General features: G+C 42.0%; 2 protein-coding genes and 1 pseudogene across 19 annotated transcripts; 2 read left to right on the top strand and 1 right to left on the bottom strand.

Annotated features, from left to right (window-relative positions):
• Positions 1-903: 903 nt before the first annotated feature.
• LOC139383685 (5-hydroxytryptamine receptor 1E-like) lies at positions 904-1,968 on the bottom strand (annotated as a pseudogene).
• Positions 1,969-21,871: 19,903 nt separating this feature from the next.
• LOC139383394 (heterogeneous nuclear ribonucleoprotein Q-like) lies at positions 21,872-30,805 on the top strand. 9 transcript variants are annotated; one of them, XM_071127918.1, is made up of 13 exons: positions 21,877-22,000; positions 23,507-23,666; positions 24,419-24,537; positions 24,645-24,752; positions 24,869-24,982; positions 25,219-25,395; positions 25,506-25,641; positions 26,294-26,499; positions 26,608-26,757; positions 26,857-26,978; positions 27,165-27,508; positions 29,233-29,271; positions 29,536-30,805. In XM_071127918.1, exons 2-13 carry the CDS (start codon positions 23,519-23,521, stop codon positions 29,562-29,564), a joined length of 1,692 nt encoding a protein of 563 aa, XP_070984019.1. In that variant the 5' UTR covers positions 21,877-22,000; positions 23,507-23,518; the 3' UTR covers positions 29,565-30,805. The 9 variants fall into 9 exon arrangements, with proteins under 9 accessions (XP_070984022.1, XP_070984019.1, XP_070984020.1 ...); XM_071127919.1 differs by having other exon boundaries at positions 29,539-29,785; XM_071127921.1 differs by lacking the exon at positions 29,233-29,271 and having other exon boundaries at positions 21,872-22,000.
• A 454-nt stretch (positions 30,806-31,259) lies between these two features.
• Positions 31,260-58,702, top strand: LOC139384184 (sorting nexin-14-like). 10 transcript variants are annotated; one of them, XM_071128894.1, is made up of 29 exons: positions 31,264-31,581; positions 31,672-31,900; positions 32,126-32,246; positions 33,817-33,890; positions 35,776-35,854; positions 35,950-35,993; positions 36,097-36,184; positions 36,272-36,356; positions 36,454-36,610; positions 36,833-36,908; positions 39,595-39,720; positions 39,807-39,921; positions 44,112-44,267; positions 44,540-44,664; positions 46,303-46,361; positions 47,545-47,703; positions 48,295-48,427; positions 50,165-50,351; positions 54,367-54,450; positions 54,687-54,787; positions 55,274-55,385; positions 55,550-55,590; positions 55,867-55,986; positions 56,396-56,519; positions 56,797-56,961; positions 57,137-57,232; positions 57,443-57,534; positions 58,058-58,114; positions 58,405-58,702. In XM_071128894.1, the coding sequence occupies exons 2-29, from the start codon at positions 31,764-31,766 to the stop codon at positions 58,447-58,449; spliced, it is 2,958 nt and encodes a 985-aa protein (XP_070984995.1). In that variant the 5' UTR covers positions 31,264-31,581; positions 31,672-31,763; the 3' UTR covers positions 58,450-58,702. The 10 variants fall into 10 exon arrangements, with proteins under 10 accessions (XP_070985001.1, XP_070984995.1, XP_070985000.1 ...); XM_071128899.1 differs by lacking the exon at positions 47,545-47,703 and adding an exon at positions 46,931-46,957 and having other exon boundaries at positions 33,820-33,890; positions 58,408-58,702; XM_071128896.1 differs by lacking the exon at positions 47,545-47,703 and adding an exon at positions 46,931-46,957 and having other exon boundaries at positions 31,266-31,581.
• Positions 58,703-72,089: the final 13,387 nt, after the last annotated feature.

Below are 72,089 nucleotides of genomic sequence, written 5' to 3' on the forward strand. Positions count from 1 at the left end.
TGTGATAAACACTGAGTGTACAAAACATTAAGAACACCTTCCTAATATTGACCCCCCCCCCCCCCCCTCTCAAACCCGTGTGCCCCTATCTACCAATGTACAGGCTGCTGCTTCTCCAGAGCTTATCCAACCCCACTACGGTCGAAGAAAACCATGTTGGTCCCAAAGAACATTGCCTCTGAAGCCACATGCTGCGTTGCAAAAGAAGGGAAAAGGGTAAGACAATGATTAGCTATTTCGGTATAGGAGTTGGGATTGATATCTTCAGCTACATAAAGCTTGATCATCTCACATGACAACATTCCTAGTATCAAATAACATCTAAACGTAATAATTCAACTGTTGTACCCCATCAGAACCCAAAATATAAGCTTGTTTTACTCCATTGTTTGCAAACAAAGTAATTGTAAACAAACCCTTTATAGTCTCAAAACATAGATATAACTATAATATTGATATCATGGATGGTCAGTCCTTGCATCCATTGCACTGTCTATGAATTTGAGTGTTTACACTTCTCCAGCCCCATCCTTCAGCTGTTTACCAAAAAAAGTGGTGGGGTGTCCGCTTTGTTATTGTTTAAACTGCTGTTTGCCCCTTTAAGATGCAGTACTATCTCTTCATCTTTCTGTTTACCGGTGTGTTTTTAAATCTCCCGGCCTTGGTTGCGTTGGAGACTAGACCTGGCAGATGTAACTCAATAAGCATTGAGGATAGCACATGAAATGTCTGAGATTTAAAGGCTCTTTTTAGCTTATGGCGCAATCATGTCATGACTCATAAATATTCTTTACTCCACTCTTACAGTAATTGTATTCTAGGATTCAGAATGTTAATTGGCTTCTTTAATACATTTTCTACAGCCAATCAACAATCAGCCCAGACACAGCCAAGAAAGCAGTCCTATTTGCGCTTGTTACATCGGAGCAGTTTCTTAAAAGCCTTTTTGAAGTCCTCATTGAAGCTGGTGTAGAGCAGGGGGTTGATGAGTGAGTTAACATATCCCAGCCACGTGAGGAAGTCCGACACCTGTGCTGAGGCATGAAACACCTGGATGCCCACCAGCAACTCTTTAGCAAAGAAAGGCAGCCAGCATAGGATAAAAGCCCCCAGGATGAGGCCCAGTGTGCGGGCAGCCTTCCTCTCTCTGGAGGCACAGATCTGGGTCCTCTCATCACAAGTCCCCTAGTTCCCCGCTACCTGGCTTGGGCCGGTGGGATCGTTGACTCTATTCAGCTCTGTGTTTAGCACGGGATCCGAGGTAGACAGCTCAGACGCACAGAGAGACGTTGGTGCGATGCGGCAGCTACTGAGGCATTTGTGGCTGCTAGCTCTCCTCTTGCACAGGCTCCCAGAGGAGCTCCGTTTGTGGTACAAGGTCCGGGCAGCAATGAAGATCCTGTAGTAGAGGATGAGAATGAGGGCCATGGGGATGTAGAAGGCCCCGAAGGTGGAGTAGATGCTGTAGCCAATGTGGTCATGCTCGATGATACACTTGGTGTAGTTACCGAAGTTGTCATCCCCGCTGTGCCTCCAGAACAGAGGCGGCACTGAGATGAGGATGGAGATGGTCCACACGATGGTGACCATGATGGCAGCGCGGCGCGGGGATCTCTTGCAGGCGTACTCCAGGGCGTTGGTGATGGCCCAGTGGCGGTCCAGGGCGATGGCACATAGATGCAGGATGGAGCAGGTGCAGCAGATCATGTCCACGCTCAGCCACGCCTCACAGACTACACATCCCAACATCCACCTCTTTGTGGCGATGTAGAGGACGCTTAGGGGCATCACCAAGATGGCCACCAGGAAGTCAGTGACAGCCAAAGAACAGATCAGGTAGTTGGCGGGCATGTGGAGTTTTTTGGTGTTCATGATCGCAAGTATGACTGAAATGTTCAGTAAGGCAGTGATCAGGGTCACAATGCTGAGGAGGGTCACAACCAGCACCATATCATTCTCTGGTTTCATTTAAAAGCAGCCTGCAGTTTCTGACATGCAGTTTGTTTAAACTTTTAAGCTCTAAAACTATCCATCATACATTCCTCTTTCTCTCATTAGGATACATTTGGCTGTGTCCCTAGTCCAATGCAGATCCTTTTCTCTCTCTTACTTTCATGCTTTCCCTTATTTGGAGCCAACTGTGAAGGGGAAAAATATATATTTGGGGTTTATTATTTATTATTATTTTTTTGTGTGAAAAAACATTGATTTGAGTAAGTTATGTATAACACAGTAAATTGAATAAGATACATGTTGAAGTTATTTGTACTCAAAATGTCACTTCTTCTCGATGAGTAGATCACTCAGACCTTTTTCCACACGGTGGCAGAACTGATCAGGGAATCTTTGAGCCAAGTAAATCAGTGAGACAAATATTCAGTCATATTGGAGGCAGTTATGCTCAGCATCCTAACTCGTTGCAGACCCATGACATCAATGTCAATACTCAGCATAAAGCCCTAAATGTAACAAGTTTGCCCTAAACTCAATTTAGGAGTATGGGGAGCATACACAATTGTATTATTACATACTAAGGAGCAGGAGTAGATGGCTGTTTTGCATACAGGGCTTTAAAAACCATGTTAAAAATAACACATTTCAGTCAGAGTGACACTTCCAAAGGTTTCAACTGTTGATACAAAAACAACAATTATGAAAAGACAATTGACAAACACGTCTAGCCTGATGTGTGTATCCATTGAGAAAGGGAAGCCTAATATGAACAATATTCAAATGGTTTTGTAATGCGATGCTACTGGCGGCAGAGAAGTCAGGCGCAGGAGAGCGGAAACGGATTTACAACGGTTGAGTTTAATAACCATAAACCACCGTCAACAGAATAATAATAATAATAATAAATGTGTCAAACAAAACCCGGTAAATACCAGCATACCATGCACAAGCACTACAACAAACAATTACTGACAAGGACATGGGGGGGAGGGGGGGGAACAGAGGGTTAAATACACAACTTGTAATTGATGGAATTGGAACCAGGTGTGATGGAAGACAAGACAAAATCAATGGAAAATTAAAAGTGGATCGGCGATGGCTAGAAGGTCGGTGACTTCGACCGCCGAACGCCGTCCGAACAAGGAGAGGGACCAACTTCGGCGGAAGTCGTGACATGTTTCTTGTGCATATGCCACTTTCCCTTTCAAATAAAGAATTTATATCTGCCCTGTGCAATCAGTGTTCTTCAAATAGTTGAATGGTGTCATAACTATGTAATTTCAGCTAGTAGCTCTTCAAGTTTAACCACTTTGTTGAGTAGAAATACCTGTCATTACATAGTGTGGCTTACACTATTGCTTTTCAACTACTTGGTCAAGGCAGCAGCTGAGCTGAGTTCGATTTTCATTTTGGAAGTCTATCCAAGCCGCTCTGTGGCATAACATCAATGGTCATACTGTGCCCCATACTCTGTAAACATTGTGTCCACAAGTGACAGACATGACTCATGCTAAAAAGATTGGTCATCACTTTGTCTACTGCTCAAACATACACATGCAGTTCACTCAGTCACTCCCGTTGATATATATTAAATATTTGTGCTGGGTGTTACTTGACTTTTCCTAAATTATTTTTCATTTGCACACATTGGACATACAGTTGTTAGGACTTTAACTTAAAGTTCACATGGCATGCATGCCTTCTATTCTAGACATCGCAGCACCTGCACCACCTGTGCCATGGTGAAAGCTTGGGATCGTCTTGCTTGAGTTGGTCCTGATATTTCTCATTAAACTCAATAACCTATATTGTAGAGGTTATTACTTACCATTTTTGCTTCTGGCAATGGCATAAAGCATTCAAAGATTAAATGAAGAAGATGAAGGAGCAAAATAAAAGCACAAAAACGGGAGCTGATCCCAAACCAACATACCGTAATAACATTACAAAAATAGGCTACATATAAATATTATATTTTATAATATGATAGTGGCATATAGCCTCATTATGATCAAATGAAACTATAGGGGGGGGGGGGGGGGGAACATCGTTATCTAATATGGTATGCTACCAAATTAGGCAATATAAGTCAGGCTACCAATGTGGGCACATAGCCTACCTTCTGAATTGTTCAATCTTCGTGTATCCATTTCAACAAATGTTGTGTGTTGGTGATGGGACTCTCAAATATGTCTGAAGTCGGCAGTATTAGTCGCTAATGCGTCCGCACCCCGAGATATTCCTCATCTCAGGAGTAAGGACAGGTCAGACGGACATCCAACACTTCAAAGGAATGCACGAAATCGCAAGTGCAGGAGTTTGACACTGTCCAACTGCCGCGCGCGCGCCAATGAGGGAGCATTTTTTCCCGAACGGAGTAAGGGTAGGGCTCTCTGTCTCCTGGAGTACAAAATGTGGCATTAGGCTACTCCATAGCGTGAGATGCTAGCAACATAGCCACGTTTGTGCGTTGGCGATGGATGGAACTTTCCCGCCATGCCATAAAAGTATGTGCATAATACAGTAGTAGCATTTGTGTTCATTTGCGCAACACATGCATATATATGCATGACATTACTACTAATGAACATCGACTTCATGCAGATGAGCATCAATGATCACCCATTGGATATCGGCTATTGTCAGTGTTATAGTCAAAACAGGGGTTCCCAAACCTTTCTCCCCAGGGCCCCTTTTTTTTTTTTTTTTTACATTTGAGAAATTCACATTCACAAAAGAACCAATTGGGGAGAAAAGGGGGTAAAAGGACCCAATTTCTTTGACTCCTTGACTTGAGAAGGTCTTAACTCAGCTTCTGAATGTCATGGAAATCAAGATGTTCCCCTGTGCATAAGAGTCATGTCTTCCTCTGGCATTTTACAGCGTGTTTAGCCTAAAGCATCTCAGATGTATGCAGCGTTTAAGATCGGTATAAACAATCTCAAACAATCTCTACAAAATCTCCATATTAAAATATACATCTTTAATTGAACCCCTCCAATCAATGAAGATCCCGCCCCCTAGGTTGGAAATCTCTGAGTCAGAGAATCTACTCCTACAATATGCAGGTCATCCCAACCATTGCCCAAAATAATGTTGCTGAGTAAGGTAGCTGTCTGAGTCCAGTACCCTATTGTATAATGTAGCTCTTTTCCCATCTGTCACTGACCTAAATGGCATCCCTGAACTCATGCTTGCCAACATTCAGGCTCTTTCTTGATGCTTAATGTTCCATAATAGCTAGGAGACATAATCGGATACATTCTCTGATCCCTGAAAAGTGTTAGTTTCCAAAACATTTTCCCCTTAGTCAGCAGTTCATGGGCATGTTGGAAAGGATAGTGGTTCCAGTCCCAGATGGTATCCTTGATCTAAGGTACTTAGTCTGAATTTCCTCAGTAAGCATCCTGCTGTATAAATTAATATGGAGACCAGTAATGAGATATACATTGTCCATGGATGAGTAGCCTACTTGTGTGGCTACTAATCCTACTTGTCTTTGCAATGTGGGTCTTAAGAGGATATTTGATGAATACAAATTATTTGCCCCCTTGATTAATAAGAGCAAAAAAGACTGCATAAAATAAATAATGCAAAATACATTGTATGCAAACAAAGGGGAAATTATATTATACTAACACAATTGCTCTAAGAAATACTTTAGATTTTATTTAAATTATACTTTTTTTCTCAAAAAGAAATGGGTCACAATTATTGGCACCCCTATTTTAAATACTCGGGCACCCTCCCCCTGCGAGGATCAAGGCACTGTGTCACGATTGTCGTAATGATTAGACCAAGGCGCAGCGTGCATAGAGTTCCACATACGGTGCCTTGCGAAAGTATTCGGCCCCCTTGAACTTTGCGACCTTTTGCCACATTTCAGGCTTCAAACATAAAGATATAAAACTGTATTTTTTTGTGAAGAATCAACAACAAGTGGGACACAATCATGAAGTGGAACGACATTTATCGGATATTTCAAACTTTTTTAACAAATCAAAAACGGAAAAATTGGGTGTGCAAAATTATTCAGCCCCCTTAAGTTAATACTTTGTAGCGCCACCTTTTGCTGCGATTACAGCTGTAAGTCGCTTGGGGTATGTCTCTATCAGTTTTGCACATCGAGAGACTGAATTTTTTTCCCATTCCTCCTTGCAAAACAGCTCGAGCTCAGTGAGGTTGAGGAGAGGAGAGCATTTGTGAACAGCAGTTTTCAGTTCTTTCCACAGATTCTCGATTGGATTCAGGTCTGGACTTTGACTTGGCCATTTTAACACCTGGATATGTTTATTTTTGAACCATTCCATTGTAGATTTTGCTTTATGTTTTGGATCATTGTCTTGTTGGAAGACAAATCTCCGTCCCAGTCTCAGGTCTTTTGCAGACTCCATCAGGTTTTCTTCCAGAATGGTCCTGTATTTGGCTCCATCCATCTTCCCATCAATTTGAACCATCTTCCCTGTCCCTGCTGAAGAAAAGCAGGCCCAAACCATGATGCTGCCACCACCATGTTTGACAGTGGGGATGGTGTAAATAAACATATCCAGATGTCAGGGTGATGAGCTGTGTTGCTTTTACGCCAAACATAACGTTTTGCATTGTTGCCAAAAAGTTCAATTTTGGTTTCATCTGACCAGAGCACTTTCTTCCACATGTTTGGTGTGTCTCCCAGGTGGCTTGTGGCAAACTTTAAACAACACTTTTTATGGATATCTTTAAGAAATGGCTTTCTTCTTGCCACTCTTCCATAAAGGCCAGATTTGTGCAATATACGACTGATTGTTGTCCTATGGACAGAGTCTCCCACCTCAGCTGTAGATCTCTGCAGTTCATCCAGAGTGATCATGGGCCTCTTGGCTGCATCTCTAATCAGTCTTCTCCTTGTATGAGCTGAAAGTTTAGAGGGACGGCCAGGTCTTGGTAGATTTGCAGTGGTCTGATACTCCTTCCATTTCAATATTATCGCTTGCACAGTGCTCCTTGGGATGTTTAAAGCTTGGGAAATCTTTTTGTATCCAAATCCGGCTTTAAACTTCTTCACAACAGTATCTCGGACCTGCCTGGTGTGTTCCTTGTTCTTCATGATGCTCTCTGCGCTTTTAACGGACCTCTGAGACTATCACAGTGCAGGTGCATTTATACGGAAACTTGATTACACACTGGTGGATTGTATTTATCATCATTAGTCATTTAGGTCAACATTGGATCATTCAGAGATCCTCACTGAACTTCTGGAGAGAGTTTGTTGCACTGAAAGTAAAGGGGCTGAATAATTTTGCACGCCCAATTTTTCAGTTTTTGATTTGTTAAAAAAGTTTGAAATATCCAATAAATGTCGTTCCACTTCATGATTGTGTCCCACTTGTTGTTGATTCTTCACAAAAAAATACAGTTTTATATCTTTATGTTTGAAGCCTGAAATGTGGCAAAAGGTCGCAAAGTTCAAGGGGGCCGAATACTTTCGCAAGGCACTGTATTTAATATAAACTGAAAATCAACAAAACAAACAAACGAAACAAGAGGCTACTGGTGCACACAGGCAACTATCCGTAGACAAGATCCCACGAATAACAATGGGGAAATGGCTACCTAAATATGATCCTCAATCAGAGACAACGATAAACAGCTGCCTCTGATTGGGAACCATATCAGGCCACCATAGAAATACATTTCACCTAGATGACCCAACCAAGTCACTATCACTCCCCAACCAACACAGAGAATAAACAGCTTACTATGGGGGAGGGTCCGGGTGGGCATCTGTGATGGATGACACAGGGCATCGGGGGCAGTTCCAGTGCGGAGCGCATCTCCGGAAGCTCCGGACCATGGGTCGTCGCTGGAGGTACCGGACCGTGGATGTTCGCTGGAGGCTCCGGACCATGGATCGTCACCGGAGGAACCGGACCGTAGATCGTCGCAGGAGGCTCTGGACTGAGAACCCCTGCTGAAGGCTCTGAACTGCAGACCGTCGCTGGAGGCTCCGGATTGCAGACCATCGCTGGAGGCTCCGGACCGCAGACCCTCGCTGGAGGTTCCAGGCAGGAGGTTCCGGACCGTAGAGCGTCTCAGGAGGTTCCGGACCGTGGACCGTCTCAGGAGGTTCCGGACTGTGGACCGTCTCAGGAGGTTCCGGACCGTGGACCGTCGTTGGAGGTTCCGGACCGTTCCTGGAATGGGAACTGTCGCCGGAAGCTCTGGACTGTGGAGGCGCACTGGATACCTGATGTGTGGTGCTGGCACTGGTGGTACCGGGCTGGTAACACGCACATCAGGGCGAGTGCGGGGAGGAGGCACGGGACATATTGGACTGTGGAGGCGCACTGGAGACCTGATGCGTGGGACCAGTACAGGTGGCACTGGGCTGATGACACGCACCTCTGGGCGAGTGCGGGGAAGAGGAACAGGACGGACCTGACTGGGGACACGCACTTGAGGGAGAGTGCGAGGAGCAGGAACAGGACACACCTGCCTGGGAAAGCGATCTTGAGAGAGAGTGCGAGGAGTTGGCACAGGACGCACTGGGTTGTGAAGGTACACAGGAGACCTGGTGTGTATAGCCGGCATCAATTGTTCCGGAACTTTAACACACGTTTCAGGACGAGTACGGGGAGCTGACTCAGGTGGCACCAAACTGACAACACGTTCCCTTATTCCAAATCCGTGCGTCCTCCACCAACTCAACAACTCCCCCATTTCTCTCTCCTCAGAATTCTCCTTCTTCTACCAGACTGGCTCTGGTTCACTCCTCGGTTCCGCCGACTGCTCCATGTGCCCCCCCAAAAAAAAAGATTCTTGGGGTTTCTGTGGCCTACCTCCCCGACTTCGTCGCTGTCCCTCCTTCGCTGCTTCCGCCTGCTTCCACGGCAGGCTCTTCTCTCCTGCTATAATGTCGTCCCAAGTCCAGGATGTTCTCTCCCTAATCTTCTCCACAGACCAGGATGCCATTATCTCCCGGGCACGCTGCTTGGTCCGTTGTTGGTGGGATCTTCTGTCACGATCGTCGTAATGATTAGACCAAGGCGCAGCGTGCGTAAAGTTCCACATATTTCATATAAACCGAAACTCAGCAAAACAAAACAAGCACAGACAAGCACAAACGAAAAGTGACGCTACTGGTGCACACAGGCAACTATCCGTAAACAAGATCCCACGAATAACAATGGGGAAATGGCTACCTAAATATGATCCCTAATCAGAGACAACGATAAACAGTTGCCTTTGATTTGGAACCATATTAGGCCACCATAGAAATACATTTCATCTAGATGACCCACCCAAGTCACTATCACGCCCCAACCAACACAGAGAATAAACAGCTTACTATGGTCAGGGTGTGACACACTGAGCCTTTTTCTAAAATGTTTTATGAGATTGGAGAACACATTGGGAGGGATCATAGACCATTCCTCCATACAGAATCTTTCCAGATCCATAGGTTTTCAAGTCCGGAGACTGAGATGGCCATTTCAAAAAGCAGATTTTGTGGTCAGTTAACCATTTCCTTGAGGAGTTTGATGTGTGCTTCGGTTTATTGTCTTGCTAGAAGATCCACTTGTGATCAAGTTTCAGACACCTGGCAGAAGCAACCAGGTTTTTGGCTAGGCATAGTTTATACATTTTGGACCTGACTATATGTGCATTTTCATGGGCATTAATATGGAGTTTGTCCCTCCTTTGCTGCTATAACAGCCTCCACTCTTCTGGGAAAGCTTTCCACTAGATGTTGGAACATTTCTTCCATTCAGCCACAAGAGCATTAGTGAGGTCGGGCACTGATGTTGGGCGATTAGGTCTGGCTCACAGTCTGTGTTCCAATTCATCCCAAAGGTGTTCGAAGGGGTTGAGGCCAGGGCTCTGTGCAGGTCAGTCAAGTCTTTCCACACTGATCTCAACAAACTATTTCTGTATGGACCTCGCTTTGTGCACGGGAGCATTGTCATGCTGAAACAGGAAATTGCCTTCCCCAAACTGTTGCCACAAAGTTGGAGGCACAGAATCGTCTAGAACAGTGGTTCCCAAACATTTTATTGTCCCGTACTCCTTCAAACATTCAACCTTTAGCTGGTTACCCCCTCTAGCACCAAGGTCAGCGCAATCTCAAATTTTGTTTTTTGCCATCATTGTAAGCCTGCCACACACCCTATACGATATATTTATTAAACATAAGAATGAGTGTGAGTTTTTGTCACAACCCGGCTCATGGGAAGTGACAAAAAGCTCTTATAGGGTCAGGGCACAAATAATAATATAATAATAATCAATAATTTTGCTCTTAATCTAACCATCTTACATAGAAAACCTTATTTGTTCATCGAAAATTGTGAATTACTTGCCACAGGTTAATGAGAAGGGTGTGCTTGAAAGGATGCACATAACTCTGCAATGTAGGGTTGTATTGGAGAGAATCTCAGTCTTAAATAATTTTCCACACACAGTCTGTGCCAGTATTTAGTTTTCATACTAGTGAGAGCCGAGAATCCACTCTCACATAGGTACGTGGTTGTAATGGGCATCAGTGTCTTGACAGTGTGATTTGGCAAGGCAAGAAACTCAATCCAGAAATCTGGCAGTGGCTTCTGATTAAATTACATTTTCACAGAACCGCTTGTTGCAATTTCAATGAGGCACTCTTGTTGAGATATCGGTAAATGGACTGGAGACAGGGCATGAAAGGGATAACGAATCCAGTTGTTTGTGTCGTCCGTTTCGGGAAAGTACCTGCGGAATTGCGCACCCAGCTCACTCAGGTGCTTCGCTATATCACATTCGACATTGTCCGTAAACTTGAGTTCATTTGCACACAAAAAATAATACAATGATGAAAATACCTGTGTGTTGTCCTTGTTAATGGAGATAGAGAAGAGCTCCAACTTCTTTATCATAGCCTCAATTTTGTCCCACACATTGAATATCAACTCAGCAAAAAAAGAAACGTCCTCTCACTGTCAACTGCGTTTATTTTCAGCAAACTTAACATGTGTAAAAATTTGAATGAACATAACAAGATTCATCAACTGAGACATAAACTGAACAAGATCCACAAACATGTGACTAACAGAAATTGAATAATGTGTCCCTGACCATAGGGGGGTGTCAAAATCAAAAGTCAGTAACTGGTGTGGTCACCAGCTGCATTAAGTACTGCAGTGCATCACCTTCTCATGGACTGCACCAGATTTGCCAGTTCTTGCTGTGAGATGTTACCCCACTCTCCCACCAAGGCACCTGCAAGTCCCGGGACATTTCTGGGGGGGAATGGCCCTAGCCCTCACCCTTCGATCCAACAAGTCCCAGACGTGCTCAATGGGATTGAGATCCGGGCTCTTCGCTGGCCATGGCAGAAATCATGCACAGAACGAGTAGTATAGCTGGTGACATTGTCAAGCAGGAGGGTCATGTCAGGATGAGCCTGCAGGAAGGGTACCACATGAGGGAGGTCTTCCCTGTAATGTACAGCGTTGAGATTGCCTGCAATGACAACTTGCTCAGTCCGATGATGCTGTGACACACTGCCCCAGACCATGATGGACCTTCCACCTCAGGCCTCGGTGTAACGCTCATTCCTTCGACGATAAACGCGAATCCGACCATTGCCCCTGGTGAGACAAACCTGCGACTCGTCAGTGAAGAACACTTTTTGCCAGTCCCGTCTGGTCCAGCGACGGTAAGGACCTGTCTTACAACAGGCCTACAAGCCCTCAGTCCAGCCTCTCTCAGCCTATTGCGGACAGTCTGAGCACTGATGGAGGAATTGTGCGTTCCCGGTGTAACTCGGGCAGTTGTTGTTGCCATCCTGTACCTGTCCCGCAGGTGTGATGTTTGGATGTACCGATCCTGTGCAGGTGTTGTTACACGTGGTCTGCCACTGTGAGGACGATCAGCTTCCCGTCCTGTCTCCCTGTAGCACTGTCTTAGGCGTCTCACAGTACTGACATTGCAATTTATTGCCCTGGCCACATCTGCAGTCCTCGTGCCTCCTTGCAGCATGCCTAGGGCATGTTCACGCAGATGAGCAGGGACCCTGTGCATATTTATGTTGGTGTTTTTCAGAGTCAGTTGAAAGGCCTCTTTAGTGTCCTAAGTTTTCATAACTTTGATCTTAATTGCCCACCGTCTGTAAGCTTAGTGTCTTAACGACCGTTCCACAGGTGTATGTTCATTAATTGTTTATAGTTCATTGAACAAGCATGGGAAACAGTGTTTAAACCCTTTACAATGAAGATCTGTGAAGTTATTAGGATTTTTACGAATTATCTTTGAAAGACAGGGGCCTGAAAAAGGGATGTTTGTTTTTTTGCTGAGCTTAGTCACTTTTATAGTAATTCTTCTTAATTTAAACTCTTGAGATGTCTGTTAAGAAGTTAAATATAAGCTCTTTATGACATAATGTTAAAATTAAGGTTAAATAAATTGTTATTTTTGACACTATTCATAGAATGATCCAGTTCTATAAAGCACTGAATGAAAATACGTATTGGCAAACTGACTGAATAGAGATCTTGACAAAGCTGTCTGCTTTCATGTCATAAACACTTACTAATTGTGATGCATGATGAACATGACAAAACCCTGTCTCTCTGCATCACCGTGCCGTGGTGAATCCTGCCCCTTCCGAAGGTATTCCCCAAGGCCTCTTTCATTGACTTCAGAGTAGGTTTCCAGGCCTTCAGCTGCATAGCGTGTCCATGTACTTGCACTTGCTCGATTGAGGCTGTCAGTGTGAGGGAAATAGCTAACCTCTCTAATTTTATACCACCTCCAGCCACAGAGTAGAGGGCTCAGGCGTGAAATATCATACATTAAACTGTTTCAACAGCCCTTGGCCTAAAATTCCATACTCATCGTTGTGGATGATGATGAGTAGAGTTGTGGTTAATTCAATTAAGGGAAGCTTTTGTCACCTATATCAATCACAGCTATCACTCAGCTCAATGATAGTGTCTACTCCTGTTTCACCCCATCGGGTCTGAATGAAATTAGTAATTAAATGCATGGATTATAACTTTTTTCAGTCATGGACAAGGAATTATCTACAGTGCCTTGCGAAAGTATTCGGCCCCCTTGAACTTTGCGACCATTTGCCACATTTCAGGCTTCTAACATAAAGATATAAAACTGTATTTTTTTGTGAAGAATCAACAACAAGTGGGACACAATCATGAAGTGGAACGACATTTCTTGGATATTTCAAACTTTTTTAACAAATCAAAAACTGAAAAATTGGGCGTGCAAAATTATTCAGCCCCCTTAAGTTAATACTTTGTAGCGCCACCTTTTGCTGCGATTACAGCTGTAAGTCGCTTGGGGTATGCCTCTATCAGTTTTGCACATCGAGAGACTGAAATGTTTTCCCATTCCTCCTTGCAAAACAGCTCGAGCTCAGTGAGGTTGGATGGAGAGCATTTGTGAACAGCAGTTTTCAGTTCTTTCCACAGATTCTCGATTGGATTCAGGTCTGGACTTTGACTTGGCCATTCTAACACCTGGATATGTTTATTTTTGAACCATTCCATTGTAGATTTTGCTTTATGTTTTGGATCATTGTCTTGTTGGAAGACAAATCTCCGTCCCAGTCTCAGGTCTTTTGCAGACTCCATCAGGTTTTCTTCCAGAATGGTCCTGTATTTGGCTCCATCCATCTTCCCATCAATTTTAACCATCTTCCCTGTCCCTGCTGAAGAAAAGCAGGCCCAAACCATGATGCTGCCACCACCATGTTTGACAGTGGGGGTGGTGTGTTCAGGGTGATGAGCTGTGTTGCTTTTACGCCAAACATAACGTTTTGCATTGTTGCCAAAAAGTTCAATTTTGGTTTCATCTGACCAGAGCACCTTCTTCCACATGTTTGGTGTGTCTCCCAGGTGGCTTGTGGCAAACTTTAAACAACACTTTTTATGGATATCTTTAAGAAATGGCTTTCTTCTTGCCACTCTTCCATAAAGGCCAGATTTGTGCAATATACGACTGATTGTTGTCCTATAGACAGAGTCTCCCACCTCAGCTGTAGATCTCTGCAGTTCATCCAGAGTGATCATGGGCCTCTTGGCTGCATCTCTGATCAGTCTTCTCCTTGTATGAGCTGAAAGTTTAGAGGGACGGCCAGGTCTTGGTAGATTTGCAGTGGTCTGATACTCCTTCCATTTCAATATTATCGCTTGCACAGTGCTCCTTGGGATGTTTAAAGCTTGGGGAATCTTTTTGTATCCAAATCCGGCTTTAAACTTCTTCACAACAGTATCTCGGACCTGCCTGGTGTGTTCCTTGTTCTTCATGATGCTCTCTGCACTTTTAACGGACCTCTGAGACTATCACAGTGCAGGTGTATTTATACGGAGACTTGATTACACACAGGTGGATTGTATTTATCATCATTAGTCATTTAGGTCAACATTGGATCATTCAGAGATCCTCACTGAACTTCTGGAGAGAGTTTGCTGCACTGAAAGTAAAGAGGATGAATAATTGTGCACGCCGAATTTTTCAGTTTTTGATTTGTTAAAAAAGTTTGAAATATCCAATAAATGTCGTTCCACTTCATGATTGTGTCCCACTTGTTGTTGATTCTTCACAAAAAATACAGTTTTATATCTTTATGTTTGAAGCCTGAAATGTGGCAAAAGGTCGCAAAGTTCAAGGGGGCAGAATACTTTCGCAAGGCACTGTATATCCTATAATTGTGGATGTTGGCACGACCATGCATATTTTATATAGCCTAACCAAGGTGTTACTTCAACTTTGTTGCTTGATAATGTTGCGATTTGAGAAGGACACAAAGAAGTCCCAATTTACAGGGACAGCAATGCTTAGATGAATTTGGTTTGGCTTTGTTCTGTCGAATACATAGGAATACATCCCACATGTAATCCAGAAAGTCTAATCATTGGTGGAGATGACACAGCATGCAGTTAGGAGGACCATCATTCTGCCAGCACATTAAGAGCCACTTCAGATAAAGAAGAGAATATGCTTCCCTTGACAGGAACAGCCTGTTCTCCTGATGAAATCCAGTTTGAGTTATGTTCGTACCTCAACGTCAGGTGCCATTAATAGTGGATGGCAGTTGGCCATTACATCAACCATTACATTAACATCAAAGTTCCAAGACCTTTTCATTCGAAGGTCACCTAGGAAGAAATTTGTAGGTCAGTGTGATTACCCAAGTGCTCCGGGACTGGCCATCAGCAAGGGTAAATGTCTGTTTCTGACATGGAGACAACAGCACTGCCTCTGGCTCCCAGACTTCCAAAGACTTTCTTGGATCAGTGAGGAGGTACTGCCAGTATAAATCAGGAGAGGTTCTGTCATCTCTCAACTTTATATGCTGACTTGTAGGCAAAGCTCTTTGAATTGCTGGAGCTAAACTCTGATGTCCTTCAATCGCCTTTAGAGGTCTTCTTTTAAGAGTTGTTCTTTGCATCATTGATCTTGGTCCAGTGTTCTTCCGCGTTAGATAAATCATGTTCCATCATGTTCCCAGTCTATCAGCTCTGTAATGTAAATATCCCCACTGTGCCTCAGAAGGCAGCAGACATCTTGGGGTTGGCAATTCAATTCAATTCACATTATTATAATCTTATACACCAAAAATTAGTTCCTAGCCAAATGGCCTCATGACTCAATTATTGTTTTTTATCAGCAAGGCTTTTAAACTTCTCAATATTGGCCTACGTTGGGTCCAGGCATTCATTGAGTTTGTCTTGGTGCCACAAATGTCCTGAGTATTCACCTAGATCTCACCTATTTCCTCAATAAGTATGTTTGAAAGGAACAGAATTTCAAAGGAGTTTCACATTATGCACCACTGGAATGCATAACATGTGATTGGACTAAAGTTTTGTGTAATGTATTCATCATGAAGCCACGTCATGAAACAGAATCAGTGGTTATGATCAGCCTCAGCTTTGTATGTGTTATGTCATTCCACCACTAAATTAATTTAGTGATGACTAGCCCAGACAAGAGCCCAAAATCATGTGGGCTATAGTGACTTCCCACTGGGCACACACTGGTTGAATCAACGTTGTTTCCACATCATTTTGACGTTGAAACAATGTGCAATAGACTTTAAATTGACGTCTATAACCAGTGGGTTGAGACTGTAGTTAGACCTAACCCCTAGTCCCATATAATTTAGAGGTCATTTGTATCACAGAAAGACATAAAACATTAATGTCAACAATATGTTAATATGACTCAATACTTGGATCAATTTATGATGTGTCATGCAGCTTCAGGCCCAAATATGGCCTGGATGGTACAGTATCTTCGGGCTGTCCTTCAATGTACTTTCTCAGTTTATTATTTTATTTAATTTATTTATTTCACCTTTATTTAACCAGGTAGGCAATTTGAGAACATGTTCTCATTTACAATTGCGACCAGGCCAAGATAAAGCAAAGCAGTTTGACACATACAACAACACAGAGTTACACATGGAGTAAAACAAACATACAGTCAATAATACAGTAGAAAAATAAGTCTATATACAATGTGAGCAAGTGAGGTGAGATAAGGGAGTTAAAGGCAAAAAAGGCCATGGTGGTGAAGTAAATACAATATAGCAAGTAAAACACTGGAATGGTTGATTTGCAGTGGAAGAATGTGCAAAGTAGAGATAGAAAAAATGGGGTGCAAAGGAGCAAAATAAATAAATAAATAAAATACAGTAGGGAAAGAGGTAGTTGTTTGGGCTAAATTATAGATGGGCTGTGTACAGCTGCAGTAATCTGTGAGCTGCTCTGACAGCTGGTGCTTAAAGCTAGTGAGGGAGATGTGTTTCCAGTTTCAGAGATTTTTGTAGTTCGTTCCAGTCATCAGCAGCAGAGAACTGGAAGGAGAGGCGGCCAAAGGAAGAATTGGTTTTGGGGGTGACCAGAGAGATATACCTGCTGGAGCGAGTGCTACAGGTGGGTGCTGCTATGGTGACCAGCGAGCTGAGATAAGGGGGGACTTTACCTAGCAGGGTCTTGTAGATGTATTATTCTTATTGGTTGGTAGAAAAACTGTTAATGCATAGCACATACAGTACATTACTCAATTGGCCAAAAAGCTGGAGTAATGCATAGCCCTCTCGTGGACAATAGTTACCTTTAGTGTCTATTCATAAAGGTATCTTCTGTCTGGAAGAGTTTTGTTAAGAGTCCCTACGCGCATTCTGAGCATTAACACGCAACGCTTGCGGTGCAGTTTTGGAAACACAAGGAACATATCTTTCATATCACTGAGAAATATATATATTTTTAACTTAAGGTTCAATTACTACACACCTTTATAGAGTTAGGGTTAGTTTTCCCACACTGCCATATCTCCATGTTACAGCGCTTGTTTACGGAAGACAGAGACAACCACCTGTGCTAAGGAGCTATCTAACGGGCTTGAACACCTGTGTGTAAGCGTAGTTTCTTGGCTGGAGGCACACAGCCATATGCAGGGCCGACTCTAGTCTTTTGGGGGCCCTAAGCGAGATTTGGTTGGATGGATCTGTGCAAACCTGCTACAGTAAATGTATATTTTTTATTTGAAAGATTCTTTCTCGCTGTTATGAAAAATAAGTTCCATGTTTCAAAAGCCGTATCGCAAGCAATGATTATTGACGTTTCTAAATGTTAAAACAGAGCATTGGGATCGTAGTTCACATGATCCCAACGGTAAACTGTGCTTATAGCTGAGAACCTTTGGGATAAAGCAGAATGCCTTGTTAATGCCTTGGGTTCTCGAGAGCAAGAGTAATGCACTGCCTTGGGTTCTCGAGAGCTAGAGTAATGCATATCAGAGCCAACACACTCATTACACATAATAGAGCTGACAACTTTCAAGGAACTCTTTGACTTTCATGCTATTTATTATGTTTTTTAATCTAATGTAAAATATCAAAGGGAACTGGAACAGAAACTAAGATAACTAAAGCCCTTCTGCCAAATCATCATTTAAATTACAAATGCACAGCCTAAACTGTAAGATGAGGAGAGTAATGATTAATGATCTAGCAAGCCCATAGCATAGGGGGAAAACATATTAATCAAATCTATTTGTCCTACAATACTTGAAAATAGTTAATCACTTACTTTCTCTACACAAATGACTTGTTCATAGTAGTGATGGGGAGGCAAAATTGATATTTTTCACGATATATTGTATCGTATCGTTTATACAATATCGGAATATTAGTTTTGCGCTAGTTTGCTGTACCTGCACCAAAACTCCAGTATTTTCCCTTCATACGCTATATATACGAAAGTATGTAGACACCCCTTAAAATTAGTGGATTCAGCTATTTCAGCCACACCAGTTGCTAACAGGTGTATAAAATCGAGCACACAGCCATGCAATCTCCATGAACAAACATTGGCAGTAGAATGGCCTTACTGAAGATCTCCGTGACTTTCAACGTGGCACCGTCATGGGATGCCACCTTTCCAACAAGTCAGTTCATCAAATTTCTGCCCTACTAGAGCTGCCCCAATCAACTGTAAGTGCTGTTATTGTGAAGTGGAAATATCTAGGAGAAACAACGACTCAGCCGCAAAGTGGTAGGCCACAAAAGCTCACAGAACGGGACGTCTGAGGCACGTAGCGCTTAAAATTAGTCTGTCCTCGGTGGCAACACTCATTACCGACTTCCAAACTGCCTCTGGATGCAATGTCAGCACAATAACTGTTTCTCAGGAGCTTCGTGAAATAGGTTTCCATGGCCGAGCAGCCACACACAAGTCTAAGATCAACATGCACAATGCCATGCGTCAGCTGGAGTGGTGTAATGCTCACCTCCATTGGACTCTGGAGCAATGGAAACGCATTCTCTGGAGTGATGAATCACGCTTCACCATCTGGCAATCCGACGGCCGAATCTGAGTTTGGCGTATTGCCAGAAGAATGCTACCTGCCCGACTGCATAGTGCCAACTGTAAAGTTCAGTAGAGGAGCAATATTGGTCTGGGGCTGTTTTTCATTGTTTGGTCTAGGCCCCTTAGTTCCAGTGAAGGGAAATCTTAACGCTACAGCATACAATAACATTCTAGACGTTTCTGTGCTTCCAACTTTGTGGTCACAGTTTGGGGAAGGCCCTTTCCTGTTTCAGCATGACAATTCCCCTGTGCACAAAGTGAGGTCACTACTGAAATTATTTGTTGAGATCGATGACTGACCTGCAAAGAGCCCTGACCTCAACCTTTGGGATGAATTGGAACACTGACTAATGGCACAACATCAGTGCCCGACCTCACTAATGCTCTGCGGCTGAATGGAAGCAAGTCCCCGCATCAATGTTCCAACATCTAGTGGAAAGCCTTCCCAGAAGAGTGGAGGCTGTTATAGCAACAAAGAATGGACCAACTCCATATTAACGTCCATGACTTTGGAATGAGATGTTCGGCGAGCAGGTGCCCACATACTTTTGTTCATGTAGTGTAGCTTGTTCTCCATCTTCTTTTTAAACAGGGAGACAAATTATTTTCAGCCCTTTTATTTCCATGACTGATCAAAACCCGTTTTCGCATGTCTCTTTGTTGTCCGTCTGCAGCAGACATATCGTGAGCAATATGTTTGGAACATCGAATCGCAAAAATCACAGTATCGAATCTCAACCCATAAGAATCGTGATAATTGCAATACATATCCTATTGGTATCGTGAAAATATCGTATAGTGAGATCTCTGGCAATTCTCAGCCCTAATTCGTAGGTACCATCCTAAACTGTCCAAACAGTCATACTTTTAGCTTGTCATACACAATATAAACAGTTCGTAAATGATAAAACTAAACTGCTGATGGAGAATTGTATACTTTTGTAATTCAAATCAAATCAAATTTATTTATATAGCCCTTCGTACATCAGCTGATATCTCAAAGTGCTGTACAGAAACTCAGCCTAAAACCCCAAACAGCAAGCAATGCAGGTGTAGAAGCACGATGGCTAGGAAAAACTCCCTAGAAAGGCCAAAACCTAGGAAGAAACCTAGAGAGGAACCAGGCTATGTGGGATGGCCAGTCCTCTTCTGGCTGTGCCGGGTGGAGATTATAACAGAACATGGCCAAGATGTTCAAATGTTCATAAATGACCAGCATGGTCGAATAATAATAAGGCAGAACAGTTGAATAACAATGCTGCAGTTGTTAATAATTAGTGTAACTAATGCTTTGTAATAACTAGAGTATAAAACAATGTTATACCTACGGTAGTACAAACTTATGCTTAGCTCTATCTGTGCAAGGATTCCCATTCCAGAGGGACGGTGGAAAGCAAACCCTAGGAGATATGGAGAGTTTTCGGATATGACTGCTGTAGAGTCAGGTCACCAAGCTCAGCTTTACCTGTCGATAAAGCAAGTGTGGGGGCATATAGTGGGCCTATGTGCATATTTATGAAGCTCAGAAAGTCCTTCCAACCACCCCTTCCAGCAACAAAAATGGATTATGAGTGTGACATATTCAGAAAAAAATGCATATTTTACAATGACGGCTCGTTTATCCATAAGGCTTTTGTCTACCAAGTGAATAAATTAGGTACAAACCTATCATTAGGGTCCTGTCTTCCTCAAATGGTGATCCTAGAGCTCATGAATGACAAGGGCACTGCATAATGACATTGGTCATGCCCTTTGCTCATGCTCCATATCTCATGAATGAGGAAAGGTCATGCTCAAATTGCTCTGGTAAAATATGAAACTCTGGGCATTCGAGCCAACTCCTCATAGCAACAGTAAGTGATAAGATTGTGGTGGAGTATCATGCAATCTTGATAGGATAGAGGCTATGATAAAAATTTGATAAAGCCAAGCATTAGCCTTACTGAGAAAAGGTCTGTCGGAGGAGTGAAAAGCATAAATACAGCATGTGCTCACAAGTGCCAGTTTAGCAGTTTTTATTTTTTATTTTATTTTTTAGAACCAATGACTATCAAAGCTGTTCATCAGCAAATCCTCATATACTCAAATTATACAGGGTTTTGTGAACACTGTATAGGCCTGGTTGTTTGTTTTGTTGAAGTTCTTTGTTCATATCATAAGTGTATGAAACAAGCCAATGAAGAGGGTGACACGCTGTGGTGGAAAAAGGCATTTTCAAGGGTGTTTCTTTACTACGGTTCTCTCTCAACCAATGATGATTTCAACTCACTAGAAGCAGGGTCATATTCATTATAGGCACCAAACTGAAGAAGACAGACTGAACTTGTCCAATAAGAAACAGGTGTTTTCCATTTTGCTACGTTTTCAGTGTGCACTAGTGATTAAAACCCATGCTGATTTACCAGGACAGTTTGACTGAGAGAACAATACCGGCCTCTACACCTCAGGGGTTTGCACAAATCAGTGTGCCTGATTGTTCTTCTAAAATATTCAGTGGAATTCAATAGAATCTGAACTGTGTAAAAACATGATTGAGACACTATTTGAGACACTAGTTATGTCTAAAAAAAAATAATAAAGTTGAAAATAGCCCATCAGAATGGTCTCAAGAACAGCCAACCAGTTTATAAAATATTTGAAAAGGGTTGAGGTTTATTAAATGTAAAATCTGGCATTTCAGGAATAGAATTCTAATTCAAGAACTGTAAAGTTCCACAATTTAAATTTCATTGGATATTTTTCAATTCCAAAACTTCCTGAATGGACCCAAAACATAAAAGGACTGATATACTGTTAACAAATATTTAAAATTCTAACAATTTAGGCTAAGGGGCTGAACATTATTATGATAGCTTTTGAACAATAGGCTATCTTTACAGAAATGTTGAGTTTTAATCCTCGCCTCTCGTCATTCAAGCCATTTCAGATGCAAAATCAGAGGCAAAATATCACTGTAGCACTACATACAAATCATTTCCCAATCTACTGTAGAGTAAAGGCAAGCCCGTGCATGGGTGTCTAAGAAACCCCATTGACGAGACAAAACTCGCAGCGTGAACGTGGCAGCCATTTTACATCCTCAAGAGTGAATGAGTGGAGCCGAACTAGTGCCGGGAGTTGTACACTTTTCCTCTTGTAATTATCAAAATTTCCTTCCGAAATAATCAACACCATACAAGTTGGTGATCCATCGGCAGGTATGATGAATACTACTAACTGGTCACGTGATCATAGCACAATTTATAGCTAAAGTAGTTGAGCGTGTGGTGTTTCAAACAATGTGGAAACGGGTGGTTGGGACGGGTTCTCCAGACCGGCTTTTTGAAAATGGACTCTCCCTATGTGGCGGCACGTTGACAAACCACGAAGCTAGCTAGTTACCATACTACAAGGCCTCTCTCTGCTCCACATATGGACATGTCGAGCCGAATTAAGTCAACCATCAAACTATATATAAGCTTTCGCGGTTTTAATGGTGTCGCTAGTTAACTCAGCCAAGTGGGATAATTATGCTACATCATGAATGACTTGATCGTTGTCACTACCTAACTGAACCAGCCAACCAGGGAGCTAACCTCTGAGCGTGTAAACTTCGAGATAATTGCCTTTGTCAGATAGTTTTGATTCAACTCGCGAACTAACGTTAGTATAGCGTAACCAATTTGGCTAGCAAAACATTTGGTCGTCACTCCGCTAACGCTGCCTAGCTAGTATGGATAACTAGCTAGGTTTGTTATTGTGACTTGACAGGGTTGGAGGACCGTGATTATTTAACTTGGCGTGCTATTATTTAGCTGGCTGCTGGGTAGCTAACGTTATGGATAACGCAGCTAGGTGACGTTGGCTAACAATGTCTGAACACTTGTGGTTATAGCTAGCTAAATTATTAAGTTAAATATGAAAACGTAACGATGTTGCTTGTCAGGTTTAGCTAGAGAATTGGGTAACGTTAGCTAGTTCGCAAACGTTACGTTAGTTGGTAGCAATGAATACTTTTTGCATGAGCACAAACTGAAATGGCTTCGCGTTAGACTGCTCCCTTTACCCTAACTAGCCAAATTTGCTATCAGTGGTTTGCGACACGTTATCAAAAAATTTAACTAGATAGATGTAACGTTAGTCTACCACACCATGTAATTTGCTCCTGCACAAATGCTTGCGGACTGTCTAATTAGTTACCGGAAACGGGTGGCTTAGAAACTGTCGCCGTACTCTACCGAAGGAACACGTGTATCAGCTAGCTAGTTAGTGCTGAAGTCTGCAATCAGTAGGCTAATTTATAATTTAGCAATCAGGCCATGCCATTGTACGCAGCGGGAGATTAACGTAATGTTAGCAGCCATAGTGTTGTGCCAAGTTGTTATTCTAACACAGTCAAAGGCGGGAAATGTGTCATTACGTGTAAACATTTCACCATGTAGCCTATGCTAACTCCTCATACATTGCACATGCAAACGAAAATAATTATAAGGTATGCTGTTATCATAAATAGCAATTGATACTTTTATTGGGTGTCAGCATTTTCAAAATTGATACAGACATGCAAATTCCAATATCGTAATTGAAATGTGACCTGATTCCACTCTTAAGGGACCACATGAACCCACATGTGTGCCTGTTGCACATGACACCTCCCCCCCAAAAAAGCTATCAACAGTCTTGCACTTGAACCAGGATTAATTTGGCTCATTGCATTTGCACAGATTTCTGGAGACATGGCCACAGAACATATTAATGGAAATGGTCCAGAAGAACCAATGGACACCACTGCTGCAGTTACCCATTCTGAACACTTCCAGACTTTATTAGAAGCTGGTTTACCACAGAAAGTTGCTGAAAAACTAGATGAAATTTACATAGCAGGTAAGGCACATTGAATATCCAGCATATTCGTACACAAATTATACTTTTGCTATTGCATGTGCTGTCATATTTTACATTAACTTTGAATGTGGGAATTGGGATCCTCAAGCAACTTTTTGTGGTTTCCTACCAAAATGGGTACTGCAGTGTAATGGACAAAAGAGAATTCATACATCACCAATATCGATGTGAAATAAATGTTTTGGGTACATGTCCATTGTCTTAAAGGTATATCTGGGCAGAGCACTGGTGTCACGGACACTTTGTGTTCTCAATAATTAAAGTGAGCAAAGAGTTAGGCCACAGTTCAGCGGAGGTCTCTGGAAAGTCTCAGGCAGAGAGTGCAGCCAGATGGGCACATGCAGCAACAATGGCAGCAGCTGTCGGTGGCTGGGACAGGTGATGGGTCCTCCAAGAGCAGAATGTGCACAAGCTCATTAGGGGCGTACAGTGCACAGGACTGCCATATCAAGTTAAAACATCATGTCTGTTGTGATGAGTTCTGCAGAGGTTGAAGAAAGTGCTTTTACTCAATGCACTTTGTCCATTTTAAAATATCGGTCTCCTGAGATGGTTCCTTTTCTCTGATTATGTTATGCAAATTATTCCAATTTTAGCAATCCCTAAAGAAGTCACAGAAATAAGTGAACTTTGATACCCCCAAACATGCATTGTGGCTAGACCCGTTTGAAAAGATGTCATCCCGTAGTTCTGTTCCTGCTAGTAACCAATGTTTTTTTGATGTCCCTCAGGTTTGGTATCACACAGTGACCTAGATGATAGAGCGATTGAGGCTCTGAAAGAGTTCAACGAAGAAGGTGCTCTGCAAGTTCTGTTGCAGTTCAAGGACAGCGACCTCTCACATGTTCAGGTATGTATAGCGAGGGATGGTGGATTGATTGCATATGGGATCACGTCTTGAAATCAAATGCTACCATTTCGCCCTCTAAAGTGTACAGATTTTTCTTTCATCGACAGAACAAAAGTGCCTTTCTTTGTGGAGTTATGAAGACATATAGACAGAGGGAGAAACAGGGTACCAAAGTCTCAGACTCCAATAAAGGACCAGATGAGGCCAAAATCAAAGTACGGTTTTAACGAACATTCTTGAAGTGATAATGGAGACATGTCATCATTATTATATACTGTGCAGTTGTTCTCTGGAAGGCGTTTGACTTCAATCATGTTATTTCAATAAACAGGCCCTGCTGGAGAGAACTGGCTACACGCTCGATGTGACAACAGGTCAGCGGAAGTATGGAGGCCCCCCTCCAGATTCTGCTCACACAGGGGCACAGCCCACAATTGGTACAGAGGTATGTCTCTACAATAATTCAATGGTGTATTTGATTAGTGTGTTATAGTTTACTTAGGTGTGTATGATAGTGTTTCTGCATTCTGTCCAAATAATGAACATTTGTCATTTTTCCTGGAGTAACTCCGATTGCGCCGTTTTACTGCTAAGATCTGACTGTATTTTGGAGATTTATTGCGCAACAATGGCCCAATGTTTCTTTCACACCAAGTTAACCTAATTTTGCTTTCATCTCAGATTTTTGTTGGCAAGATCCCTAGAGATCTATTTGAGGATGAGCTGGTCCCTCTGTTTGAGAAAGCCGGGCCCATTTGGGACCTGCGTCTGATGATGGACCCCCTCAGTGGCCTGAACAGAGGTTACGCCTTTGTCACTTTCTGCACTAAAGAGGCGGCGCAGGAGGCTGTCAAGCTGGTATGTACCACTTGTTGAAATCCTCTCTCATGATAGGAATGGAGAATTTAGCCCACCCAATCATGACATGTCATGCACTCTCTCTCATACCCACTCCCCTCTTTCCACAGTGTAACAACAATGAAATTCGACCCGGCAAACACATTGGTGTGTGCATCTCTGTGGCCAATAATAGACTATTCGTTGGCTCCATCCCCAAGAGTAAAACAAAAGAGCAGATTGTGGAAGAATTTGCCAAAGTCACGGGTAAGCAGCACCTCTTTTTGTTGAATGATCTTCGGGGACAAAATGACATTTTGCTTGGTCAGTCATATTCGGTCTTGACAAAGATTTATATTTACTTTGACTTTGACAACAGTGTTTAAACATTGCCTTATGTTACTGAAAGCAGCAATCATGATCAACCGCTAGTGTGTTAGATTGCATTTAGTCTGAGTTTGGGTTTATGTACGGTATGCTATGTAAAGCTGGGCTATATTTGCTCAACAGTTTAATTGCTAATTTCCAATGTCAGGGTTCAGTGTCTAAATGATGAAATACATCTATTCTATCCTGGAGTAACTCTGGTTACGCTGATAGTTTACCGCTAAGATCTGACTGGACACTTTGCACTTAACTAGGCACAAATCCATGGTCTCAAGACTTGTCCAAAGAGAACAGCTGTGTCAAATAAAGGGGACACTAAATGTTTTGACTAAACCGAAGGAAAGATTCCATGAATGTGTGATATTTTGTTCTGCTGCCAACTGTTTTAGTAAGGTACTCTCTAGAGTAACTCCGTTCCATTCCTTTTTGCTTAGCATTTTGCATGGAGATGGAGCAAGCTTTCTTGTGCACTGGTCACTGTTCAGCTAGGATACCTTTTTATGCCTTTCCCCTTCTGCCTCTCTTTCAACAGAGGGTCTTAATGATGTCATACTGTACCATCAGCCAGAAGACAAGAAAAAGAACAGAGGCTTTTGCTTCTTGGAATATGAAGACCACAAAACTGCCGCTCAGGCCCGCCGCCGGCTGATGAGTGGCAAGGTCAAGGTGTGGGCGAACGTGGTGACTGTGGAGTGGGCTGACCCCATAGAAGACCCTGATCCTGAGGTCATGGCCAAGGTAAGTGGAGCAAAGTTAACAGGACTCATTTCGCCTGTGATAAATTGTTTTTGTATTGTCCATCCATTAATAAGTGTAATTGATAAGCCACTACCATTTTCCTTCCAGGTGAAAGTGCTGTTTGTCCGAAACCTTGCGAGCACTGTAACGGAGGAAATACTTGAAAAGGCCTTCAGTCATTTTGGCAAGTTGGAGCGGGTGAAGAAGCTGAAAGACTACGCCTTCATCCACTTTGAGGAGAGAGACGGCGCAGTCAAGGTACATGCTGGAGTCTTTATATTACTCTCACCAATGTATCACAAAACTGGTAACACTGGCTGTTTTTTGTGTAGTTATTCAACTTGCCTCTTTTGACAGGCCTTGGCCGACCTGAATGGGAAAGACCTGGAGGGAGAGCACATTGAAATAGTCTTTGCAAAGCCACCTGACCAGAAGAGGAAAGAACGCAAAGCCCAGAGACAAGCGGCTAAGACACAAATGTAAGCAAAGACAATTGATTTTCAATTACTTGAGACCTGCAAATACGGGCCAAAATTATAGTTGCGCTGTTGGGCAGCCTTTCACCATTGATTTCTTTTGAATGATTGAATAGAAAAGTTAACGTGATCTAACAAGCGCAAATGCGTCCTGTACGGTTACTAAACAAGTGCATATCCTCTCCCCAGGTATGACGATTACTATTACTACGGCCCACCTCACATGCCACCTCCCACAAGAGGCAGGGGACGAGGTGGCGGCCGAGGAGGCTACTCTTACCCCCATGACTACTACGGCTATGAAGATTACTATGATTACTATGGCTATGACTACCACAACTACCGGGGTGGCTATGAAGACCCCTACTACGGCTATGAGGACTTCCAAGCTCCCAGCCGAGGAAGAGGAGGGGCCCGAGGCGGAGCCCGTGGTGGTGCCACCCTATCCTCCCGGGGCCGTGGAGCTGCCACACCCAGGGGCAGAGTGGGTGGCTTTTCTCAGCGAGGTGGAAGTGGCCCTGGATCGAGCAGAGGTGTGCAGGGGACCAAAGGGGCACTGGGTAAATAGGGACTAGCTGTGTTGGCAAAGGTCAATAGCAAATGGTTGCTATCAGCTACACAAAAATGCAAACATACTATTTGGGCAGGACTTACCACCCCCCAGGCACACACTTGAATAACCTTAAACTAATGTTTTCAGCCTGCATTCATTTCTTCCTTATGGCATAAATTGACCGTAGTTCGCTATTTACATTCTGTGTAAAATATAGGCCTTGAAAGTAAGGAATCATATAGATGCAGACCTGCCAACCGGCATGTATCTTGCGTACCATGCATGCAATTTGATGTCAAAGTACGCTGGTACAAAAAACAACCCTAAAATAAATAGGCTTCTAGTTGGCACATTGTGGTTTTTGACAACTGAACCAATCCACTTCATCCATTGATACAACTGATGTGTGAGGGGAAAATGGAGAACAAACTGTTTGCCGACTACATTTTCCAGAATTGTATGTGTTAGTTACAGCGTTTAGCGAGAACACTTTCTTGGCCGCACATGCTTTGATCTCTGCAAAGGTAGTAGGCGCGAGCGCATTGATGAGCAAGGAAACGGTGAAGTGTTGCGGTAGTTCACTGCACATCGCTGTGTGGATGGCAATAGACATGGTAGAGAGAGAGACCTGTTACGCTAATACCGTCCTTCACAGAAAGTTATGTTCAAGTGTAGTAGGCCTATGTTAATTAGTCAGTTCTTGGTCTGTCCTCTTGATAAAGCTGTCAACAAACAGTAGGCTGCTAATGACGTGCTAATAGGTAGTTCGCCAATGACCAAGGTATGTTGAATGAATGGCAGCCTAGTAGTCTGACCTAATTTGACAGATTATGTCAGGGATGGAGATCTGAAACAAGCTCAAAGGCCTAGTTCAGTTTCATATACCAAATAGCCTACAGTAAACAAGACTACTGAATGTTACATTGCATCCAGTAATTTAATTATATTCAGAATTTTCTCCCCAAACTAAATTAAGCCCGTTTTACACTTTCACTAGACTATCCACATAAAGACACCTATTAATTAGAATAATTAACCCCCTAAATTTAACAGAATTTTTTAAAATTTAGGATCAAACAAGACTTCTGTTGACTACATTGTTTGATGTACTTTAAGACTATGTTTCAGGAAATAGCAGTTACAGGTTTTTCAAAAATGATAAATCCTCTTAACTTCCTCTGGACCACCCCCTACCCAGCCTACATCAGCACCACCTTGTCAGAAAGTCCTAGGGAGAGCCCTGATTTTGTACATTTAAACATATTTCTAGTTATCTACTGAAGAGCAGCCACTTACCAAGTACCCATAACAGTCTAGTCTACCATTCCTACTGAGCCAGTCTTCTGCCAACATTAGGCACAAAAAAAAGGAGGCGCATTTGCCTATGATTTGAGCAGTGTGGGTGTCGACGCGTGCTGTAATGGGAGCTGGGGGTGCCGCCACCACGCTGAAGTGGTACTTGTAAAAATTATTCAATGTTGGCAGGTCTGCAGACATCACCATTTTATTCCTTGTCTTTTGAAAGCTGAGCCTCACATTCAATTGGTAATTTTCAATGTACAGATGTGTATTTGGCTTTCAGTGTCCAAATGATGAAAATATGTATATTCTATCCTGGATTAACTCTGGTTACGCTGATAGTTTACTGCGAAGATCTAATTGGACATGTTTGATATTTTATTTTATTTCTGTTCATGTCTTTAGAAGACTTCCTCAAATTTGACTTCCTCAAATTAGTGATGGGTATGTATGCGTATTCTCAACATTTGAAAACACACCTGACTTTTGGCCTTAGGTCGAAACCTTGACAGGTGTCACCTTTCAGAGCACCAACTGAAAGGTCTGCTCTTCTGCAGATTTAGGGTCACCCTAATCTATTTAAAAAAAAATGTAAATGTAATTTTACATGATTGGATGTCATTAGTCATGTTTATGTTCTGTGTTGTGATTTGTTTTTTATTATTATTTTGAATTCCATTCCAATTCTGTCTCTATTTGCTTGGTCAGCAGGGAAAAGGGGTCGAGGCCGGTCCTGACCTGTCACTATGAAGACTGACTTACTGTGTTGGGTTACACCAGAAGCTGCAATGGATACGGATGAAAAAGTCAGCAAAATGGTCCAATATTCCAGCCTTACAGAAGCATCTCCCCCAAACTGCCACCTAAACAATCAGCGGATTATTTAGAAAAACTTGCCTCCCCCTGTATGCCCCACACCCCCCAAAAAATGCCATTTTAAATAATTATTGAAGAATTTGCACTTTTTAAGTTTCTTAGTTTGAAGTGGCTCAAAGGAGCTTGATGCTATTGTATATTTTTGTGCTAATCACAATTTTTATTGTTGGAATATCCCTGTTAATCTTAATCGTTTGATTTGGATGTTTGAAGAGAACATTTGCAGGTTTTAGGTGTAACCACCTGGCATGGATAAGTCAGGCATTCCAGGAAAGTGGTTCTTTTCAGAACTTGTCTTTTTTAAAGGGTTGGTTAACTACCTCAGTACAGAGGATTAAACTACCCGGCCTGTACTGTAAATAGGGAAACTATATTGATGAAAGCAGGGCTTGTTTCCTACAAAATATGCACAAGAGCAGCAGCACAACCGAAAGGACTTGCTGCAGCTCTGACATGGCAAACAGTCAAACTGGGCATGCAAAAATAATCTCATATGATGAGCCTGAACAAGCCCTGCTTTTATCCTATTTTGAACTGAATAAGCCACCTTGCTTCTTCAGATTATTGTAGTTACTGGTTGTATAGTTTGGAAAATGTTACTTTTGTAAAGGCTTGAACATCAACAAGGGTGTCAACTGCCTTTGAAAAAGCCCTGCAGTGTCCCTTTGCCACTCCCAATTATTTTGTATTGTTTTTAGAATAGATCAGAATTATGTTCAGTACCACCCCCTTTACTGTAAAATAAATATCCCAATCATGTGACATCTTGAATGATCCCTCTAACTCTAAGCCAGCTACTATGTAATCAAGTCTTTTGATTAAAAAGGAATTGCCATACTGCCCAGCCAGCGAGCATGTGTGCCTGTAGCTGTTTCGAAGGGGATCGTGATCATACAGTGGTAAAAGGGATACTGCAGCTGTTATTCGTATTCCATGTATAGCGAAAAGGAGACTGAACTATTCATCCGGTTTTGTACACTGTTAACTCCCTCAATAAAATAATTACAACCACCTTTTGAAAAAATGTTAGCAGTTTTAAACTATTGTTGGTGGCCAACCACGTTTTTGCATTCCTGCAAATAAATTGTTTTATACTGTAAAATGGAGGTGAGTGTAACTTATTTTTGTAATAAAGTTTTTGATTTATATCTGTGTCTTACTCTCTGTATGACATCTTGTTAAACCATGTCACACATTTTATGCACTGATTATAGTGTAAATACCCTGGGTTTATAGCTTTTTAAAATAGTTTTCTGATGCGCATCACACAATCACTTTCTCATTCCCAGGGAGGCTTCAACCAGAGGCGCATGTGTAACGTCACTATCCTGTGATTTCAATTTAATAATTACATTCAGTTATAATAAGCACTTCGCTGACAGTGAGTACTGCTGCCACGCATGTTAGTCGTTTGCTTCTAGCCTGCCACAACACGAAATCAGTACTATAGCGATGTGATTAAATTTTGGAATACTGTATATTCACCGTTATGTCGGCAGGTGAAATGGGCTATAAAAAATAACGGGCAAGAATGTTGCACGATCCCATAATGAACCGGATGTGACATCAGCCCGACGACGACTGACTGTCCAGTTATTTTAACGACGAAAATACGTACACATAGTGAAGTTGGGTGGACATTGATAATAATGATATTCAGAAGTATATAGACGGTGAACGCATGAGAAGCCTTTACTGACTCGATTGGTTACACAGGTTTACAGCAGACTGGCGCGTGCCCTGCACACGTCAAAGACCGTGCGCATGTCTATGAGCGCGCTGCATAGAGAGGGGATGTTGACGTTTGGCTAGCGTGATGATAGATAGCGTTTCATACATCAACTATCTAGCTTGACTAATCCTGCATATTGGATTGTGGTGAGTATAGACGACAAATTATACAATTTCACCGTTATTCTGCATAGCCTAGGTATATGACGTTTCTAACATCGCACTTATTTGTCGCAGTGTTTATCATGGAAGGTCCTCCATTGCTCTCCAGTGAAAGTGCAACATAATTACGTGATTATAATTACTTGTGTACGTTGTCCATCCTGACAATGGGATGCGTCAGAGTCTACCTGCAGAAGATGAGGCACAGGATGAAGCTGGACCTATTGAGAGAACTGGGCCGCCAGTATCCAGTATTCTGCTTCCTTCTACTTGTCTTGCTCTTATCCACTGTTTTGTTGAACAGGTAGGTACAAATAGGCTTACTGTATGCTTACAATGTTTCACACGTTTACAGATTGTAGGCCTGTCTACAATAAAACAAACTATTGCATGATGCTCAGAATCACGAATAGACAGTATTTGCATCAGTTTGAGTTAGCATATCGATTTAGCAATGACTAAGGTAGACTAATGAGTCACAATACATTCCCAATGTAAGCGTATGTGTAAAATGTTATTGAATTCACAGATATCTGCACATTATTATGGTTTTCTGGTCGTTCCTGGCTGGCGTTGTCACATTCTACTGCTCTCTTGGCCCAGAGACTCTGTTGCCTAATTTCTTACTGTCTATAAAGCCAAAGACCAAGGTAGGTTTACCTTATGTACAGAAAATATACACCTGTAACTAGAGGTCGACCGATTTTATGATTTTTCAACGCCCATACCGATTATTGGAGGACCAGAAAAAGCCGATAACGATTCATCTGACAATGTAATTTTTTTATATATATTTTTGTATATGTAAAACAATACTCAATGAACACTTATTTTAACTTTAATATAATACATACAATCTATTTATTATCTCAAATAAATAATTAAACATGTTCAATTTGGTTTAAATAATGCAAAAACACAGTGTTGGAGAAGAAAGTAAAAGTGCAATATGTGCCATGTAAAAAAAAAGCTCATGTTTAAGTTTCTTGCTCAGAACATGAGAACATATGAAAGCTGGTGGTTCAATATTCCCAGTTCTTCAATATTCGCAGTTAAGAAGTTTTAGGGTGTAGTCATTATAGGAATTGTGACGTGTCGACTTTCTCTCTATAGCATTTCTATTTCATATACCTTTGACTATTGGATGTTCTTATAGGCACTTTAATATTGCCAGCCTAATCTCGGGACTTGATAGGCTTGAAGTCATAAACAGCGCTGTGCCTCAAGCATTACTACGAGCTGCTCGCAAACGCAGTAAAGTGCTGTTTGAATTAATGCTTACGAGCCTGCTGCTGCCTACCACCGCTCGGTCAGACTGCTCTATCAAATATCAAATCATAGACTTAATTATAATAAACACACAGAAATACAAGCCTATGGTCATTTGATATGGTCAAATCCGGTTTAGTCGTTCAGTGAAATACGGAACCATTACGTATTTTGTCGAACAGTTGGCAACCCTAAGTCTAAATATTGCTGTTACATTGCACAACCTTCAATGTTATGTCATAATTAAATAAATATTCTGGCAAATTAATTATGGTCTTTGTTAGGAAGAAACACTGTTTGCAACGAGCAGGCGGCCCAAACTGTTGCATATACCCTGACACTGCTTGCACTGAACGCAAGAGAAGTGACACAATTTTTCTAGTGACTATTGCCTGCTAACATGAATTTCTTTGAACTAAATATGCAGGTTTAAAAAAATATATACTTCTGTGTATTGATTTTAAGAAGGGCATTGATGTTTATCGTTAGGTACATTTGTGCCAGGATTGTGCTTTTTTTCGCGGGTGCGATTTTGTTAAATCATCACCCGTTTGACGAAATTGAAGTAGGCTGATTTGATGATAAATTAACAGGCACCGCATTATATTATATGCAACGCAGGACAAGCTAGTTAACCTAGTAATATCATCAACCATGTGTAGATTGATTGTTTTTTTTTATCAGATAAGTTTAATGCTAGCTAGCAACTTACCTTGGCTCCTTGCAGCCACAAGGTCCTTTTGACGCTGCACTCGCGTAACAGGTGGTCAGCCTGCCACGCAGTCTCCTCGTGGATTGCAATGTAATCGCCCATAATCGGCGTCCAAAAAGGCAGATTACCGATTTGTTATGAAAATTAGGTCCGACATCAAATTAATCAGTCGACCTCTACCCTTAACTATATATTTACTTATAGTCCAGGTTGATAGAGGGTGGTATTGTATCTGTTAGCAGGACCAACAAGAGTTGTTTCCCTTGGGTCACAGCTGTGCAGTCTGCGGGAAAATAAAGTGTAAAAGGCACAGGTGAGATCACTGCTCCAAAAATACTGCATGTGAATGAATGTTGATTAGGACGTTGGCCTTATTGTATTTATGTGGGATTGAGAGTGAATAATACTGCTTGATGTTCCTACTGTTGGGTCTCTGTGAGTTTACTGTTCATCTCTCTCTATTAATTTGACAAAATAGCAGGAATTCCATACAGCTTACTATTTTGATGTTCACATTCATTGACTGGAGTTGTTGATTTTGTCTATCACCAGTGCGTTTTACTGCACCCCCAGTGGCAAAATGGTATACTGGAGCACATATTGGAATTGAAAGTGTCCCACATTGGTAGTTTTAGTAATTTGGCTAGATGAGACAACAGAATGAACTCATGGTTTTATCAATATTTCAGACTAATTGAAAACAAAACGTGGAGTTAATTGCCATTATGTACAGTACCAGTCAAAAGTTTGGACACACCTACTCATTCCAGGGTTTTTCTTTATTTTTACATTTCTACATTCTAGAATAATAGGGAAGACATCAACATTATGAAATAACACATATGGAATTATGTAGAAACCAAAAAGTGTTAAACAAATCAAAATATATTCTATATTTGAGATTCTTTGAAGGAGCCCTCTTTGCCTTGATGACAGCTTTGCACACTCTTGGAATTCTTTCAAACAGCTTCATGATGTAGTCACCTGGAATGCATTTCAATTAACGGGTGTGCCTTGTTAAAAATTAATTTGTGGAATTTCTTTCCTTCTTAATGCATTTGAGTCAATAAGTTGTGTTGTGACAAGTTAGGGGTGGTATATAGAATATATCCCTATTTGGTAAAAGACCAAGTCCATATTATTGCAAGAACAGCTCAAATAATCAAAGAGAAATGACAGTCCATGATTACTCTCATGAGGACTGCCACAGGAAAGGAAGACCCAGCGTTACCTCAGCTGCAGAGTACAAGTTCATTATAGTTAACTGCACCTCAGATTGCAGCCCAAATAAATGGTTCACAGAGTTCAAATAACAGACACATTAACATCAACTGTTCAGAGGAGACCGCGTGAGTCAGACCTTCATGGTCGAATTTCTGCAAAGAAACCACTACTAAAAGACACCAATAAGAAGAAGATACTTGCTTGGGCCAAGAAACACGAGCAAGGGACATTAGACCGGTGGAAATCTGTCCTTTGGTCTGATGAGTCCAAATTTGTGATTTTTGATTCCAACCGCCGTGTCTTTGTGAGACACAGAGTAGGTGAACGGATGATCTCCGCATGTGTGTTTCCCACCGTAAAGCATGGAGGAGGTATGATGGTGTGGGGGTGCTTTGCTGTTGACACTGTCTGTGATTTATTTAGAATTCAAGGCACACTTATCCAGCATGGCTACCACAGCGTTCTGCAGCGATACTCCATCCCATCTGGTTTAGGCTTAGTGGGACTATCATTTGTTTTTCAACAGGACAATGACCTCCAGTCTGTGTAAGGGTTATTTGACCAAGAAGTGGAGTGTTGGAGTGCTGCATCAGATGACCTGGCCTCAACAATCACCTGACTTTAACCCAATTGAGATGGTTTGGGATGAGTCAGACCGCAGAGTGACGGAAATGCTACAGTAAATGTTTTACAGTGCAGCCAACAAGTGCTCAGCATATGGTGGAACTCCTTCAAGACTGTTGGAAAAGCATTCCTCATGAAGCTGGTTGAGAGAATGCCAAGAGTGTGCAAAGCTGCCATCATTTTTCTTTTTTTGTTACTACATGATTCCATGTGTTATTTCATAGTTTTGATTTCTTCACTATTATTCTACAATGTAGAAAATAATTAAAAAAATAAAGAGAAACCCTTGAATGAGTAGGTGTGTCCAAACTTTTGACTGGTGCTCTATGTAAATAATGTTCTATTGACAGACCAACATTACTATTGGAGAACTATCAACCATGGCTGGACTTGAAAGTCCCCTCCAAAGTGGATGCCTCTCTATCAGAGGTATGGGACACTGAAAAAAAAATCATTTTATTTTGTGCCTTCTGGAAAGTGCTCCTGTCAATCTAAGATGTGATATGTTTTTGCTCTGTTTCAAGGTTCTGGAACTGGTTCTTGAAAACTTTGTGTATCCTTGGTATAGGTTTGTTACTGTATATTACTCACAAGTGCTCCATGTTGCACTAAATACATCCTCTGGCATGGTATATGCAGACATATGACCTGTTTTTTTTTCTCCTGTGAAGGGATATCACAGATGATGAGGCGTTTGTGGATGAGCTGAGAGTGACTCTGCGTTTCTTTGCCGCTGTGCTCGTACGTCGAACTCAAAAGGTGAAACAGGGTTTAGACTATTCTAGATATCAGATTTTTTGAAATATATATATTTTTATAATATTTATGTCCTATGTTCTTTCTCAGGTTGATATCCCAGGTCTTATCACGGCCAAACTGCTTAAAGTTTCCATGAAGCACATTGAAATAATAACCAAAGCAAGGCAAAAAGGTAATCATCTTAATTTTTACATATCTTTTACTGCCAGAGTTCTTTCCAAAGAGTGGAACTTTGACCAGCGGACCCTTGACTTGTTTCTACCCCCTAGTGAAGAACGCTGAGTATCTACAGCAAGCAGCACTGGAGGAGTACGGCCCTGACCTGCACGTGGCACTACGCAGTCGCAGAGACGAGCTCCTCTACCTCAGGAAGTTGACTGAGATGCTCTTCCCCTATATTTTGCCCCCCAAAGCCTCTGACTGCAGGTAACATGGCACCATATTTCTTGAGGCAATATAGGTCATTGTCTCCTGGGTTGAGTTCATTAGGGCACACTTATGACAGAAAATAAAATGTAGCATTTCTTATTAGTTGTTCAGATAGTGCCTTCTTGTTTCGGGGAGTTTCTGTTTCATGCTAACTGTATATGAACCCGGTCTCTGTTTTCCCATTTCTCTCTTTCATACCCGTCTCTCCACTATCCTCAGATCGCTTACTCTTCTGATAAGAGAGGTGTTGGCTGGCTCTGTTTTCCTCCCCGCCTTGGACTACCTGGCTGATCCTGTAAGTGCTTTGTAGCCATGAAACATGTTTAATTTAGAAAACATATGTAAAAAAACAACAAAAAAAGATTTCACCTTTATTTAACCAGGTAAGCTAGTTGAGAACAAGTTCTCATTTACAACTGCGACCTGGCCAAGATGAAGCAAAGCAGCGCAACAGAAACAACAACACAGAGTTACACATGGAATAAACAAGCGTACAGTCAATAACACAATAGAAAAAAAAGAAAGTCTATATACAGTGTGTGCAAATGGCGTGAGGAGGTAAGGCAATAAATAGGCCATAGTAGCAAAGTAATTACAATTTAGCAGATTAACACTGGAGTGATAGATGAGCAGATGATGATGAGCAGATCATAGTGTGTAAGTAGTGATACTGGTGTGCAAAAGAGCAGCAAAGTAAATAAAAACAATATCGGGATGAGGTAGGTAGATTGGGTGGGCTATTTACAGATGGACTATGTACAGCTGCAGCTATCGGTTAGCTGCTCAGATAGCTGATATTTAAAGTTAGTGAGGGAAATGTAAGTCTCCAGCTTCAGCGATTTTTGCAATTTGTTTCAGTCACTGGCAGCAGAGAACTGGAAGAAAAGGCGGCCAAAGGAGGTGTTGGCTTTGGGGATGACCAGTGAGATATATCTGCTGGAGCGCGTGCTACGGGTGGATGTTTTTATCGTGACCAGTGAGCTGAGATAAGGCGTAGCTTTACCTAGCATAGACTTATAGATGACCTGGAACCAGTGGGTCTGGTGACGAATATGTAGCAAGGGCCAGCCGACAAGAGCATACAGGTCGCAGTGGTGGATGGTGTAAGGCGCTTTGGTAACAAAATGGGTTGCACTGTGATAGACTGCATCCAATTTGCTGAGTAGAGTATTGGAAGCTATTTTGTAGATGACATTGCCAAAGTCGAGGATAGTCAGTTTTACTAGGGTAAGTTTGGTGGCGTGAGTGAAGGAGGCTTTGTTGTGAAATAGAAAGGCGATTCTAGATTTGATTTAGGATTGGAGATGTTTGATATGAGTCTGGAAGAAGAGTTTACAGTCTAGCCAGACACCTAGGTATTTGTAGTTGTCCACGCATTCTAGGTCAGAACCGTCCAGAGTAGTGATGGTGGGCTGGTGTGGGCAGCGAACGGTTGAAAAGCATGCATTTGGGTTTGCTAGCATTTAAGAGCAACTGGAGGCCACAGAAGGAGTGTTGTATGGCATTGAAGCTCATTTGAAGGTTAGTTAACACAGTGTCCAAAGAAGGGCCAGATGTATACAGAATGGTGTCGTCTGCATAGAGGTGGATCAGGGAATCACCCGCAGCAAGAGCGACATCGTTGATGTATACAGAGAAAAGAGTCGGCCCGATAATTGAACCCTGTGGCACCCCCATAGAGACTGCCAGAGGTCCGGACAACAGGCCCTCCGATTTTACACACTGAACTCTATCTGAGAAGTAGTTGGTGAACCAGGCGAGGCCGTCATTTGAGAAACCAAGGTTATTGAGTCTGCCGATAAGAATACGGTGATTGACAGAGTCGAAAGCCTTAGCCAGGTCGATGAAGACGGCTGCACAGTACTGTCTTTTATCGATGGCGGTTATGATATTGTTTAGTACCTTGAGCGTTGCTGAGGTTCACCCGTGACCAGCTCGGAAACCGGATTGCGTAGCGGATTCGAAATGGTCAGTGATCTGTTTATTAACTTGGCTTTCAAAGACTTTAGAAAGGCAGGGCAGGATGCATATAGGTCTGTAACAGTTTGGGTCTAGAGTGTCATCCCCTTTGAAGAGGGGGATGACCGCGGCAGCTTTCCAGACTGGTAATAGGGGTTGCAACAATGGCGGTGGATCATTTTAGAAAGAGAGGGTCCAGATTGTATAGCCCAGCTGATTTGTACGGGTCCAGGTTTTGCAGCTCTTGAAGAACATCTGCGATCTGGATTTGGGTGAAGGAGAAGCTGGGGAGGCTCGGGCAAGTAGCTGCGAAGGGTGCGGAGCTATTGGCCGGGGTTGGGGTAGCCAGGAGGAAAGCATGGCCAGCCGTAGAGAAATGTTTATTGAAATTTTCGGTGGTGACTGTGTCACCTAGCCTCAGTGCAGTGGGCAGCTGGGAGGAGGTGCTCTTGTTCTCCATGGACTTTACGTTGTCCCAAAACGTTTTGGAGTTAGATCTACAGGATGCAAATTTCTGTTTGAAAGCTAGCCTTGGCTTTCCTTACTGAGTGTGTGTATTGGTTCCTGACTTCCCTGAACAGTTGCATACCGCAGGGACTATTCGATGCTATTGCAGTCCGCCACAGGATGTTTTTGTGCTGGTCAAGGGCAGTCAGGTCTGGAGTGAACCAAGGGCTATATCTGTTCTTAGTTCTACATCTTTTAAAAGGGGCATGCTTATTTAAGATGGTGAGGAAATTACTTTTAAAGAACAACCAGGCATCCTTGACTGACGGGATGAGGTCAATATCCTTCCAGGATACCTGGGCCAGGTCGATTAGAAAGGCCTGCTCGCAGAAGTGTTTTAGGGAGCGTTTGACTATGATGAGGAGTGGTCGTATAGCTGATAGCTGACCCATAGCTGATTCGTATAGGATTGTTGTTTTCAGGCTTGATGTGATTTGCAAGTCTTTCCCAGGACATAAACAAGCCAGAATGGGCATAGATTTTCTGTTGTAAATCAATACTCATTCCCATTTTAGGACACCGTGAACCATTTGCTTCTCATATTCATCAACAACTCTCCTCCCGAGGCCGCCATGGAGCCCAGCTCAACCTTGGTTCCCTTCCTGCACAAGTACTCTGACGTTCGCAACAAGAAGCCCTCTGTAAGTAGCCAAGTAACCCATCCTTTCCCCCTCTTCTCCCCATATACTGCCCTTCCAAACCACTCATCTTCTTCCCTATTTCTCAGGTGCTGAAGCTGGAGCTGAAGGAGATCAGGGAGCAGCAGGACCTGCTCTTCCGCTTCATGAACTTCCTCAAGCAGGAGGGGGCCGTGCATGTTCTCCAGTTCTGCCTCACTGTGGGTAAGCAGGCTTTGGCCATTCGTCATTATCCCAGATATAGATGAATACAGACTGACAACTATGTCCTGGCCCAGAAACTCCCCCCTTCCCAGTGTTTGGACAGTCTGAAGGAAAATGGATAAGTGTAGGGTGTCCAATCAAAAAAGCATCTTTTGACCAATGGTTAAAATATGTTAATTGTGTAGATACTTTTCTAAGAAAACAATTGGTCCAAAACTCATGTCTGTATCATGATTCGTTCAAAGTTATTGGAGTTTTTACCCTTGTAGGATGACCAGAATTAGGGTTAATAAATCAATGGAGGCCAGAGGTAAAACATGTTTGTCAAAAATCTGGAAAGTTACATTACTGGCTATCTGACAGGCTCACTTTCCTGTTGATCGTTCTTCTCGAATCCGCAGGACATAAAACAATATAGAGGTAAGATGGATATCGATTTTGAGACTTGACCATTAGTACACCCTAATAATTAAAAGTAATACGCTATGAAAGCGACGTGTTATTTACGAGCAAGATGGTGGCATAGGAGTTTTGCTCACTCTTCTGCAAAGTTTTTAAATGCTAATTCTAGTGTTCTTTTGACTGTCTGAACTAATCACGTACAAGAATGAGCGCTGAAATGCCTGCCAAGAGAAATATCAACATGTTGGAGCCGGCTACTCCGTCTCTGTCTACAAATCAAGAAGATACGAAATAGAAGCTGTTAGCATCCCTCTGTACATGGGTCTACAGGGACGCAGCTCCCCGTCAAAGAGGAGTTGGTTCTATCTCACTTGCTCCTGATGTCGGGAAGGCTTGCTGAGCTAAAAGAGTCTATCCGAAATGTGCACTGATGTAAAAACTACTAAAGTCACAGTGATCGCCATCTTCGCAGACATTGAATCATTCAAGATGAAATTCACTCAATGTGAGATTGAAATTGCGAAGGTAAACCAGTCTGGCACAACACAATCAGCCCGCACAGACACAATACAAGCGGAACAGCGTGAACACCATGATATCAACATCGGTGCGGAGAACATGCAGGGCATGACGGGTTGTTTAGCCGGGATGGAGGATTATTCGCCTGGTTTCGCTTTCTGAGACCCAGGAGGGTAGCGACGCTATATAATTCCTGCAGAAGCCGCTACCTGTTGTGCTCTTCAGCCTATTATCCCGCGGGGTGATTGAGATGGAATGCAAACACCGCATCTACACTAGACCTATACTGCATTGTGGTAATATTATTTTCCCTAAAACATACCATTTCATCTGTATGGGTCATTTTCTTTTGCTCATAGTCTTTCATTTTGAGGCCTGAGCATGAGAGAAAAGTATCATCAAGTATTCTAAAGTCTTCTATTTATTATAATAAAATTGCATGCCTTTATGTGAACTTCCTTTTTTGCTTCTTCACTGCATCTTTTCCTTGGAGTCTTGAGGCTGGTTTATATTATGAGTGTAGCGGTTTCACTCTGCAGTGGATTTAGTTTATATCTAATATAGAGAACATTATACCTTTTTTGTTGTTTATGGTTTGCATGGTGTTCCCATATTGTCATCATATGGGGGTATCTGGTGCCCACGGGGGTGTGACTTGGCATCTGCATATCACCAATGCATGGGGAAAGGGAAAGAGCAGGCAGCATTAATGGATTGTTGTGTGACCTACACTGAGTGTACAAAACATTAAGAACACCTTCCTAAGGCCTCCCGGGTGGCGCAGTGGTCTAAGGCACTGCATCGAAGTGCTAGCTGTGCCACCAGAGATTCTGGGTTCGAGCCCAGGATCTGTCGCAGCCGGCCACGACCGGGAGGCCCATGGGGCGACGCACAATTGGCCAAGCGTTGTCCGGGTTAGGGAGGGTTAGGCTGGCAGGGATTGGGATCAGGGATCCTTGTCTCATCACGCACTCGCGACTCCTGTGGTGGGCCGGGCGCAGTGCACACTGACCAGGTCGCCAAGTGTACGGGGCATTGTGTCAAGAAGCAGTGCGGCTAGGTTGGGTTGTGTTTCGGAGGATGCATGGCTCTCGACCTTCGCCTCTCCCGAGTTCATACGGGAGTTGCAGCGAGGAGACAAGATTGTAACTACCAATTGGATACCACGAAATTGGAGAGAAAAAAGGGGGTAAAAAAAACCTTCCTAATATTGAGTTTTGCCGTCAGAACAACCCCAATTCATCGGGGCGTGGACTCTTCAAGGTGTCAAGTGTTCCACAGGGATTCTTGCCCATGTTGACTCCAATGCTTCCCACAGTTATGTCAAGTTGGCTGGATGTCCTTTGGGTGGTGGATCATTGTTGATACACACGGGAAACTGTTGAGTGTGAAAAACCCAGCAGCTTTGCAGTTCATGACACAAACCGGTGCACCTGGCACCTACTACCATACCCCGTTCAAAAGCACTTAAATATTTTGTCTTGCCCATTCACCCTCTGTATGGCACACATACACAATCCATGTCTCAATTGTGTCAAGGCTTGAAAATCCTCCTTTAACCTGTCTCCTCCTTCATCTACACTAATTGAAGTGGATTTTACAGGTGACCTCAATAAGGGATCATAGCTTTCACCTGGATTCACCTGGTCAGTCTATGCTATGGAAAGAGCTCTTATTGTTAATGTTTTTGTACACTGTATAAATATACGTATGTACTTGAAATACAGGACAATCAGATCTACTATCCTATTGTTCAGTGTTTTTTCTTTCAATACTTATGACTAGTCTTTTTTTTTTTTTTTTTTTTTTTTTTTCCCCTTTGGGATTCCAAGAAATCAAAAGCTGGAACTAAGCAAGCACTATGTCTTGATTTTATTCAGAGGAAAAATATTGATATGACTTTAATACAATAATCACATCTGTTGAAAGAGGATGTTCATAAATGTAGCAGTACCCTTTTCAATGTAGTAGCTTCTTCTGCCCTTAGTAGGGCAAGAGGTGTGTGGTAGTTTGTATAACTCTCGATATCAGCATTATAGACTCCTGGAATGACAGTGAAGGCAGGATCCTTTATCTCTCTGTATGCTCCAGCCATATTTGATAAAACCTTAATTTCACTATCTAATATATGGATTCAATTGTCCTTTTATTATAATTTATATATATATATATATATATATATATATATATATATATATATATATATATATATATATATATATATATATATATATATATATATTTATTATTATTATTATTATTTATTTTAAAATTTGGTCAAAGAAGCACACATGCCTGCAGTTATTAAACCATGTTTAGATAGATCCAATTGAAAAACCGAAAGACCGAAAAATCCATCTTCTAGAGAGTTTACTTTCTTTTATCAGAGACATCAGTATTACTCAAGGATTGATTACATTTTGTCCTCTGTCACTATGTCCATTATTACAGAGCACTTAGATCCTCCATTCTACTTTATCAGATCACCATGCAAACTGTTGTATTTTAGATTTCAACTCCCAAACCCAGAGCACCTTGTTGGAAATTGAACATATCTTTACTCCAGAGTTAATTTATTTTAATATTAATTCAGTAGTTGATTGTCTGGGAGGCTATTTTAAATGATTTGTAAAGGACAATACAACATGGTTTGCACCCCATCTGAATAAATCTAGAACGACGAGAATATCTGGTTTAGAAAATAAATATTAATCTCTGGATTTAACCCAGCAATCCTCCTTTTGTGATTCAAAGGCTCTTCAGCTCCGTCTTTAAGAAGCAAGCTGAATTCTTTACTCAGGCATCAAGTCAAAAAAAAAATATCCAGAGGTCATTGCAAAACCATTAAAGTAATGATAGCCATCCGTCACATCTTCTAACCATTAAACTCTGTTTTTAATGAACGGCTGCCCTCTCGTCAATTAATTCTCAAGGAGACATTGTCACTGTTTACATTCACAATTAACTACATATTGTCTGATTTACTTTGATCAACTTCTTAAATCTGTGTTATAGCTTTCTACAGAGAATTGTCAGGCCTTTCTTGACAATATTGATCTTCAGAAGCTGTCAGGCTGAGGCGGCTGATCTGGGCAAAAAAAAAAAAAAAAAGTAATAAAATAACCTGGGCCCGATGGAATCCGTGTGGATATGTATTTCTTTTTTGGTTGCTTTGGTAGGTTGTGCGTGTACTATTAGTTTGCTTCCGATTTGTTGCCTAATCAACCCTGGGTTTACTCTAGTTGGACCTTTCCCTTTATCCCCACCAGAGGAATTCAACGACAAGATCCTATGTCCGGAGCTGTCGGACTCTGAGACGCTGATGCTCCACGAGGAGGTGAAAAAGATCTACGAGACCTACTGCCTGGATGAGAGCATCGACAAGATCCGCTTTGACCCCTTCATTGTCGAGGAGATCAAAAATAGTGAGTCATAGGGACTTGTTTGACATTTCCCGTTTTTAAGGCACGATCATTGTATTCGTCATAGCTTTTTGTTATTTTCTCTTTGAGAACTTATAATACCGTATCCTCTCCTTCAGATATGGATTTTAATATTGTATCTTCAGCCTTATCAACAGAATGTCTATAAGTACTGTTTATAAATGGCTATACGAACAGTTTTATTAACAGAATGTTCATTATTACAAATGGCAGCTTGGTTAGGTTATGCTCATGTGGTAGGTTTCCCTCCCCAGTTGCTGAGGGCCCTTATGCCGGGGTGGTGAAGCTGCAGACCATGCGCTGCCTGTTCGAGGCCTACGAGCATGTCCTGTCCCTGCTGGAGAACGTCTTCACCCCCATGTTCTGCCACAGCGACGAGGTCAGGACTCGGGTTGCAAAGGGAGGGTATATTACTGGAAACTTTCAAAGTCTACCAGAATTTGTGTCTTTCAAGGATTTTATGTAATCTATCACAAGCCATCTAGTGGCCCCTTTGGGTACTTCAGATTACCACAGGTGTCTGTCATGTCTCTGGCCCTCTTGTGTGGCCTTATCACATGTACTCTGAACAAAAATATAAACGCAACATGTAAAGTGTTGGTCCCATGTTTCATGAGTTGAAGTAAAATATCCCAGAAATGTTCCATATACACAAAGCTTATTTCTCTCAAATTTAGTGCACAAATTTGTCTGCATCCCTGTTCGTGAGCAGCTGTCCTTTGTAACGATAATCCATCCACCTGACAGGTGTTTCATATCAAGAAGCTGATTAAACAGCATGATTATTACACAGGTGCACCTTGTGCTGGGGAAAATAAAAGGCCACTCTAAAATATGCAGTTTTGTCACACAACACAATGCCACACAACACAATGGGAGTGTGCAATTGGCATGCTGACTGCAGGAATGTCCATCAGACCTGTTGCCAGAGAATTTAATGTTAATTTCACCTACCATAAGTCACCTCCAACGCCGTTTTAGATAATTCGGTATTACATCCAACCTGCCTCACAACCGCAGACCACGTGTATGGCTTCATGTGGGCGAGTGGTTTGCTTATGTCAACGTTGTGAACAGAGTGCCCCATGCGGGCGGTATGGGCAGACATAAGCTACAGACAACGAACACAATTGCAATTTATTGATTGCAATTTGAATGCACAGAGATACTGTTACACTGCATGAAGCAAATTAGGCACTACATACTGACTGCTTTTCTGATCCACAACCCTTTTTTGTTTAAGGTGTCTGTGACCAACAGATGCGTATCTGTATTCCCAGTCATGTGTAATCGATAGATTAGGCCCAATTGATTTATTTCAATTGACTGATTTCCTTATATGAACTGTAACTCAGTAAAATCTTTGAAATTGTTGCGTTTTATATTTTTGTTTAGTATAACATTTACATATAATGAAATATGCTGATTTAAAAAAAAAAAATATATATATATATATATATATATATATAAATAAATTATTGAATACCATTGGTGTTTTAATATGAGGGTCTCACCATAAAATATACTTTTATATTTGTTTTACACACCTGGGGATTTAAAAAAAGAAATACAACTCAATGTATTTGTTGTCAATGTTTTGGCGTCAAACTGGTTGCAGTTGGTAAATTACAGCTTTGCAACCCTAGTCTCTCACACACAAACACACGTGAGATCATGTCATCAATACTGGACACACGACTGACCAATGAGCTCGTGCAGCAAGTCATCATGCATTACACTATACAGATTCTCTCATTTTATTATTATACTGAAACATGAGGTGAAATAGTGTCGTCTTCTACCGATCCCTGAATACATAGAGTATCTGGAAAGTAGTTATTCGTAAGAGTCTTTAGATATCATGGTTATGGCCTGGTGTTTTTCCTGTTCAGGTCAAATGATCAGGAAAAACGCCGGGACCCGACCACGGTACTTTGTTCAGTGTTAAATAGATAGTCAGGGATGGGAGGAGGTCCTAATATGTGTGACTGGTTTCCTCCCTGCCCCTTTTTCCCAGTATTTCAGGCAACTGTTGAGGGGGGCCGAATCCCCCGCCAGGAACTCTAAACTGAGCAGGTGGGTGCTGTTTTTCCATGGCCATAGAGCGATGTTTGTATCTATATTGTGTCTATGTTCTGTCTTTTCTTAACGTAGGCTTGTCTTTACTGTGCACCCGTGGTGTCGGTAGACTAGTTAATCTCGAAGGCACAGTTGAGCTTTTTGGATCCTTTTTGTGCTCACAAGTACGTAAATTCTCCCATCAGAATTTGGTTTTGGACCAAAAGGGAAATCCGAAGCTCCTCTGTGCCATATTACATTCACCAGGGTTTCTATCACAGGAGGTTGCTGGCACCTCAATTGGGGAGGATGGGCTCGTGGTAATGACTGGAGTGCGAAGGTTGAATGGCATGAAATACATCAAAACGCATTGATGCCAGTCCATTCGCTCCGTTCCAGCCATTATTATGAGCCGTCCAGGTGTGTACAGACTTAAAATTGGACTTATACTACTCAAGCTAAATAAAGATTGACTTTTATCTGTACACACCTGTCTCACAGTGGCTAAGTTCAGTCAGTGTCTGTCGTCTGGTAGTGTGTTTGAGTGGCCTGTCATCTTTAACTCCTTGTGCCTGCTATTATTCCAGAAATAGCCTGAGTTTGGATGACATCCGGTGAGTATGCCCCCTCAGTGATGGTGCTCAGCAATGGCTGTCCATTGCTTAGATAACACTGCACGCAAGATATGTAACTATACTTGCCTGAATGCAGTCTGAGGAAAAGAATACTGCCTTTGTAACAAACTCAACAAACCCTGGTGGAGTTTAGTCAACGGCGCTATGTATAAACAATCCCCTCCTTTTTATAACGCACATTGTTAAAGAAAAGTTAGAAAAATTGTATTTTTTTTTTGCACAGATCTGTGCTCCCTTGCAGCAAAAAGGAAGGTAGGGTGGGGAATAGTTATTGTTCTCTCGTAGGAACAGTCTTTGTTATAAAGGCAGTGGTCAAGGCAGCATGGACTGTGAAGTTGTCAGAAAGGAGGAGGTGAACGAGGAGAATTTTTAAAGTAGAGAATGGCACTTTCTGCTTCGGCACCCCCATGCGTGAACACTGGCCCTGTCGCTAACCCCCTCCCCTTGTCTGTCTCTCTCTCACCAACTGCTCGCCTATATCCACCATCTTGGACAGTGCTTGTTTTGTTTTTTTATCCATCCATCCCTCTGGATGTTCCATGCCTTACACACTGATGGCTCTAAAGCTCCTGGGAGTGGGACTATGCCCAGAGCCCTGAGTCCCCGTCCAGCACCCCTGGTTCCTCCTCACCTGCATCTGTTAACCACCACCTTCATGTCCAGTCCATTGTAGCCCTCCCATCTGGCTCTTATGGCTGTCTAACCTCACGCCCTGGCTCGCTGAAGTAAGTCGGGGTCCATTGCGAGGCCTGTGTGTATCCTACATTCCCCCCTCTATAAATCGCCCCTCGCCTCCCATCTCCTACGCATGGGTACTTGTCTTGTGGTGCTAATGTTTCTTGATTTGTTCCCCTACCAGCATGGCCTCCTTGTTTGTGACCGTTCTGGGTCTTGATTTGAATGTGTCAATTTTGTGTTGCCTTTCAGTGTTAATTTTTTGTTTAGGGTGACTACACAGTGTGTGGTTTCATCAGTCATTCACAAAGTGTCAGTGTTGTAATTGTACTTTTTTACTTGGCTAAAGCAACATTAGTTTGTTTTCCAATGAGTGTGGTTTGAGTGTATACCCCAAGCCACTCTCATCCTATAATCTCGTCAATGATTTTTCATCCACTTCTATTTTATAGAAGTGTTCACTGTTATCTGTGGTCTGGTGTGGCTACCCTGGCTTCTACCTCCCCCACCTCAACCCCAAACCATATACAGTATCCCTTCTGTCTTCCAGTCCTGTACCCACACTGCATGCGATGTGCTGAAGCCATGCACAACTCCTGCATTGTCACAAAATTAAACAATCTCTCTTCTTTGGCTTGCAGGAACACCTCGAAGCGGGGCGAGTCGTTTGGGATCGGCCGCATCGGCAGCAAGATCAAGGGGGTGTTCAAGAGCACCACCATGGAGGGAGCCATGCTGCCCTCTTACGGACTGGTGGAGGGAGAGGATGACATGGTGAGTAGTGTGTGGCCACTGGGCTGCAGTGTGGAGCCAGGATTAGTTAGGATCGCACACTCAGGAAATGAAGGATTCATGGTAGAGGTGAAACTATGGAAGTCTTGGTAGATATGGTTTCTGTTGAATCCATATGGTATAATGATGTCATCCCGCAGAGTGTACCTTGAATATGAAAGATGGGCTTGGGACTCTACTTTTTTGAATTTTGTTGTTGATAATTTGAATTTTGAAATGAATTCGCCAGAGACTTTATGAAGCAATACTGATTGCCAAGAGGAGTCATTTTTTTAAGGTTGTGAGTTTTCACTAACCTTTTCATTGGAAATCTGGTTTGTATGTTTGCTTTTTCAATACCATGATGTGTTTCTTTCTTTGTACTAAGCAGACAACAATTAGGTTGAACTTCTTGTTGGTATTTCTACTTGATGTTAATGGCTAACACCCTGCAACAAATTCACCAAAGGGGAAATCTTTAGCGTTTCTGCTCAGAAAATATATAATGTTGAACTCAACTAAAAATGGTTTATGATCATGTTTGATTCACTGACAGAGACCACTGCCCTGCCCCCTCTGACTAGGTATCATCATCATCATTCCCACAGCATTGCACAGCCGACCTCAGTATGTTTCTCTTCTTCTTCTCCCAGAGCCTTCCGTAGCTGACCCACTAGATAGTTCACATTCTAGCTATATTTTACCCCCACTAGAGCTGCTGTCACTGAATACATATCCCATTTTACATCCTGTACTTTGTTGTTTATTCTAGTATGTCTTGTATATGTCACTCAATATCAGTGGACCTTTGCAGTGTGTCTCCCTTTTTACCTTGTGGTTCTGTGCGGCTTCACACAAGCTTTACCATGTATGGGACCACAGACCAGGCCCGTATTCACAAAGAGTCTTGGAGTAGGAATGCTGATTTACATGCACCAGACAGTTTATTAGGTACACCTGTCTAGTACCGGTTCGGACCCCCCTTTGCGTCCAGATCAGCCAGAATTCTTATATATAATACATGCCATTTAGTAGACGCGGTTTACAGACATGCGTGCATACATTTTACATATGGGTGGTCATGGGAATTGAACCCACATTCCTGGCATTGCACGAGCCAAAGCCATGCTCTACCAACTGAGTTAGAGGACCAATTATTTTGGACATGGATTCTACAAGGTTTCGGAAACGTTCCACAGGGTTGTTTGTCAATGCTGATGCGATGGCATCACGCAGTTGCTGCAGATTGTATGGTGGTACATTCATCCTGCGAACAGCCCATTCCATCTCATCCCGAAGATGCTCTATTGGGTTTGGGAAGCAGCAATGTTCAGATACACTGTGGTGTTCCATTGGTATCAAGGCACGTAATGTGTGCCAGGAAAACATTCCCCACACCTCTACACCACTGCCACCAGCCTGTATTGTTGACACCAGGCAGGATGGGTCCATGGACTCATATTGCTTACGCCAAATCCTGACTCTGCCATCAGCATGACGCAACAGAATTGGGATTTGTTGGACCAGGCAATGTTTTTCCACTCCTCAATTGTCCAGTGTCGCGTGCCCACTGAAGCCGTTTCTTGTTTTTAGCTGATAGGAGTGTTGCAATAGCCTACTCTGAGAACCTTTTTGTGAATAGAGGCCCAGATTCCATACCACACTTTGACTGTCATTCATTGTTTTGACCTTCACCCTCTTATCTCTGACCGCCCTCTGTCTGTGGCTGGGCTCTGTCAGGTGGAAGAGGCCATGATGGTTCTGGAGGATGACTCCCCCATGGAGGCCGTCAGTACCCCCAGCACCCCTCGCAATCTCTCAGCCTGGACCATCACCATCCCCTACATAGACTTCTTCGATGATGACATCAAGAGGGAGAGGATCCCCGTGTTCTGTATCGACGTGGAGCGCAACGACAGGAAGGCAGGTGAGATTCACAGGATGCTCTGGGATCTGTGTGGCTTACAGGTGAAACTAGGCCCAGGGGCTTAAGTATTACCTACAGACTGGTCTGGGATCAGTGTGGTGTACAGGTGAAACCAATACTGCTGATACTGTACGGTTGAAGTCGGAAGTTTACATACACTTAGGTTGGAATCATTAAAACTCGTTTTTCAACCACTCCACAAATTTCTTGTTAACCTCTGGGATCGTTCGGGACGCTAGCGTCCCACCTCGCCAACAGCCAGTGAAATTGCAGGGCGCCAAATTCAAACAACAGAAATCTCATAATTAAAAGTCCTCAACCAAAAAGTATTTGACACTATTTTAAAGATACACTTCTCATTAATCCAACAACAGTATCCGATTTCAAAAAGGCTTTTCTGCGAAAGCAGAACATATCATTATGTTAGGTCAGCAACTAGTTACAGAAAGCATTCAGCCCTTTTCCAACCAAAGAGAGGTGTCACAAAAAGCAGAAAAACATTAATCATCAGATGACACTCCCAGGACTCAATGTTACACAATACATGTGTAACATTGTTGTGGAGCCAACAAAAGTCATAAATAGCATTATAAATCTTCACTTACCTTTGCTGATCTTCGTCGGAATGCACTCCCAGGACTCCCACTTCCATAAGAAATGTTTGTTTTGTTCGATTACGTCCATATTTATGTCCAAATACCTCAGTTTTGTTTGCGCGTTTAGTTCACTATTCCAAAGGCACAATGCGCGAGTGCAAAATCCAGACACATTTTTACTATGATTAAATGTCAGGAGTTGTGAAAAAAAGTATGTATTTTGCTAGGGTGAATGTGAACTTCCGACAACTTTTATGGGTCTAAAAGGGCTTTTTTGAGTAGGTTTAAATCTACAATGGCTAAACAAGGCTGTTCTATACTCCAATAGCACTGGATGAAATTCGGCTTCATTATCTATCATCATGCTGCCTGTTGCTGACATAATGCAAGTCATTCGATGACAACTCTAACTCTATTACAGAACTTCCTCTGTGTTCTGTCAGTCAACTTTTTCTTTCCATCAAATATTTGAAATACCTTATGAGCTTCCCATTTATAGCAAAACCGATACACAAGGGATGATTTTGCCGAGATATTTAGAGTATGTAGGCCTACTGTATTCACACCCCTTGACTTTTTCCACATTTTGTTGTTTCAGCCTGAATTTAAAATGGATTAAATGGAGATTTTTTTTGTCACTGGCCTACACACAATACCCCATAATTTCTAGGTGGAATTATGTTTTTCTTTTTTTCTTTTTGTTGAAAAAACGGAAAATCCTTTGAGCATGGTAAAGTAATTCATTACACTTTGACGGTGTATCAATACACCCAGTCACTACAAAGATACCAGTGTCCTTCCTAACTTAGTTGCCGGAGAGGAAGGAAATCGCTCAGGGATTCCACCATGAGGCCAGTGGTCGCTTTACAACTGTTTAATGGTCACAATACTAACCTAATTGACAGAGTGAAAAGAAGCAAGTCTGTACAGAATAAAACTATTTCAAAACATGCATAATTTTTTTGCAGCAAGGCACTTAAGTAAAACTGCTAAAAAAAGGTTGCAAAGAAATTAACTTTATGTCCTGAATACAAAGCTTTTATGTTTTGGTCAAATCCAATCACTGAGTACCACTCTTCATATTTTCAAGCATGGTGGTAGCTGCATCATGTTATGCTTGTCATCTGCAAGGACTAGGCAGTTTAAGATAAAACATTTGCTGAATAGAGCAAACCACAGGCAACATTTTAGAGAAAAACCTGGTTGTCTGCTTTCCAATAGACACTGGGAGACAAATTCACCTTTCAGCAGGACCATACACAAAGCATAAAACACCATGCCCAAATATACAGTGCCTTCGGATAGTATTCAGACCCTTTGATTTTTTCCCACATTTTGATAGGGTACAGCCTTATTCTAAAATTGATTCAATTGTTTTTTCCCCTCATCAATCTACACACAATACCCCATAATGACAAAGCAAAAACTGTTTTTTTAAATAAATTTTTACTAATTTATATATAAAAAAAATAGAAATATCACATTTGCATACAGTACCATTCAAAAGTTTGGACACCTACTCATTCCATGGTTTTTCTTTAGTTTTACTATTTTCTACATTGTAGAATAATAGTGAAGACATCAAAACTATGAATTAACACACATGGAATCATGTAGTAACCAAAAAAGTGTTACAAATCTAAATATATTTGAGATTCTTCAACGTAGCCAACCTTTGCCTTGATGACTGCTTTGCTCACCCTTTGTCTCGATCCTAACTAGTCTCCCAGTCCCTGCCACTGAAAAACACCCCCAAAGCATGATACTGCCACCGCCATGCTTCACCGTAGGGATGTTGCCAGGTTTCCTCCAGACGTGACACTTGGCATTTAGGCCAAAGAGTACAATCTTGGTTTCATCAGACCAGAGAATCATGTGTCTCATGGTCTGAGTCTTTAGGCGCCCTTTGGCAAACTCCAAGCGGGCAGTCATGTGCCTTTTTACTGAGGAGTGGCTTCCGTCTGGCCACTCTACCATAATGGCCTGATTTGGTGGAGTGCTGCAGAGATGGTTGTCGCTCTAGAAGGTTCTGCCATCTCCACAGAGGAACTCTGGAGCTCTGTCAGCGTGACAATCGGGTTTTTGGTCACCTCCCTGACCAAGGCCCTTCTTCCCTGATTGCTCAGTTTGGCTGGGCAGCCAGCTCTAGGAAGAGTCTTGGTGTTTCCAAACTTCTTCCATTTAAGAATGTGTTCTTGGTGACCTTGAATGCTGCAGACATTTTTTGATACTTGCCCATATTTGTGCCTCTACACAATCCTGTCTCGGAGCTCTACCGACAATTCCTTCGACCTCAAGGCTTGGTTTTTGCTCTGACCTGCACTGTCAACTGTGGGACCTTTTAATATAGACAGACATGATTTGGAAAAGCACATATCTAATTAAATATCTATTAAATTTACCACAGATGGACTCCAACCAAGTTGTAGAAACATCAAGGATGATCAATGGAAACAGGATTCACCTAGAGCTCAATTTCAATTCTCATATCAAAGGGCCAGAATACTTAAGTAAATAAGGTATTTCTGGGTTTTATTTTGAATAAATTAGCAAAAAATTCAAAAATATCTGTTTTTGCTTTGTCATTATGGGATATTGTGTGCAGATTACTGATTACTGAGATTACAGATTACTGAGCAAGGGGTCTGAATACCTTATGAAGGCACTATACACTGGTTATTTACAAGATGACATTGAATGTTCCTGAGTGGCCTAGTTACAGATTTGACTTAAATCGGCTTGAAAATGTATGGCAAGACTTGAAAATGACTGTCTAGCAATGATCTGCAACCAACTTAACAGAGCTTGAAGAATTTTAAAAAGAATGTGCAAATATTGTGCAATCCAGGTATCCAAAGCTCTTACAGACTTACCCAGGAAAATTCACAGCCATAGTCACTGCCAAAGGTGATTCTAACATGTTGGGGGTTGAGTACAGTTGAAGTCGGACGTTTACATACACCTTAGCCAAATACTTTTCAACTCAGTTTTTCACAATTCCTGACATTTAATACTAGTAAAAAATTCCCTGTCTTAGGTCAGTTAGGATCACCACTTAACAAGTCCTAACCAATTTGCCAAAACTATAGTTTGTTAACAAGAAATTTGTGGAGTGGTTGAAAAACGAGTTTTAATGACTGCAACCTGAGTGTATGTAAACTTCCAACTTCAACTGTACTTATCTAATCAAGATAGTATATTAGTGTTTTATTTGTCATTTTGTTTTCCCAATGTTAGACTTTTTCTTCCACTTTGACATTAGAGTATTTTGTGTAGATCGTTCACAAAAAAAGACAATTAAATCCATCTTAATCTTACTTTGTAACACAACAAAATATGAAAAAAGTCTAGGGGTACTTTCTGAAGACCGTATGTCCACTCTTAATATTGATGTATTGTTCCCCTTTTGTATTTCACAGTGGGTCATGAGACCGAGCACTGGTCTGTGTACAGAAGATATCTGGAATTTTATGTCCTTGAATCAAAACTCACTGAGTTCCATGGTAAGTACATGTTTTAGATGATTTCTTCAGGTTTCAGTCCCTGTAACCACTCATCGCATCGTCTATTGTAAATTGACAGCCAGAACACATGAATCTCGAACATTGGCCAAATGTTTCTTCTCACACTGAATAATTCCACCCATTTCTAAGAATAGTTATAACAGTATTTTCACATTGTTTGATTGTCTTCAAGCCTTTTCATCCAGGATTTGTTTTGTGCTCCTCTGTCACAACAGGCTCATTCCCAGACGCCCAGCTGCCTTCCAAAAGAATCATCGGCCCCAAGAACTACGAGTTCTTGACCTCCAAGCGGGAGGAGTTCCAGGAGTACCTCCAGGTAGGTAGTCATTATGGACTAAATAAGCGCCGGGGTGACGTTTCCCATAGGTACAGATGTAGGATCAGCTTCCCCTCCCCGAATCCTAACCTTAAACATTAGTAAGGACAATGCAAAATTGACTCAAGATCAGCGTCATGGGGAAACTTCACCTTACAACAGAGAGGCCATGCTTCGGGAAATAGCTGGTCTCTCCCAATGGATCTATGTCAGCTTATGTAGCTGATGTAGAGGCTAGAGAGGTATTAGCAACCAGAGGGTTTATGGTTCAAATCCCAGGGCTGCTGGGTTCAGAATCTACCATAGGGTTACTGTGGTTGACCCTGAACTGGTTCCAGCTTCTCAAGTATGTGTGCTGACTCGGGGTGGGGAGCCTAGGACACGTTTCCATTGTTACGAATGAATAACAAAGTGCTATTCTATGCCAGCCCTCACTGAATATGTCAACAAAGTGACGATTGTTGAATCCTTCTGTTTATTTTCCAGAAACTGCTCCAACACCCTGAGCTGAGCAACAGTCAGCTGCTTGCAGACTTCCTCTCCCCTCACAGTATGGACTCTCAGTTTGTGGACAAGATGCTCCCTGATGTCAATCTAGGTATGCAACACTGGGCATGTAGCCTCGTCCCAGATACGTTTGTGCCATCTTGCCGACTCCTATGGTCATTGTAACGTGGCCAAGAGTTCTATGTTAGTAACATCTCTCACAACCTGCTCTCCTGTTGAACTCATTTGAGTTTAACATTGTTTATTTTCCGACAGGGAAGATCATCAAATCAGTGCCCAGCAAACTGATAAAAGAAGTAAGTTATCCATTTTCGACTTGGGTTGGGAAAGAACGTTGTGGCGGCATCCTTGTAAAATAATTCCTGGGATAGTCATTTAGGAATATAAGCCACACATGCCTGTGGAATCCACTTATAAGTCATGTCAGCTATGTTATTAGAGTATGCCAGTTGAAATAAATGTGAACAGCAGGGATCCAGTGACTCAAATGTCAAATAACACATTTAACTGTTTACGAGTGCTTTCACAGTAACCTATAAGGAATCTCCCCTGTGTTTTTTTTCCCGTTTCAGAAAGGGCAGCATTTGGAACCATTTCTCAATTCCTTCTTTAACTCCTGTGAATCGCCCAAGCCCAAACCCAGCCGGCCAGAGCTGACCATCCTCAGTCCCACGTCAGAGAATGATAAGAAGGTGGGCTTACACTACACCTGGGTCTAAGTAGTATTTCATTTCTTTCAAATATTTTAGGTGTGCTTGATTTGGCTTACCTAGCCTGCTGAGTTGGGGTGGAGAAGGTTTGACTTTGCACTAGTCCATTGGTTCCATTAGACTGGGGAAGCTAATTCAAATGCACATGAAATATTTGGAAGAGATGCAAATACTTTTTCGATCTGTGTCTGGCATGCTTAGACTCCCATACTCACACACGCTTACCTTAGTTGACAAGTGTTTCGTGTTTCTAGTTAGGAGAGCCACTTAAATGCTCAGCCAAATTGGAACAGATCCTTTAAATATAACTGCTGGGTGTGTTTTTACATGTTGTTATTTTGTTATTCCCGTCCATTTTAAAGTGTTGTTGACGTTTGCTTGAACTCCCTAGCTCTTCAATGAACTATTCAAGAACAACGCCAACCGATCAGAGAGCACGGAGAAGAAACATAACCAGAACTACTTCATGGAGATGATCACTGTGGAAGGAGTGTATGACTACTTGATGTTTGTGGGTAAGTCGGCCCCACACATAGCATTTGTCTATCCAGCGACAAAGTAGTGCAGGAATGTAACGTTCAATACTAAATTGGTCTCTACTAGGCACTAGTGGAGATATGAGAGAATTAAGTAGGTGTAAAAAATATGGTGGAAATTCTATCTAGCCAATCAGAGGGTAAATCAGTGTTATTGTCACCTTACGTAAATCCTATACCTATTTAGAAAATCAATAATTGATTGGACGTAACCTAGCATCTCATCACTCTCCCACTGCTTGACTGTCATTGGCAGGTCGAGTGGTCTTTCGCATCCCTGATTGGCTGCACCACCTGCTGATGGGCGGGAGGATCCTGTTAAAGAACACCCTGGAGGCGTACACAGACCACTACCTGCAGCATAAACTGGACAAGGTGTTCCAGGAGCAGCGCCTCATTTCTCTCATCACCCTGCTCAGAGGTCGCTAGCTTACCTCCGACCTTCTACTGTTTTCTTCTTCCAATTTCTACTTTTTCTACATTGTATTTCTATTATTTTCTATTATTATCCTTCTGTTTTGTAAAAAAAAATATATATATATACTAAAGCAATGAGTGATATGAGTCTTATTTTGATGTTTGTCTTTGTGTACTAGATGCTGTGTTCTGTGAAAACAGTGAGCCACGCTCCTTGGCAAATAAGCAGAAAAGGGCCAAGAAGACCTTTGAGGAAATGACGAAATACATTCCAGGTCCTTAGTAGATCTCTTAGGTTCAGATGTTTTCATGAAGTACATCTCAAGTTAAAGTGGGAAACTTGGCGAGGACTATTAGCTCTTATTTTGGGTTCTATGTAGTTGAAAAAGTGTTTATTTTAAGTCAAGAAAAAATGTATTATTAATTGAAAACGGTCAGCGGTCAATTGATTTAACCCTCTAAGATGACGAGTGTTTTCCCTTCAGAATTCCTGGGCAAGTGTATTGGAGAAGAGGCCAGGTACGAGGGGGTCCGCCTGCTCTTCGATGGACTACAACAGCCTGTTCTTAACAAACAGGTAGGACAATGCAGCGAGGCATCTAAAGTTACAACTAGCATCACACAAAGTACAGGAGAATGCAGGGTTGAAAAGAATACTATCATTGTTTCAAATGCACGAAAACTGACTTGGTTGAAGTGTGAAAGCTCATTTGCGTCCTCAGGCATTGTAGGGTCCTCAGGCATTGTAGTAGTTGGAGACTTGTGAAGGCCAGTTAGTCAGTGAATTTTTATCCTACATGTAAACACCAGAAAGGCAACTTATTATTATTATTATTATTATTATTATTATTATTATTATTATTATTATTTCAGACAGACTGTGTAACATCAGTATAAGGTTGCTACATACCGTAGCTCATTTTCATGAGCTACGGTATGTAACTCATGGGCAGCTAACCTAAAACATAATGGGAACAGTGTGTTTAGTACAGTACTGTATGATTTAGACAGCAGTAAACACATTTTAGATCAGTGATGAAAAATCCAATTTAGGAATTTTGTAGTCATTCTAATGATCCTTCTGCATCATTTTTCCTCAGTTGACCTATGTCTTACTGGACCTTGCTCTTCTAGAGCTGTTTCCTGAACTGAACAAGGTAAATGGATTATTTCAATTTAACTTCAAAAGGGAGACGTCCGCATATCTGATAAGAGGTGTGCTGGAACCTGAAATTCGATTTACAAGACGTTTCTGTACACTACTTACTTGAAATGTTTAATTCACTTAATTGAAAGGCCAACATTTTGGTCTACCGACCGACAAGTATAAGTGCATTGTGTAAAAAGCCTGAACCGTCATCCTATTATCATTCCAGCAGTAATCATTGTTTTATACATTGTATACATATTTTTAATTCATGGATTTGATTTATTTTTTTTCCACCAGCAGCCGGGACAGAAGGAGACTCCTAACATGGCTCCATGGATGTAGCAAGAGGATGGGGACTCGCTTTAGTCTTTGCTTTATCTGTTGCATGTGCAATAGACTGTGTACATACAGCACTTAAACCATTGATACCGCTGCACTTGTGATCATTTTTACTGTAAGCTGTGCTTAGCCTGTCATTTTTTTACCATTGACAATTTCCTAAGATACAGATTCGTAAAAGTATAACACTGGAAAAATGTGTTCTGAAGATAAGCATGATTATGCTAATAAAATATTTATTGATCAAATAAAAAAACATCCTGATGTTCCTGACTGTCAAGACTCATAACATTAATCCGACTACGCTTGTCCAAACTTGGTCACTGATTTTGTCAACTTCCCCACGTGGTTTCTGGTTTCCTGTCTGGCCTATATATACAGTGCCTTGCGAAAGTATTCGGCCCCCTTGAACTTTGTGACCTTTTGCCACATTTCAGGCTTCAAACATAAAGATATAAAACTGTATTTTTTTGTGAAGAATCAACAACAAGTGGGACACAATCATGAAGTGGAACGACATTTATTGGATATTTCAAACTTTTTTAACAAATCAAAAACTGAAAAATTGGGCGTGCAAAATTATTCAGCCCCCTTAAGTTAATACTTTGTAGCGCCACCTTTTGCTGCGATTACAGCTGTAAGTCGCTTGGGGTATGTCTCTATCAGTTTTGCACATCGAGAGACTGACATTTTTTCCCATTCCTCCTTGCAAAACAGCTCGAGCTCAGTGAGGTTGGATGGAGAACATTTGTGAACAGCAGTTCAGTTCTTTCCACAGATTCTCGATTGGATTCAGGTGTGGACTTTGACTTGGCCATTCTAACACCTGGATATGCTTATTTTTGAACCATTCCATTGTAGATTTTGCTTTATGTTTTGGATCATTGTCTTGTTGGAAGACAAATCTCCGTCCCAGTCTCAGGTCTTTTGCAGACTCCATCAGGTTTTCTTCCAGAATGGTCCTGTATTTGGCTCCATCCATCTTCCCATCAATTTTAACCATCTTCCCTGTCCCTGCTGAAGAAAAGCAGGCCCAAACCATGATGCTGCCACCACCATGTTTGACAGTGGGGATGGTGTGTTCAGCTGTCTTGCTTTTACGCCAAACATAACGTTTTGCATTGTTGCCAAAAAGTTCAATTTTGGTTTCATCTGACCAGAGCACCTTCTTCCACATGTTTGGTGTGTCTCCCAGGTGGCTTGTGGCAAACTTTAAAAAACACTTTTTATGGATATCTTTAAGAAATGGCTTTCTTCTTGCCACTCTTCCATAAAGGCCAGATTTGTGCAATATACGACTGATTGTTGTCCTATAGACAGAGTCTCCCACCTCAGCTGTAGATCTCTGCAGTTCATCCAGAGTGATCATGGGCCTCTTGGCTGCATCTCTGATCAGTCTTCTCCTTGTATGAGCTGAAAGTTTAGAGGGACGGCCAGGTCTTGGTAGATTTGCAGTGGTCTGATACTCCTTCCATTTCAATATTATCGCTTGCACAGTGCTCCTTGGGATGTTTAAAGCTTGGGGAATCTTTTTGTATCCAAATCCGGCTTTAAACTTCTTCACAACAGTATCTCGGACCTGCCTGGTGTGTTCCTTGTTCTTCATGATGCTCTCTGCGCTTTTAACGGACCTCTGAGACTATCACAGTGCAGGTGCATTTATACGGAGACTTGATTACACACAGGTGGATTGTATTTATCATCATTAGTCATTTAGGTCAACATTGGATCATTCAGAGATCCTCACTGAACTTCTGGCGAGAGTTTGCTGCACTGAAAGTAAAGGGGCTGAATAATTTTGCACGCCCAATTTTTCAGTTTTTGATTTGTTAAAAAAGTTTGAAATATCCAATAAATGTCGTTCCACTTCATGATTGTGTCCCACTTGTTGTTGATTCTTCACAAAAAAATACCGTTTTATATTCTTTATCTTTATCTTTATCTTTTTGAAGCCTGAAATGTGGCAAAAGGTCGCAAAGTTCAAGGTGGCCGAATACTTTCGCAAGGCACTGTATATACACACGTGTTCAGATCCATGACTCATTTGAGTCTGCACTCTGCGGTAGTCATTAGCAACATGCAGTCTTCCCTTCTCGGCAAGCCTTCGAAATAGGGACGCTTTAATACCATGGGTATTTCAGAAAGGGATGTGGAACAGGATTCTTTAGATTCCTCCCTCGATCTGTCAACACTTGAGGTGAAACATAATGGCTCCCCCGGCAGATGTACAGGACAGTCAGACTTATTCATATACTGCATGCAAAGACATTTGACATGTCAGTTCTTAATCTTAGAAATAATTTAGAGGTCTGAATATCAAAGTTTTTGCCTAAAATATTTTCTATTCCTTTATGAACATGTCAGTCAACATGACTGAGTGGAAAAAAAATCCGCAAGAAATATACAGGGCTCTAGAAAAGTGACAAAACTACATTTTCTTGGCAGTTCTTCCACTTAGCTGTACTTATGACAAAATACTGACAAAATAAATGAAACCCTTGTAAATTAAGAATACAAAGTGTATTGGAAGCAGGTGCTTCCACACAGGTGTGGGTTCCTGAGTTAAAAAAGCAATTAACATCCCATCATGCTGAGGGTCATGTATACAAATGCGAAGTTACCCAATATTTTGGCTAGAAGAGATCCCAGTGACTTTGAAAGAGGGGTCTCAAAGAATCGTAGGGGTTTAAATGGTGTGTTTGTGTCAGTCACCAGATCTCAACCCAATAGAAATTCTGGAGTGGTGCCTGGGAGCTTTTTCCACCACCATCAACAAAACACCAAATTATGGAATTTGTCATTGAAGAATGCTGTGGCATCCCTCCAATAGAGTTCCAAACACTGGTAAAATCTATGCTCAGGTGCATTGCAGCTGTTCTGGGGGCTTGTGGTGGCCTAATGGTGTATTTACAGTGAGGCAAAAAAGTATTTAGTCTGCCACCAATTGTGCAAGTTCTCCCACTTAAAAATATGAGAGAGGCCTGTAATTTTCATCATAGGTACACTTCAACTATGACAGACAAAATGAGTAAAAAACATCCAGAAAATCACATTGTAGGATTTGTAATGAATTTATTTGCAAATGATGGTGGAAAATAAGTATTTGGTCAATAACAAAAGTTTATCTCAATACTTTGTCATTGCCAACAAAGGGTATATAACAGAGGTCAAACGTTTTCTGTAAGTCTTCACAAGGTTTTCACACACTGTTGCTGGTATTTTGGCCCATTCCTCCATGCAGATCTCCTCTAGAGCAGTGGTGTTTTGGGTCTGTTGCTGGGCAACACGGACTTTCAACTCCCTCCAAAGATTTTCTATGGGGTTGAGATCTGGAGACTGGCTAGGCCACTCCAGGACCTTGAAATGCTTCTTACGAAGCCACTCCTTCGTTGCCCGGGCGGTGTGTTTGGGATCATTGTCATGCTGAAAGACCCAGCCACGTTTCATCTTCAATGCCCTTGCTGATGGAAGGAGGTTTTCACTCAAAATCTCACGATACATGGCCCGATTCATTCTTTCCTTTACACGGATCAGTCGTCCTGGTCTCTGCAGAAAAACACCCCCAAAGCATGATGTTTCCACCCCCATGCTTCACAGTAGGTATGGTGTTCTTTGGATGCAACTCAGCATTCTTTGTCCTCCAAACACGACGAGTTGAGTTTTTACCTAAAAGTTATATTTTGGTTTCATCTGACCATATGACATTCTCCCAATCTTCCTCTGGATCATCCAAACTTCAGATGGGTCTGGACATGTACTGGCTTAAGCAGGGGGACACGTCTGGCACTGCAGGATTTGTTACTTTGGTCCCAGCTCTCTGCAGGTCATTCACTAGCTCCCCCCGTGTGGTTCTGGGATTTTTGCTCACCGTTCTTGTGATCATTTTGACCCCACGGGGTGAGATCTTGTGTGGAGATTATCAGTGGTCTTGTATGTCTTCCATTTCCTAATTGCTCCCACAGTTGATTTCTTCAAACCAAGCTGCTTACCTATTGCAGATTCAGTCTTCCAAGCCTGGTGCAGGTCTACAATTTTGTTTCTGGTGTCCTTTGACAGCTCTTTGGTCTTGGTCATAGTGGAGTTTGGAGTGTGACTGTTTGAGGTTGTGGACAGGTGTCTTTTATACTGATAACAAGTTCAAACAGGTGCCGAGTGGAAGACAGAGGAGCCTCTTAAAGAAGAAGTTACAGGTCTGTGAGAGCCAGAAATCTTGGTTGTTTGTAGGTGACCAAATACTTATTTTCCAACATAATTTGCAAATAAATTCATTAAAAATCCTACAATGTGATTTTCTGGATTTTTTTTCTTCTAATTTTGTCTGTCATAGGCACAATTAGAAGGCCTCTCTCATCTTTTTAAGTGGGAGAACTTGCACAATTGGTGGCTGACTAAATACTTTTTTTGCCCCACTCTATATACTCTAGTGTTGCTTTCTTGGGTTGCGCAAAAACAGTCCCCGGGAAGCCTGAATTTCAACTTACTGTGCCGGTGGGCAAAACAGTTGGTCATTATGACGGGGGAATTTGAGACAACATATCTAAAGGATCATATTATTAAACAGACTTTCCAAATGTGGGTCTGTTGTAAGACCAACCTCTCAGCTTACCTCATGTCAAAATAAAAGTCCTGCAAGTGTGCCATATGTGGACAAAAAAAGGTCCTTTATATATTTTGCTTCAAATTTCCCCCGTCAGTTTGTGTAACACTAGCGTTGCTAAAAGCACCTACCCAACGCCCTATTAAGACACTTCATGTTGGTGTTTCCTTAATTTTGGCAGTTACCTATACCGGCATATGGAAAAAATATATAGTAATGCAGATAAAAATACATTTGATTGATATAGTATACTTTGCTTTCTCGTAAACAGCAGCCTTTTTACAAAAATAGAAAAACTGGTATGTGCCACACCACCACATAAAGCAGCCATATTGTAATCTTGTGGACAGTGTCTCTCAGGCGTGTGGATAGGCCCCATAGCAGACCTAGCAGTAACAGAGTCAGACAGTTGGTTGCTAAACTTATTGAGGCCCTCCACGGTTGGGTAAGCCAGCTTCATCTAAGTGATATAGTTGGAGAAAACAGAGCGGTCCACATCACCTATAGGCAAGAGTAAAGAAAAGTGGAGGTTAATCTTTTTGCTATAGCAAGGGTAGATTAGAATAATTTGATTTCAAACACATGCAGTACAGTAATGGTTCACTGTGTGGCTTGGCGTCAGGCATCAAGGTTGTCACAGACAATATTAGCTAAAAAGATATTCATTAACAAGGTCATTCTGTTAAGATGTTTAATGCATTTTAATGGCATATTTTTTTAAGCCTGTGTGGCGCATAAGCAAAGTCGGCAAGTATTTAAAGCCTGTACTCGTGAAGCCATAATTCACTTCTGTGATAATTCACTTCTGTCAAGTACTCAAGTGTTCCTATAACTAGGAGGCTTTATTTATAAGTCTCTTCACAGATATTTACTGGAAATCGAAGGCCATGTATTTATTATCTGTAATGTCATATATTACAGTCTTAAAACAGCAGATCCTGAGGTGACCAATACAGAAGTTTCTGTCAAAGACCTGCATTGGGTCTCAGAAACAACTCTGAAGTGTTTAACAGGGCCAGAGTACCCACAATGCTAATGAATTCTAACACCAGCTGTTACTCTTCAGTGACACTCACTGGTTGATTTCTCATTTGGGACTTTTCATTCGGATGTTAATCTTCAAAAATAGTTACTACATGATCCTATTTGCCGTTTATCATGAGGCACAGGGGGATCTTATTTTTCTCATACAATGTCTATACCAACAGGGCCTCAGTACATTTACAATTGTGCTAATCAAGTACAGTCTATTCAGTGAGGTGAAATGTAATCATTAGAGTTCACATAATTCCCTATTTTACATGACAATTTCCATGTGAATGTTCTGTATCGTTGCACCCTCCTGAACAGTCTCCTGTTCTGTTCAAAACTAACTTCTGCCACCCTGCCCAATGAGCTCACCAGCATCATGTGTCAGCTTCTACTCCTTGATCATGGTAAAGCCAACCTGGGCTTAAAAATTAAGTTTAGTAATTAATTTATGCGGTGACGAACAGGGAGATGTCAGGAACCATGCTAGGCCAGTAAAAGCGTTTTCCGGGATCGATCTGTACACTCCCTGCGGCGATCATGTAACCCAGAAAGGGGATGGTGAAGCGATGGAATTCACACATCTGCTTTTACAAAAAGCTGGTTCTCCAGGAGGCATTGGAGAACCTGTTGGACGTGGAGCACATATTCTTGGGTGGAGCGGGAGAAAACAAGGATGTCATCTAGGTAGACGAAGAAGAACCGGTTCAACATGTCATGGAGAGCATCCTTAACCAGAGCCTGGAACACAGCAGGAGTGTTGGTAAGGCTAAATGGCATGACCAGATACTCGTAGTGACCGCTGGTCGTGTTAAAGGCAGACTTTCACTCGTCCCCTTCCTGTATCCGCATCAGGTGGTAGGCATTCTGTAGGGCCAGCTTGGAGAACACGGTGGCCCCCTGGAGAGGCTCGAAGGCTGAGGAGATGAGGGGTAGCGGGTAGCGGTTCTTCACCATGATGTCATTGAGACCCCGGCAGTTGATGAACGGGCGCAGGGTTTTGTCCTCCTTCTCCACAAAGAGAACCCTGCGCCGGGTGGGGAGGCAGAAGGATGGTTGAACCCTGCAGCCAGGGAGTCCTCAATGTAGGTCTCCATAGCCTTGGTCTCCAGACCCGACAGAGAGTACAGTCATCCCCAGGGTGGAGTGGTGCCTGGGAGAAGGTTAATCCTGCAGTCATATGGTTGGTGCAGCAGAAGCGAAGTGGCCCGGGCCTTGCTGAACACCTCCCAGACTACCAGGAACTCTGCGGGAAAGGCGGAGAGGTCCGGGGCAACTTCCGAGCCCCCAGGAAGACATCCCGGGGCAGGCTGCGCTGACTTCAGGCAATGGGCGTGGAAGAACGGCCTCCAGCCCATGATGGCACCAGCAGACCAGTCAATGAGGGGATAGTGTTGCTGGAGCCAGGAAAATCCCAATAACACGGGAACTTGAGGAGACTTAAAACCTCTTAAGGATCTGCCCCCTTTTTTTTTCAAATTTCACCTAAAATGACATACCTAAATCTAACTGCCTGTAGCTCAGGCATTTAAGAAAGGATATGCATATTCTTGATACTATTTGAAAGGAAACACTTGTTAAATGTGAAATGAATGTTGAAGAATATAACACATTAGATCTGGTAAAAGAAAATACAAAGAAAAAAACTGTTAAAAATGTTTTTGTACCATCTTTGAAATGCAAGAGAAAAGCCACACATTCAGCTTGGAAGCTGGAGGTAATTTAGATGGTGTCCACAAGAGGGCAACAGTATATGTGCAAAGACTGTTAACTTCAAGAATGAGTAAGCTACATGATATTTAGTATGAAGTCACCCAGGTGTCCTTCGCGATTTGCCCAAAAGTACCCAAGTGATCGAATTGGTAAATTGATACATTTTCAAGAACATAACTTTAGAAAACATACAAAAATGCTACGCTACTAAAAAATACAAGTTTACACACTCCCAGGAATGTCATACATTATGGATCATTAGCTTCCCACATAACAGGAGACGTGACAAGAATGCTGATCCAATGTCTCCAAACATAGAAGTGAAATATTTAAAATAAGGGCCAGTTAGCAGCCAACACTGTCATAAGTGAACACACCACAAACCACACACACACAAAGTAAAAATAAATCAAATGTACACATTATTTACAATTACAGTATTTAGAACACCCTCTACACAAGATTGTGCTGCTGGTCTCAAGTCCCAAGTCTCTTTCTGCTGTAAAGCACTTACCATCCTCTACTTGTAGGCTGGCTGGGTATTCACACCTCTAGATGGCCGGACAGGGGTTTGTAGTGGAGCCAGAGAGAACAGCAGTCAGACTAAGTGGGGGATGGAGGATTTAGATGTGGTCTCTTCGAAGTCAGTCTTTATCACTATTGAAGATTTTTTTTTTATTTTTATATGAGTAAGAACTCAAGCTTATTACTTATTTTATTCAACCTTTATTTTAGCAATACATCAAATAAACACCACATCTATAAACACATATTATATAGAGTGGAGAACACTGTGGTGAAGTGTGCACCAATTATTTTATTATTTTATTTTTGTAACCTTTATTTAACTAGGCAAGTCAGTACAAATTCTTGTTTACAATGACGCCTAACCCGGCCAAACCCGGACGACGCTGGGCCAATTGTGTGCCACCCTATGGGACTCCCAATCACGTCCGGATGTGATGCAGCCTGGATTCGAACAACAGTGCCAGTCGGGAGCCCAATGTGTATTCTATGTTGACTTTGACATGTTGTGGCTTTTGAGTGCCTTGTTAGCTATTCATACACATGTCATTAGGGAATATATATATACAGTTGAAGTCAGAAGTTTACATACACTCAGGTTGGAGTCATTAAAACTAGTTTTTAAACCACTCCACAAATTTCTTGTAAGTGAAATAATCTGTCTGTAAACAATTGTTGGAAAAATGACTTGTGTCATGCACAAAGTAGATGTCCTAACCGACTTGCCAAAACTATAGTTTGTTAATGAGAAATTTGTGGAGTGGTTGAAAAACGAGTTTTAATGACTGTAACCTAAGTGTATGTAAACTTCAGACTTCAACTGTATGTGTGAGTGTGTGGGTAGAGTCTAGTGAGTGTGCATAGAGTCAGTGTAAGAGTCACTGCAAAAAAGTGTCAATGCAATAGTCTGGGTAGCCATTTGATTAACTGTTCAGCAGTCTTATGGCTTGGGGGTAGAAGCTGTTTAGGTGCCTTTTGGTCCCAGACTCGGTGCTCCAGTACCACTTGCCGTGAAGTAGCTGAGTGAACAGTCTATGGCTTTGACAATTTTCCGGGTCTTCCTCTGACACTGCCTGGTATAGAGATCCTGGATGGCAGGGAGCTCGGCCCCAGTGATGTACTGGGCCATCCGCCCCATCCTCTGTAGCGCCTTGGGATCGAGGGCGGTGCAGATGCCACACCAAGCGGTGATGCAGCCAGTCAAGATGTTCTCAATGGTGCAGCTGTCAAACTGTTTGAGGATCTGAAGGGCCATGCCATGTCTTTTCAACCTCTTGAGGGGGAAGAGGTGCTGTCTCACCTTCTTCAAGACTGTGCTGGTGTGAGAGGACCATGTTAATCCTTTTCATTTGCAGATTTAGACACTGTACGCAGTGGCTGTACAGTAACATGCTATAGATAACGTCAGAGCTCAGGGTCTCCGCTTCACAGCGCTGTATGGGTTTTGACTGACAGCCATTCTGAACTTGAGCACCGTGACAAGTTGCCCACATCCCTTTTGCAAATGTTTTGTTGTCTGTAAATTAAGCAAGCCAAACACCGTAATGTGCATATCATAAAATGCATGTAATATGCAGCGTCAACGTTTATGACCACTATGTTTGAATTACAGTTACAAGATGACATTGCATTATACCCAGGGTTGTCTTGAACAGAATGAACCTGTTTGTTGTATTGTAAAAAGAATTGCTGCGGACCGCGCATCTGAATACACCCATGACTCCATTCTATGTGCAGCAAAATTGGAATCTGCTCCTCTGAATTGCCTTGTGAATGCCTAACACTGTAAGATCATATTTGTTCATTTAGCTAGTCATTTTGGCAATAGAACAAGCTTTTAAATGATGCCCACCTGATCCAGATTGCGATTTATAAATGGACTGTTTTTGGATTGCGTAAACAACAACAGTAATTGTGTGAATCAGGCCTGTCTTCAAAACAACCACAATACAAGTGTGCTTGCTTCAGTTCCTTAACACCACATAGTTGAAGACTGCATTGAAATGACTTAGGAACTATGCACACATTGGAGAGGTGTGTGGCCACTTGGAGACACCCGTTTGACCTCTCACTCAAACCCCTGTGAAATGTTTTGTTTTATGTTGCACCTAGCGCAAATTTTCCGATAATATTCTTATCATGTTTCCTGAATGTATCCAGAGTATTTTCAGATTTTGTTATAAACAAATGTACAGTAAATGTAAATTGCACATCAAATCAACAGTGTAATGTTTGGATTCAGTCATGTGTCAGGTGAATTTAAGTATGCTCCCTCTAATTCTCCCATGTGACAAATAAAATTGGATTTGTCTCTCTCCCCACCCGGAGGACCTGAGCCCTAGGACCATGTTTTAGGACTACCTGACCTGACTCCTGCCTGTCCCCATCCCCAGTCCACCTGGTCATGCTGCTGATCCAGTTTCAACTGTTTTGCATGTGGCAATGGAACCCTGACCTGTTCACCGGACGTTCTACCTTGACCCGGTCCTCCTGCTGTTTTCGACCTGCTCTCTCCCCATCTCTTGCTCTCCCTCCCTCTCTTCCACATCTGCTGTATTTTCCTCTGAATGCTCGGTTTTCAAGAAAAGCCATCTGACATTTACTCCTGAGGTGCTGACCTGTTGCAGCCTCTACAACAGTGGTCACCAACCTTTTCTGAGTCAAGATCACTTTCGCAGTCAAAAAGCAAGCCGAGATCTATCACTCAAGAATGTTTTTTTTAAATTTTTTACATGACTTAAAAAAATGTAACATTAACCTAATAAAAACAGTTCTTATTCAAAATGATTCACAGCTGTAATGGCTGCCAAAGGTGCGTCCACCAAACATTAGCTCTGGGGTGTGAAGACATCGGCAATCAAGACATCTTTATTTTTTAACTTTTAATTAGGAAAAGTTTCTCCAATTTTTATTTCACTTTGAAAATGTGGAGTAGGTTGTGTACATTGGAAAAAATCTAATTCGTCCATTTTTAGATTTCACTTTGAGGCAGCAAAATGTGAAGACTGTGCAAGGGGTGTGTAGACTTTCACTAGGCACTGTGAAAGTATTCAGACTTGACACATATTGTTAAGGTTACAGCCTTGTTTTAAAATTGATTAAATAGTCCCCCCCGATCAACACACAATACACCCTAATGACAAAGCAAAAACAGGTTTATAATTTTTTTGCTATATAAGAAATAAAAAACAGAAATATCACATTTACATAGGCATTCAGACCCTTTACTCAGTACTTTGTTGAAGCATATTTGGCAGCAATTACAGCCTCGAGTCTTCTTGGGTCTGACACTGCAAGCTTGGCACACCTGTATTTGGGGAGATTCTCTCATTCTTCTCTGCAGATCCTCTCAGACTCTGTCAGGTTGGATGAGGAGCATTGCTGCACAGCTACTTTCAGGTCTCTCCAGAGATTGAGAGAAAAAAAAAAAAAACAGTCTGCCACCCCTTCCCTCTTACCTGCACCTTTCCCTGGGTGGCCACACCTCAAACGTAAGAAGGAAAAACGGAAGTAACCACAGGTCTCAATTAATCAATCAACTAACAAACACTAAATTAGGAGCACATACGCAATAATAATAATAAATGAGGGCATTCATCACACCTGTGACATCTTGATATATCATCATGCGCTTTATCCTCAACAAAGTGTAGAAAAGTTCCACTATTGACACAATGCTGTATTTACACAGGCAGCCCAATTCTTATCTTTTGCCCAATTATTGTCTAAAGAGCTGATCTGATCAGGCAAAAGACCATTAAGTGTAAAAAAAATCAGAATTGGGCTACCTGTGTAAACGCAGCCAATGAGTACATTGACTCTTCAATGATCCATTGTCACATACATCCTAGCATAAATAAAAGCTGATCAGCTCATTTCCTGCGACACAAGACTACTCATGAAAATGTGCACTTAGGAAATGGTCCTCCGATGCATTCTGGCTAAAGCATTAGGAGTACTCCTTTTACACCCTGTAGAGCTGCTCTATTAAAAATCTTAAAAAGCTACTTTGCTCTTCACGGCCATCGTACTAGCCCACCATGTAGGGCTGCATAAAATGACATAGCAGTCTCAAACTGGGCAGCTTCAACTCCCCAGTCTGGTCATTAGTTTTAGGAAACTTCAAAAGGAACCAGTTGAAAATAGTCCCCTTCTCCCTTCGGAGAAGGATTTGACTGGCGTAGCCAGCGCCATACAATATGTCATCCTCACACAACTAAGACTTCAACCAGTCACATGGATCTGAAGCTCATCACATGGCCTATATTTGATCCTCTCTGCAATGTTTTTGCATGCCTTCCAGGTTTTTTAAAATTTTATTTCACCTTTATTTAACCAGGTAGGCTAGTTTTTATTTATTTATTTTTATTTATTTTACTAGGCAAGTCAGTTAAGAACAAATTCTTATTTTCAATGACGGCCTAGGAACAGTGGGTTAACTGAATGTTCAGGGGCAGAACGACAGATTTGTACCTTGTCAGCTCAGGGGTTTGAACTTGCAACCTTCCGGTTACTAGTCCAACGCTCTAACCACTAGGCTACCCTGCAACTGCGACCTGGCCAAGATAAAGCATAGCAGTGTGAACAGACAACACAGAGTTACACATGGAGTAAACAATTAACAAGTCAATAACACAGTAGAAAAAAAGGAGAGTCTATATACATTGTGTGCAAATTGCATGAGGAGGTAGGCGAATAATTACAATTTTGCAGATTAACACTGGAGTGATGAATGATCAGATGGTCATGTACAGGTTAAGTATTTGACAAGTATAGGATTGTTCGAACTTGAAATTGAAAGACTGCAAAGGTGAAACAAAGTTAACAATGACTTTTGGTCAGCTACGGAGACCACTCACTAACTATCTCCCTATACTGTGTGCATCCAGTTTATTGACTTAGCTATGTAATGTGACACCAGGCATTACTGACCTGTCAACCTTGACTCGGGGGTAGATGTAGCTTCTGCGTGTAAATCAGCTAGAAAGATGTGTCGGCATCGAGTAATTGTCTCTGGCCCCCTCCCAGTTAGGGGGAGTGATGAGCTCTACAGCAGAGTCTCACAACTCAATCGCTGGTTGAAAACTGTTTTCTGCCCCTCCCAAAAGATAGAATTTGTAGATAATTGGCCCTCTTTCTGGGACTCACCCACAAACAGGACCAAGCCTGACCTGCTGAGGAGTGACGGACTCCATCCTAGCTGGAGGGGTGCTCTCATTTTATCTACCAACATAGACAGGGCTCTAACTCCTCTAGCTCCACAATGAAATAGGGTGCAGGCCAGGCAGCAGGCTGTTAGCCAGCCTGCCAGCATAGTGGAGTCTGCCACTAGCACAGTCAGTGTAGTCAGCTCAGCTATCACCATTGAGAGGTCTGAGGTCTGTGCCTCGACCTAGGTTGGGCAAAACTAAACATGGCGGTGTTCGCCTTAGCAATCTCACTAGGATAAAGACCACCTCCATTCCTGTCATTATTGAAAGAGATCATGATACCTCACATCTCAAAATAGGGCTACTTAATGTTAGATCCCTTACTTCAAAGGCAATTATAGTCAATTAACTAATCACTGATCATAATCTTGATGTGATTGGCCTGACTGAAACATGGCTTAAGCCTGATGAGTTTACTGTGTTAAATGAGGCCTCACCTCCTGGCTACACTAGTGACCATAACCCCCGTGCATCCCGCAAAGGCGGAGGTGTTGCTAACATTTACGATAGCAAATTTCAATTTACAAAAAAAAAAATGACGTTTTCGTCTTTTGAGCTTCTAGTCATGA

The sequence above is a fragment of the Oncorhynchus clarkii genome, chromosome 25 (genome assembly GCF_045791955.1).
Source record: "Oncorhynchus clarkii lewisi isolate Uvic-CL-2024 chromosome 25, UVic_Ocla_1.0, whole genome shotgun sequence".
NCBI lineage: Eukaryota > Metazoa > Chordata > Actinopteri > Salmoniformes > Salmonidae > Oncorhynchus > Oncorhynchus clarkii.

Coding starts and splice junctions, on each gene's coding strand:
- LOC139383394 (XM_071127918.1), top strand. CDS start 23,519: ATGGCCACAGAACATATTAATGGAAATGGTCCAGAAGAACCAATGGAC. Junction 23,667..24,418: donor AGATGAAATTTACATAGCAG/GTAAGGCACATT, acceptor GATGTCCCTCAG/GTTTGGTATCACACAGTGAC. Junction 25,396..25,505: donor CGCAGGAGGCTGTCAAGCTG/GTATGTACCACT, acceptor CTCTTTCCACAG/TGTAACAACAATGAAATTCG.
- LOC139384184 (XM_071128894.1), top strand. CDS start 31,764: ATGGGATGCGTCAGAGTCTACCTGCAGAAGATGAGGCACAGGATGAAG. Junction 36,357..36,453: donor AACCAAAGCAAGGCAAAAAG/GTAATCATCTTA, acceptor TCTACCCCCTAG/TGAAGAACGCTGAGTATCTA. Junction 56,962..57,136: donor TCTCATCACCCTGCTCAGAG/GTCGCTAGCTTA, acceptor TTTGTGTACTAG/ATGCTGTGTTCTGTGAAAAC.